Genomic DNA, 72,089 nt, shown 5'->3' with positions numbered 1-72,089 from the left:
AACGATAAAGGATTTTACACAAATCTGGGGTGCACCACCAATATCCTGTATACATATTTTCCGCGTGCACAGTGAAAAAGGAAACCTCTTAATTAATGGTATATATAACTGCCTTAAAAAATCAAATCTCATAATCAACTCCTCTAATCTAATCTCATAATCAACTCCCCTAATCAAATCCCTTGATTTATGGTGGCTGTTGGTTGGGATTGAATCAACGTTTATGTTGTATCTAACACTATTTTATGCTTTAACTTGAAAACTTTTACGATCATAAATACAATGTATTAGAGTTGTCAACGTCATTCACGTTGGTTCGGTATTTACGGTCAAAACCGAGAACTGGAGTGCGTCCACCAATGTACCACATGCATATTTTTCGTGAGAACAGTGAAAAAGGAAGTCACTTGATTTATGGTGTTTGTGACTACCATAAAAATCAAATTCCCTGATCAAGTCAACTAATTAAATCCCCTAATTAACTCTCTCAATCAAATCCCTTGATTTATGGTGGATGCATGGACGTAAGGGCTGTTGTTGGGAGTGAGTCAACATATACGATATATTTGACATTATTTACGCAGAAATTTGGGTTGTGCCCACATAGTGTCCTACATGCAAATTTTTCGCATGCATAACGATTTTTGGATCTGCCATAATTTTTGGATCTACTATAATTTTTGGATCTGAAACCGCACCTGCTATAAAAATTGAAAACAACATGCACATTTGGTGGGTGATGACGGTACCTTCCATAAAAACAGGACCCTGCATGCGAGGTGACGAAAACAAGATTTTATGCTATGTCTGATACTATTTTACGCTCAAACGTGATGATTTTTACGTTGAAAGCCTGGCATCGCGTATATAAGTATATAACTACCATAAAAACTGATCCCTAAAATAGTGTGCCCACTTGATCTAGACATGGGATGCGGGGTGGTGGGGCCGTACGGTCGTGGGTCCTAGGGGAGGGAGCCGACCGGGGCTTCCTATATCTATATCTATACTTCTATACTTAATCTATTACTAGGTATGTGCCCGTTCGTTACGACAGCGTATAAACTATTTGATAAATATTAGTGCACAACGATTACATGAAAACGAACAACATATATATCATCAACCCCATATCTCACAAATTAACACTAATGACATGAAATTTGTGCGCAATTCAAATAGTGATAAAATACATTGATATGCAAAAATATTATATGTTATTCTATACTTTTATTAGCATCACCAAAAGTAGACGTTTATATATATTAAAAGATATATAAGATTGTACATGTGCTTTGTCATTGATAAAAAATAAACAATGATAAATATGTAGCGAATATTAATCAACACATTGATTCCATAGAAGGATAGTATATTATATAAGTCTCGTGAGCGTCCCAGGTAATGGTATCGTCGAAATCAGGAAACAAAACAATAAAAAGTGGGACAACAACAATAACTGGGCACATACTTGAACAACATACCCTAATTATTCATGTCCATTAGCAATTACCATGTACTTAGCATTGCCGGACTTTTATGAGCTTTATGAGGACTGGATAGATATTTTCAAAATCAACGTCTCATCTCTTACCTGGAAAGAGAAAAAGGTTGGATATACTCTAACACGATCAGAAAAAAACTGAGATGTACTCTAATGATAATGGACTCAAGAAACAGCTGCTAACCTTAGCTCTTGTTAGAACAATTTTGCCGGAAACAAAAATCAGCAGACGATTTTTGGCTGCTTCATTCGATAGATCAAGCCAGGGAAGAGCTTTAATTCATACTGGGAAGTGAAAGGTCGAGCAAAATGTGAGGACAGTAGCAGGAAAAATCAACAAAGGTGGCTGAGATAATTATGTTAAAAAGGATGAGGAATGCAACTTACCCTTAAATCAATTCACAATTAAAATAAAAAGAGGTCAAGAATTTGTGTAGCAGCCTGATAGATGAATTGGAAAAAACAGTGCTACCCTTAAATCAATTGACAAATGTGTGAAGATAGACATAGTTGACTCATAATTAAAATAAAGGGAGATCACAAATTTGTGTAGTAGACTGATAGATGAATTGGGAAAAAAACAGTGACACCTTTAAATCAATCCACAAAAGTGTGAAGGTAGACAACTCTGTCGCAACACATTTTCTTCCTAATTCAACAATTTACCGCGACTAAGAATGGCATTAGATGGGAGTACTTTACCACAGACATAGAAGTTCAGGATAGAGACACCGAACTCAAACAACACAGTGTATACAAGTATGGACTAATAAGACAAAGGATAAAGCTAAGGGGATTGGATCACCTTGAATAGGTTAATCTTCGTGATCTGACAGAAACTGCAACATGTTGAACAGATTAATCTGGTGTATAGGACATAGTTTGAACCATCAAAATTTTGGATAAGTGTATAGTTTTATATAAATGTCGTGATCTGACAGGAACTACAGTGTCATATAAAGGGAAACCATAAATTTCGAGGCCAGGTAGATATATTTTTAGACAAAACTCTAGACATCATACTGCATATCATATTAATGTTTGTGAAGAGAGGTGTGGTGTTCAGATTTGAGTGAGTGATGTTTTAAAAAAAAAATCTGACAAGTGCTAAAATAGCTAATGTGGTACACTCAATATACAAAATGTCGTGCGGGACACATTGCCCACAAATATTGATTCAACTACAACTAAAACTCTATTTATTTACGGAAAGGGTGCACGGATGATAAAGCTACAGTCAATTAGAGAAAAGAAAAACATATATAAAACTTAGAAACACAAACCTGAAATTGCCAGATGAACAACCACACGAGTAGTTCTCTATTTCGTAAACCAAGTCTGTTTGTGTTTCAGAGAGGTGTGGTGTTTAGATTTGAGTGCTCAGAGAGGTGTCTTCCATCTTATACTCGAGCATCGCAAGATCTGGGCGGGGCTAGCATGTAGAATGGGAAGTACTCGAGCATTGAGAGATCCGGGCGGGGCTAGCGTGTAGAATGGGAAGAATGAGATGGTGGGGTGGTCCTGTGCTTGCGATGTGTCACACCCGGATTTCGGGGGTCCAAAACCCGGGCGCGAACATAAACACCAGGTGTGCTGGGACCAAGTCTCACACATATGATGCATAGTGGCACAGGATCGAATGTCACATCTTTACTATATAACAGGAGTTCTGTACAAAAATAATTAAATAATTACATCATATGAGGAAACGATCCAGCAACCCAAAGTTGACTGGGAGACGACGACCTAGATCTCTCACGAACACATCACAGCATCCTCCAAGCGCCTCATCCTGTGGTACCTGTTCTTGACCTGTGGGGGGGTGTGAGACAGCAAGAGTGAGCTCACATACGTTCATCGCTCAACAAGTTGTGGGGAATAATGTGCATGAACTCGCCAAAGGTGGGAGCTCATGTGAAGTGTAAGGCTTACCAAAGAGGGTGGTTAGAGCTGAGCATTGCTTTTAAAGTTGGTCAAAATTTTATTAGCAATTACTAAGTATAAGTAAATACCAACCCAATTAAGTAGTAGAACAAAAGTAACAACAACATCACCTGCGATGCAATGCATATGACAAATTGAATTTAAGTTCCATAATTTAATCATCAGAGAGTCCTGAGCTGCTCATGACCGTGAGCTCGGCTAGTATACCAGTTTTACACTCTGCAGAGGTGGTACCCTTTACCCACAAGTCATGTTACCCATCTGCCAAGAGATCGCGACTTCCCATACACCTCTACCGAGGAGGCGAGGCAGGGTAACACTACGAGGCCTTTACAAAGTTCCACTAGCTTCAGAAAACCCGCTACAGTTTATAGGAAGCTCCAATGCAGGAATCCCTTGCAGGACCGCCATCACAGCAAAATCCTCCCGAGGGCCTCCTCAGGAATCCCTTGCAGGACCGCCATCACAGCAAAATCCTCCCGAGGGCCTTCCCAGGAATCCCTTGCAGGACCGCCATCACAGCAAAATCCTCCCGAGGGCCTCCCTACACTGACCACTCCCCTACTGCCCTTGCCCCTTTCGGGTAAGGTAGTCCTCCACTAGCTTTCCTAATTAGTCAGCCAAGGGCGTCCCATTAAACCCTTGTGGTGGCACGTGGTTCTCAAGTTAAGCTCTATGTTCCAATTAACATTTAATGATCTTGTCATGAACATAAATAGAATAACAACATAATTGGAACATAGATGTAATGAAATATTAACCCAAAACCATATAAAGCAGTAGCAGAACTACCCAAGTGATTCAGGGGTAAACAAGGTATTCAGGATGAACAAACTAGGGTGACCTATTGGGTCCCATCAAAATTAACCTATGCAGATCATTATGATTAATCAGAACATGAGTGGGTAAAAGAAGTGATCAAGGGCACAACTTGCCTGGCACTTGAGAATCCAGGTACCAACTTGCTTTTCAGATGACACGTGTCCTCGCTCTAGTCGTAGCAATACAAACAAACATTGTATAGGAAAAATTAACATTACATCAAGCATGTAAATAAAATACACAGTAATAATCTAGACATTAAAATAAGATCACAGGAACTGGAATCATTAAATTTGGGGTTATAGATTTTAAGTTATGGATTTTCAAAGGTTTTATGTGTTTAAAATAGGTTTAAGTGTGGAATTAATTTTCTTACTGTTTTCATGATAAAACAGAGACATTAAGTGCTAGAGAATAAAATTACAAAATTTTAGGAACTGGAATGGATTAATTTGGAGTTAGTATGAATTTTCTATGAATTTATAAAGTTCTAGCAATTATTTTGTATTAAAAAGTAATTTCTATAATTAAATAACTGAATTTAAAGAGCTATGGACCGGGCCTCAATTTCTGGAAATGCCAGGGGGCTCAGGGTAATAATCCGCAGACACAGAGCACAGTGCAAGTGGACTGCGGGTTGATTTCTGGAATTCACAGGGGTTCTTTAACAAAATGACCCACGAAGGGGTATTTTCTATTGTGGGCCGATCGATCCAGATCCTACGGTCCACACTCAATCCAAGCACATAAACGCGACGACTCAATCCCACCCGTCAGGTCATAGATCAACGGTTCAGATTTTAAAATGCGCGGGATCACTCAGGTTCGTCCGATCGAGATCGGACGCGTTCCACACGCACCACCCAGATACTAGCTTCGATTAATCTCGGCCATACGTCTACAGATCAACGGTATGAGCCACTTCTTCCTCCCTACGCCAAGCCACGGCGACAGCGAGACCCACTGCGACGGTACCTCGCCGCCGAACTCGGTCACCGCAATACAGCGCCCCAAAGTCCTACCTAAAAGGTACTACGCGTAGAGGAGAGTAGGGCAGAGAGTCTGGAGGTGGTCTTACCACGACTTCGGAACGATAACGGCTCTGTTCCAGTGGTTGCGCGGTCTACGGTGCTTTCCCAGCGACGGTGAGAAATTTCGCCACGAGCGGAGCCGCCCCTTCCCAATCACTGGCCGCCGAGCGATTCGCCGAGATACGCCCGATGTCCTCCAACTCCAAGCACCAGCGTCGATCACACGCAAATGAGGGTTGGTGAATTCCGCCGCGGATACTACACCGATGGGACTTGGATCTCACCACGGATGTGAATCCTCGGTGGCGGCCCTCTCCAAGCAAAACTCTGAGCACACGCAGAGCCTCCCGGAGAGTCCCACATGATCCGCCCAAGGGTTCTATATATAAACAGCATTGGTCGAGGGAACGGCATGGCCGAAATCCACGGCGAGCTCCGTGCAGCATTCGGTCGCAACGCCCCCCACCGATAGGGATGGTTCTGACCTGGCGGACCCACAGATCAGTGGGGTGAGCGCGAGACGTGGACGCCAACCAGTGAATGACGCGTGGGGCCCATTTGTCAGTGAAAGGAGAAGTGGGCGTGGGATTGAGAGGGGCTGCGCGCGCTGAGGAAAGTAGGAGTGGGCCGAAATGGGTACAGTCGGCCCAGGTAAGGTTTCCTCTCTTTTTCTTTTTATTTTCTGTTTCATTTCTTTTTCAAATTCAAACTTCAATTCAAATTCAAACTTTATGGCACTTTGTATACTGGCTAAGTATTTATTTTGATCATATCAACTGTGGTGCAGATATTTTAATGATAATTTTATTTGTATTGAATAATATTCCTTTCTCTTCCCTATTTTCATGGTTTTATTTTCAAGTTAGACTTTAAATTCTATGGATCCATTGAGATGCTATTAATGGTATATTTATTTTATTAAGCACAATGCACATCCAAATAAAAAACTCAGCATGATGCATAAACTTTAATGGTATATCCTTTTATTACTTATTTGTTTTTTGAATTTAGTGTTCACATGTGATGATGCATAAAGGTAAAACTGACATAAGGAGAAATTGTTTCTCTATTATTACAAAGTGGGTGTTACAAATCCTACCCCCCTTAAAAATAATCTCGTCCTCGAGATTTGTAAGAAAGAGGATATAGGAAGAGTGATCTAAAATTTAGCTTTTAGTTTCTGACTAGTTCAAAAATCAAGATTTTTTTTTAGTGAGTGATTAGGAGAGCATGGGTATATATATGTATGTCCACTTTATTATGTAGGGTAGAAGATGTCTTTAGAGTATAGATAGGTTTGGTTAAGAAAGGGTAGGGTGAGGAAAGGTTCTATCCAAGATTGTGAATCCTAATTCCTTTGAAGATCTATCTTGAATCTTATCCTTCCTTGATTTGATGAGGTCGAACATCTTCGATCTTCATTCTTGAAGTTTTTATCCGAATTAGGTTCATGTAGTTAGGATAACTTGTGGGTAAGGACAAATGGTTAACAGGCTGGTGGCATAAGATAAGTGTATTATGGCAACATCTAGGAGGGATGGTCACCATAAATATGCTGGTAAGTTATTTGTTCATGGGTGGTTTGGTATGATGTACTAATTTAAGTTAAAACATGGCCAGCAGGGTCTAATCTATTTCACTAGTATCAACTAGTCCGTTAAGTAACTCACTTTAGATTAGATCATATTAGGTTAGATGGGATCTAGATTAGATTGGTATGACTAGTTTGACTAGATATGATCTAATTAATTTGCATTAGATCATGGTTGTTAAACTAGGGTGGATAAGTATGCTTATTAAGATAAGATGAAATAGAATCTTTTGAGATTAGTTAGATCTATCAAGATGAGATAAGTAAAGTGGTTAGGATAAGATGAATCCTTCAAGATAAGATGAATTTATTAAGATAAGAGAAAACCTCTTAAGATAAGATGGATCTATATACATTAGGATAAGTTAAGACCTTTTGAGATAAGATAGATCTATGAGTGTAGGATAGAATCTTTTAAGATGAGATGAATCTATTAAGCTAGATACATTTTTTTTAATGAGGGATAATCCAATTTGTCTAGTTACTTTTATAAGCATTTTTTTTCTATATGTATATGCGGATGTAATTGTGGACATTACTCCACAACTAATCACACGCAATCAAAGATCCAAATCATACAAGTATCATAAGAACAAACACTCATACAAGCATGTAATAAAATAGTTTTGATTTTGTTCCTGAGAGTAGGTCTCCTATTCCTAAAGGTCACTTTAGGCACAGGATTTCAAAGTGTGTAATCCACATTTGTCTTAGAAAAGAAAAGGTAAGAATAATCAGAGTAAAGCGGAAATAGATGAGAAAAGATTAAGATAAGTTTAGAAAAGAATCAGAGTAAGGTAAGTAAAGAATGGTTGTCCAGTTCTAACTAGGTTTCGTCCTACAGTCAACATTGCCTCTGATACCACTTCTGTCACACCCGGATTTCGGGGGTCCAAAACCCGGGCGCGAACATAAACACCAGGTGTGCTGGGACCAAGTCTCACACATATGATGCATAGTGGCACAGGATCGAATGTCACATCTTTACTATATAACAGGAGTTCTGTACAAAAATAATTAAATAATTACATCATATGAGGAAACGATCCAGCAACCCAAAGTTGACTGGGAGACGACGACCTAGATCTCTCACGAACACATCACAGCATCCTCCAAGCGCCTCATCCTGTGGTACCTGTTCTTGACCTGTGGGGGGGTGTGAGACAGCAAGAGTGAGCTCACATACGTTCATCGCTCAACAAGTTGTGGGGAATAATGTGCATGAACTCGCCAAAGGTGGGAGCTCATGTGAAGTGTAAGGCTTACCAAAGAGGGTGGTTAGAGCTGAGCATTGCTTTTAAAGTTGGTCAAAATTTTATTAGCAATTACTAAGTATAAGTAAATACCAACCCAATTAAGTAGTAGAACAAAAGTAACAACAACATCACCTGCGATGCAATGCATATGACAAATTGAATTTAAGTTCCATAATTTAATCATCAGAGAGTCCTGAGCTGCTCATGACCGTGAGCTCGGCTAGTATACCAGTTTTACACTCTGCAGAGGTGGTACCCTTTACCCACAAGTCATGTTACCCATCTGCCAAGAGATCGCGACTTCCCATACACCTCTACCGAGGAGGCGAGGCAGGGTAACACTACGAGGCCTTTACAAAGTTCCACTAGCTTCAGAAAACCCGCTACAGTTTATAGGAAGCTCCAATGCAGGAATCCCTTGCAGGACCGCCATCACAGCAAAATCCTCCCGAGGGCCTCCCCAGGAATCCCTTGCAGGACCGCCATCACAGCAAAATCCTCCCGAGGGCCTTCCCAGGAATCCCTTGCAGGACCGCCATCACAGCAAAATCCTCCCGAGGGCCTCCCTACACTGACCACTCCCCTACTGCCCTTGCCCCTTTCGGGTAAGGTAGTCCTCCACTAGCTTTCCTAATTAGTCAGCCAAGGGCGTCCCATTAAACCCTTGTGGTGGCACGTGGTTCTCAAGTTAAGCTCTATGTTCCAATTAACATTTAATGATCTTGTCATGAACATAAATAGAATAACAACATAATTGGAACATAGATGTAATGAAATATTAACCCAAAACCATATAAAGCAGTAGCAGAACTACCCAAGTGATTCAGGGGTAAACAAGGTATTCAGGATGAACAAACTAGGGTGACCTATTGGGTCCCATCAAAATTAACCTATGCAGATCATTATGATTAATCAGAACATGAGTGGGTAAAAGAAGTGATCAAGGGCACAACTTGCCTGGCACTTGAGAATCCAGGTACCAACTTGCTTTTCAGATGACACGTGTCCTCGCTCTAGTCGTAGCAATACAAACAAACATTGTATAGGAAAAATTAACATTACATCAAGCATGTAAATAAAATACACAGTAATAATCTAGACATTAAAATAAGATCACAGGAACTGGAATCATTAAATTTGGGGTTATAGATTTTAAGTTATGGATTTTCAAAGGTTTTATGTGTTTAAAATAGGTTTAAGTGTGGAATTAATTTTCTTACTGTTTTCATGATAAAACAGAGACATTAAGTGCTAGAGAATAAAATTACAAAATTTTAGGAACTGGAATGGATTAATTTGGAGTTAGTATGAATTTTCTATGAATTTATAAAGTTCTAGCAATTATTTTGTATTAAAAAGTAATTTCTATAATTAAATAACTGAATTTAAAGAGCTATGGACCGGGCCTCAATTTCTGGAAATGCCAGGGGGCTCAGGGTAATAATCCGCAGACACAGAGCACAGTGCAAGTGGACTGCGGGTTGATTTCTGGAATTCACAGGGGTTCTTTAACAAAATGACCCACGAAGGGGTATTTTCTATTGTGGGCCGATCGATCCAGATCCTACGGTCCACACTCAATCCAAGCACATAAACGCGACGACTCAATCCCACCCGTCAGGTCATAGATCAACGGTTCAGATTTTAAAATGCGCGGGATCACTCAGGTTCGTCCGATCGAGATCGGACGCGTTCCACACGCACCACCCAGATACTAGCTTCGATTAATCTCGGCCATACGTCTACAGATCAACGGTATGAGCCACTTCTTCCTCCCTACGCCAAGCCACGGCGACAGCGAGACCCACTGCGACGGTACCTCGCCGCCGAACTCGGTCACCGCAATACAGCGCCCCAAAGTCCTACCTAAAAGGTACTACGCGTAGAGGAGAGTAGGACAGAGAGTCTGGAGGTGGTCTTACCACGACTTCGGAACGATAACGGCTCTGTTCCAGTGGTTGCGCGGTCTACGGTGCTTTCCCAGCGACGGTGAGAAATTTCGCCACGAGCGGAGCCGCCCCTTCCCAATCACTGGCCGCCGAGCGATTCGCCGAGATACGCCCGATGTCCTCCAACTCCAAGCACCAGCGTCGATCACACGCAAATGAGGGTTGGTGAATTCCGCCGCGGATACTACACCGATGGGACTTGGATCTCACCACGGATGTGAATCCTCGGTGGCGGCCCTCTCCAAGCAAAACTCTGAGCACACGCAGAGCCTCCCGGAGAGTCCCACATGATCCGCCCAAGGGTTCTATATATAAACAGCATTGGTCGAGGGAACGGCATGGCCGAAATCCACGGCGAGCTCCGTGCAGCATTCGGTCGCAACGCCCCCCACCGATAGGGATGGTTCTGACCTGGCGGACCCACAGATCAGTGGGGTGAGCGCGAGACGTGGACGCCAACCAGTGAATGACGCGTGGGGCCCATTTGTCAGTGAAAGGAGAAGTGGGCGTGGGATTGAGAGGGGCTGCGCGCGCTGAGGAAAGTAGGAGTGGGCCGAAATGGGTACAGTCGGCCCAGGTAAGGTTTCCTCTCTTTTTCTTTTTATTTTCTGTTTCATTTCTTTTTCAAATTCAAACTTCAATTCAAATTCAAACTTTATGGCACTTTGTATACTGGCTAAGTATTTATTTTGATCATATCAACTGTGGTGCAGATATTTTAATGATAATTTTATTTGTATTGAATAATATTCCTTTCTCTTCCCTATTTTCATGGTTTTATTTTCAAGTTAGACTTTAAATTCTATGGATCCATTGAGATGCTATTAATGGTATATTTATTTTATTAAGCACAATGCACATCCAAATAAAAAACTCAGCATGATGCATAAACTTTAATGGTATATCCTTTTATTACTTATTTGTTTTTTGAATTTAGTGTTCACATGTGATGATGCATAAAGGTAAAACTGACATAAGGAGAAATTGTTTCTCTATTATTACAAAGTGGGTGTTACACGATGGGATGCGGGCCAATGGTGGTCCTATGCGTTGGATGGCGACGAGGGGATTGGGTTGCAATTCCTTCCATGGCGGTGAAGCGTGGATTGCGTTTGGGGCGCGGAGGATATAGGCGGGGCATCCGCGGTGCATGGGAAGAATGATTGGGCGGGGTGGTCCTGCGTGCGGGGGTCGTCGGCGATGGGATTCCTGCGTGCTGGATTGTTGCAAGGCTTGGATAGCAGCGAGGTGATGTGTTTCCTTCTGTGACAGTGACATGATTTTTCCTTCCATGGCCAAGGCATTGATCAGTGAGGGTATTGCGGCGAGGACCATGCGGATGCAGGAGTAGAGGGGAGAGGGCGCACACGGGGAAGAAGGGACATACTCACATGTGGGTCGTATGCGCCGTGAGGAGGCAGAACCGTGAACCACGGTCTATGTTAGGTTCTTATAGAGTAGTAAAGAAGAACCTCATGTGAGCACCTGGAGCTATCACGGCTTCACCCTCCGTGCTACCACACCGTCCAAAAAATACTGCAAAGCGAGCATTCAAACCCACAACCCCTTGCTCTAAACATTTGGGGATAACCAACAGACCACACATACCTTAGTGTTTATAAATAAACAATAATTATATTTGAATAAATATCTCAATACCTATTTATCTATACTACTCTATTAAGAATCTAATATAGGCATCTGGTGCTAGCACAACTTCACCCTCCACGCTAATACTCTGAGCCTGCCCCACACGCCCCGACAGGTTCTCCGGTCCGTCTCTCAGCTACTGCTATGTGGACACGTTGACACTCTTAGCCCACCCCACGCTCTCTAACTGGTTCTCCCGCCCCTCTCTCAGCTACTGCCTGTGGACCCCAGCGCCCACGCAGCCAGCTACCGCGCTTGCTCAGCACCCGACCCCACTTAGGCAGTGTACCACACTGAGCACTTGAATCCACTCCACCAGCTCTGGAAATTTGGGGCTAACCACCATACCACACGAATCTTAGTGTTTAAAAATAAAAAATAATTATATTTGAATAAATATATTAATACATATTTATATAATATACAAAAACTATAGCAAAGCACGAGCAACTGGCTAGTATGTATGTATATATGTGTGTGTCCATATATATATATATATATATATATATATTAATCTATTAAGAACCTAATGTGGGCACCTGGAGGTACCACGGCTTCACCCTCTGTTCTTTCGAACCCACAACCCCTTGCTCCAAACATTTGGAGACAACCCCAGACCACACAAACCTTAGTGTTTATAAATAAACAATAATTATATTTGAACAAATATCTCAATACCTATTTATCTATACTACTATATTAAGAACCTAATATAGGCATCTGGTTGTCACACCCGAATTTAGGGGGCCAAACCCGGACGCGACTCACATATGTGCTTGGATCAAGTCTCACATATATGATGACTCATGGTACAGAAACGAATGTAACATTTTTCATATATAATGGAGTTATGTACAAAATAGTTAAATAATTACATCATACAAAGTCAACGATCCAGCAACCATATTTGACTGGGAGACGACGACCTAGAACTCTCACGAACTCATCGCGACATCCTTCATGCTCCTCATCTTGCGGTACCTGTTCTTGACCTAGGGGATGTGAGTACAACAAGGATGAGCTCACATACATTCATTGCTCAACAAATTATGGGGAATAATGTGCATGAGCTCATTTACAGTGGGGCTCATGTGAAGTGTAAGACTTACCTAAGAGGATGGTTAAAGCTGAGCATTGCTTTTAAAGTTGGTCAAAATTTTATTACCAGTTACTAAGTATAAGTAGATACCAACCCGAATAAATTAGAGATCACAATTAATAACAACACCCACAATGCAATGCAAATGATCGATTAAGTTTAATTCCATAATTTAATCATGCGAGCCTGAGTCTCTCTTGACCGCGAGCACGGCTGATATACCAGTTTTACACTCTATAGAGGTTGGGCATCTTTACCCACAAGTCGTGTTATCTATTTGCCACGGGGTTGTATGGATCTCATACACCTCTACCAAGGAAGCGAGGCAGGGTAGCACTACGAGGCCTTTCCAAAGTTCCACTAGATCGAGAATACCCACTACGGTTTCATAAAGAAGGAAGCATGGGAATCCCTCGTCTGAACTGCCATCGCGGCAGTTCGACCCAAGAACCTCCCTATACTCTGCAGCAACGTCTCCCCACTTGCCCCTTTTGGGTAAGGTAATCTCTCCCTAGCTTTACTAATTACTTGGCCAAGGGCGTCCCATTCCACCCTTGTGGTAGCATTATTATCTCAAGTTAAGCTCCATGTTCCAATTAACACAATGATCTTGTCATGAACAATAATTAAACAACATCATAATTGGAACATGATCATAATTCAAATGTAACATTAATTCCAAAACCAGGTAGAGCAATAACAATACTACCCAGTAGTTCATTTGTTTGCAAGGTGTGGGGTAAACTAGGGAAACCTATTAGGTCCCATCAAATTAACCTAAGCATGTCATAGTGTTTAATAGGAACATTATTAGGTAAAGATAAAAGTGATCAAGGGCACAACTTGCCTTAGACTCAAGATTTCCAGATACTTCACCAATTTGGTCTTCAAATGACACGTAACCTCGTTGCTACTCGTAGCAATATAAACAAACATAGTATAGGCAAAATTAACATCACATCAATCATGAGAACATATTGCATAATAATGATCTACGCATCGTAACTAGATCCTAGGTTTGAGAACCACTAAATTCGGAGTTACGGTTATAAAGTTATGATTTTCCGAAGGTTTAAGTGTCTACAATAAAACAAAGGAGGTACAAGATTTTAACCATAGGTTTCGTGGTAATGCAATTGGAATGGATCAAAAAGGAGATAAATGAATTACTTACGAATTAAATAAGTTTCTGGAATTATTTTATACTAAAAACCATTTTCTATATTAATATACTCATTTTATTTAACCCCTGTGTTGTGGCCACTATTCTTGAGAAGCCTAGGGTGCTTCTTATAAAGTTCAGGACCCGTATGTAATTAGTTTTGACTAAGGCCAGACTATGGGTTAAATAGATTAAAGTCGAGGGTCTCTTTAAGAAAATACACGGCTGAAGGGGGTATCGTCCTTTCTCGGTCGCACGATCAGATTTGCATGGTCCAGATTAGATCAAGCTTTAAAAGAATCGGTATGCGACAACGACCGTGTGATCCGAGATCAACAATATAGATTGATTCACATCACAGATGAACCTGCACTCGCTCTCACTCGCAGGATCCAAGATCCACTGCTAGATAACCCTCCTCGCCCTGATCACGTCCGATCAGATATCCACGGTCTAGATCCACCCGATCGAACCAGTATGGCCCCGATCTAATCCGGGCCGTCCATCCACGGACCGACAGCCAGGTTGTCGTCTTCTACCTCACGGTAGCAACCAAGCAGCAGGACCCTGCCGACGACGGCGAGGTTCACCGGTGCCACGACGTGAAGGTTCCTACGTCCCAATTCCAGCCCTGATGTTGCTAATCTTTGTTGAGGACACGACGAGTATGAAGAAGGTTGACTCACCGGTCGCTAGGTAGTGTAGACCCGAACCCACGAAGATGAGTAGCTCCACGACGAAGAATGTATTCCGGCGAGTAACTCTGCGGTCTCCGGCGCCCCTTTCTGCGCACCCGAGCCACAACGACCTTCATCGCATCCTAGTGAAGAGTCCTGGCCGGATCTTGAAGACAAGCCGATGGCAAACACGAGGAAGTGGCTACGACAGTGGAGTTTCCGACCACGAGCTCCGATGAAGAAGTGCTACGGCGGCGACAACGTGTTCCTTTATATACCCCCAGGCCAGGCAGGGCACCAGGCGGGCGAGGTTTAACCCGACGCACAGGATTCGGTCGATTCGATGGAGATTGGCGCAGTGGTTGCGCGGATCTCGGCGAGGTAGCTGGGGGAGATGGAGCTAACGGACCGGGTCCACGCTGCAGCGACAAGAGGCGCCCGCGGTTCACAGGAGAAGGGACTAACGTTCTGGCCCTACGCGACAGTGGCTCATCCCCATGCGCGCGGAATGAGAAGGGGAGAGATGGGCCGAGCGCGGGGTTTTGGCCCATGAGGCGTTTTCTCCTTTTTTATGTTTCTTTCTCCATTTCAAACTTTACTATTTGAATTTGAATTTGTTAGTGAGTTTCATACACACGTTAAGTGCACAATTAAAATTACCAGTATGAGAAGATATATTTATTTATATATCATTATTTGTCGGAAACTGTAATTAGGGGTACCCCCAACACTCCTAAACACGGCTGGAAAACATTTTCAGAACAAACCATAAACAACTGATAAAGCGCGGTTCGAGTCAGGGCCTCGTCTACCAAGGGACGCGACCTCATCCGAGCCTAGCCTCGGCCTCGGGCGGGAACAGTAGTCCCAGGCGGATTCACGCCTCACCCGAGGGCCTCCTCAGGCAGTGAGCGCACCCCCGGCTCGCCTGAAGCCTAGCTTGAGCAGACTTCGTCGTGTAGCGACCTCGGCCGGATCGCCCTACCAACCGACCGTATCGCATGCGCATTTAATGCGGGGATCGCCTGACACCTTATCCTGACACGCGTGCCTCAGTCGGCAAGATCGAAGTGACCGCAATCACTTCGCCCCTTTACTGCCTGTTCTAACAGGAAAACAGCACTATACGCCCCGCTTTGGCTATTGTGCCAACCACCAGGGTAAAGCTAAGTCACGATCTCCCACGAGTTCGGCCTCGGGCGCAACAGGGAGCTCCGCCTCGCCCGACCTCAGGCCTCAGCCTCGGTCTCGGGAGAAGGTCTCTGCCTCGCCCGACCCTAGGCCTCAGCCTCGGCCTCGGGAGGAGTCACATCCTCGCCCGACCTCGGCCTCAGCCTCAGGAGAAGTCTCCGCCTCGCCCGACCTCAGCCTCGGACCGACTGCGCTACAGGGGATGCATCATTACCCTACTCCTAGCTAGCTGCCTCAGGCTATGAAGGAACAAGACCGGTGTCCCATCTAAGGTTACTCCCTCCGGCAATAGGTAATGATGGTTCCCCGCGTGCGCCCATGACGTCGGTTGCTCTCAAACCCCCTATGAAAGCATGCAAACGTCAGCAGGATCCATGCCGCACCGCTAGCTATGCTTCTACAGGGCTCAAGGCACTTCTCCGACAGCCACGTTAGGTCATGTATAGGGCTCAAGGCGCTCCTCCGCCAGCCACGTTAGCACATAGCTACACCCCATTGTACAGCTGGGCATCTCCTTGTATCTATAAAAGGGGATGTCCAGGGCCTTCCTAAGGCGCATGACAACACATATGTGGAAATAGGTTCACGTTGACACACGTGGACACACGTTGACATAGTGGGAGGCGGGGCGGACGAGACAGGCAGAGACGGACGCACGCAGGGACTCTCTCTCTCTCTCTCTCGCTCTCGCCCTCGCTCTCTCGCGACGCTTGTAACCCCTACTACGAGCACCCCGGTGCGAGATAACATAAGGCCCATTTACCACTTGTGTTCCATCTTGCATCAACCCATCTGGGCAGGGGCACGCAGCAACAAATTCACTGGTTGGCTGACGGACCTCGCGGGTCCGAAACGCTGACAGTTGGCGCGCCAGGTAGGGGCTCACTGCGTGTTAACGAACACTTTCCCGTTGAGTTCCAGATGGGTAGCCTCCAGCAGCCTCTTCAGCCAGGGACGGTGCTTCGCTTCGGGAGTCTCGAGTTCATGTCCAGCGACGACAGCTACGACATGGTACTCCTCCCCTCGCAGCGCGACAGCAACAACGGTCGTAGGCTCGCCCGACGGCGGCGAACTCGACGACGACTTCCCACCGTGGCAGAAGAGGAACACCCGGGTTTGCCCCGCCACCCTCCTCGCCGGAGGAGGAGACGGGGCAACCGTGGCCATGCAGGAGGCGGCACCTCGTCGGCTGTCGGGCCAGAGCGAGTCGACGACACCAGCACCCCTGCGGGGGCCATGTCGGGTGTTGTCCTCGCACCTGAGACAACGACGAGTATCGCTTCCCCGCTACGTGCCAACCCCAAGCGGACTGATGATGCCAGCACCCTCGCGAAGGACTTGCTGGGCGTTAGCCTCGTACCAGAGATAACGGTGCAGTCCGTCCCCGACACGACTTCCCCACTGTCCATCGACCAAGAGGTACCGTTTGTTTTCCACCCTATCCCTTTTAGATTCAGCTTCGATCCACCAAGCGACCCCGCTTCGGTAAGCGCTTTCGTAAAGGCATACCCTAACCTTCCGGGGTACCATATGTGGTCATCTTAGGACCGACTGACGGCCGTCTCAACCTCCGGACTCGCGGGTTCTGAGGAAGACGACGACTCCGACTTCGCTTGGGATTTCTCCGGACTCCGTGATCCTAGTGCCATGCGAGACTTCATGTCCGCATGTGACTACTGCCTCTCTAGCTGCTCTGACGATGACCACAGCCTCGACGACGAGGGTTGTGACCTGAGTCGCGAGTGTTTCCACATCAATCAGGGGGATCACGACGGAGACAACCACCTCGGCATGCCAGAAGATGACAATGCCCCTGTTCCTGTGTCTCGTGTTGACATCCCACGGGTGCTAGCTGTGATCCCAGTCCCTGCGGGGGGTCAGGACACACAGCTCGAGCAATTCCACGAGATGCAGGCCAGGCTCAACGAAGAAGCGGGGCGACTTGGGCAGCTCCGACAAAACATCGAGTAGGAATGAGTAGGCCGAGCACTCGCTGGAGGAGCGCGTCATCGGGCCCGGGACGTCCAGCGCCGTATCGTTGACGGTGCCAGGGCAGGGCTGCCCCCAGCTTTCAGCGGGGTCGGCCAGAATCTAGCTGCAGCGGCGATGCTACTCCGAGCAATGCCGGAGCCATCCACCACCGAGGGACGGCGTATCTAGGGCGAACTCAAGGGTCTCCTGGAAGACGCAACGGTCCGACGAGCCGAGAGCTCTGCCTCTTGAAGGCAAGCGTGCCCCTCGAAGCATCGCGCAACGTCCTCCCGACTCATGCGGGAGACCTCAGTCTGCACCGGGCGCACGCGGAATGGGACGCCTGCAGCCTCGGATCGCCTCGGCGACGAGCAGCACCGCCGCGACCGTCGAGCCCGCCTCGAAGAGACGGTGCGCCGAGGCTACCACCCCAGGCGCGGGGGATGCTACGACAGTGAGGAGGACCAGAGCCCCTCGCCCGAACCGCCAGGTCCGCGAGTCTTCAGCCGGGCCATACGACGGGCGCCATTCCCTACCCGGTTCCGGCCCCCGACTACCATCACCAAGTACTCAGGGGAGACAAGGCCGGAGTTGTGGCTCGCGGATTACCAGCTGGCATGCCAGTTGGGAGGGATGGATGACGACAACCTCATCATCCGCAACCTCCCCCTCTTCCTCTCTAATGCTGCCCGGGCATGGCTGGAGCATCTGCCTCCTGCGCAGATCTCCGACTAGGACGACCTGGTCAAGGCCTTCACGAGATACTTCCAAGGTACGTATGTGCGCCCTGGGAACTCATGGGATCTTCGAAGTTGTCGCCAGCAGCCAGGGGAATCCCTGCAAGAGTACATCCGACGATTTTCGAAGCAGCGCACCGAGCTGCCCAACATCACCGACTCGGACGTCATCAGGGCATTCCTCGCCGGCACCACGTGTCGGGACCTGGTGAGCAAACTGGGGCGCAAGACTCCCACCAAGGCGAGCAAATTGATGGACATCGCCACCAAGTTCGACTCTGGTCAGGAGGCGGTCGAGGCCATCTTCCGGAAGGACAAGCAGCCTCAGGGAAGATAGAAGGAAGACGCCCCCGAGGCGTCCGCCCAGCATGGCACGAAAAAGAAGGCCAAGAAGAAGGCGCAAGCAAAGCGCGATGCCATTGACACAGATCTTGTCGCTGCGGCCGAGCACAGGAATCCTCGGAAGCCTCCCGGAGGAGTCAACACGTTTGACAAGATGCTCAAGGAGTCAGGCCAATATAACAGGGGTCCCGTCAAGCACACCCTCGAGGAGTGCGACATGCTCCGGCGTTACTTCATCAAGGCGGGACCCTCGGCAGAAGGTGGCAAGGACCAAGGCAACAACAAGAAGGGGGCGACAAGGAAGAGGAGTTCCCGGAGGTCCATAACTGCTTCATGATCTACGGTGGGCAAGTGGCGAATGCCTCGGCTCGGCACCGCAAGCAGGAGCACCGGGAGGTCTGCTCGGTGAAGGTAGCGGCGCCAGTCTACCTAGACTGGTTTGACAAGCCCATCACCTTCGACCAAGGCGACCACCCGGACTGTGTGCCGAGCCCGGGAAGGTACCCGCTCATTGTCGACCCCGTCATCGGCAACGCTAGGCTCACCAAGGTCCTCATGGACGGAGGCAGCAGCCTCAACATCATCTACGCCGAGACCCTAGGGCTCTTGGGGATCGATCTGTTCATGATCCGGGCCAGTGCAACACCTTTCCACGGGATCGTCCTCGGTAAGCGCGTCCTGCCCCTTGGGCAACTTGACTTGCCCGTCTGCTTCGGAACTCCCTCCAACTTTCGAAAGGAAACCCTCACCTTCGAGGTGGTCGGGTTCCGAGGGACCTACCACGCAGTGCTGGGAAGACCGTGCTACGCCAAGTTCATGGTCGTCCCCAACTACACGTACCTCAAGCTCAAGATGCCAGGCCCAATGGAACCATCACCGTCGGATCCACGTACCGCCACGCTTACGAGTGCGACGTGGAATGCGTGGAGTACGCTGAGGCCATCGCCGAGTCTGAGGCCCTCATCGCCGACCTGGATTGCCTCTCCAAGGAGGCGCCTGATGCGAAGCGCCGCGCCGGCAACTTCGAACCGGTCGAGGCAGTCAAGTCCGTCGCCCTCGACCCCAGCAACGACGCCTGCAAGCATGTCAGGATCGGCTCCGAGCTCGACCCCAAATAGGAAGCAGTGCTCGTCGACTTTCCCCGCGCAAATGCCAAAATTTTTGCGTGGAGTCCCTCAGACATGCCAGGCATACCAAGGGATGTCGTCGAGCACTCGCTGGATATCTAAGCTGGAGCCCGACCCGTGAAGCAGCACCTGCGCCGCTTTGACGAAGAAAAGCGCAGGGCCATAGGCGAGGAGATCCACAAGCTGATGGCTGCAGGGTTCATCAAAGAGGTATTCCATCCATAATGGCTAGCTAACCCTATGCTTGTAAAGAAAAAAGGTGGGAAATGAAGGATGTGCGTAGACTACACTGGTTTAAACAAAGCATGTCCAAAGGTTCCCTACCCTCTGCCTCGCATCGACCAAATTGTGGACTCCACTGCTGGGTGCGAAACCCTGTCATTCCTCGACGCCTATTCAGGTTATCACCAAATCAAGATGAAAGAGTCCGACCAGCTCGCGACTTCTTTTATCACACCTTTTGGCATGTATTGTTATACTACTATGCCATTTGGCTTGAGGAATGCAGGAGCAACCTACCATAGGTGCATGAACCATGTGTTCGGAGAGCACATTGGCAGAATGGTCGAATCTTACGTCGATGACATCGTTGTCAAGACAAGAAAAGCCTCTGATCTCCTCTCCGACCTCAAAGTGACTTTCGGGTGCCTACGCGCAAAGGGCGTAAAACTCAATCCCGAGAAGTGTGTCTTTGGAGTCCCCTGAGGCATGCTCCTGGGGTTCATCGTCTCCGAAAGAGGCATCGAGGCCAACCCGGAGAAAATCACGGCCATCACCAACATGGGACCCATCAAGGACTTAAAAAGAGTACAAAGGGTCATGGGCTGCCATGCGGCTCTGAGCCGCTTCATCTCGCGCCTTGGTGAGAGAGGATTACCCTTGTATCGCCTCTTAAGGAAGGTCGAGCGCTTCACTTGGACCCCCGAGGCCGAGGAAGCCCTCGGAAACTTAAAGGCACTCCTTACTAACGCGCCCATCTTGGTGCCCCCCGCTGCGGGAGAAGCCCTCTTGATCTACGTAGCCGCAACCACTCAGGTGGTCAGCGCCGCAATCGTAGTCGAGAGACGAGAAGAGGGGCATGAACTGCTCGTCCAGAGGCCGGTCTACTTCATCAGTGAGGTACTATCCGAGACCAAGATCCGCTACCCGCAAATCCAGAAGCTACTGTACGCAGTAATTCTGACACGGCGAAAATTGCGACACTACTTCGAGTCTCATCCGGTGACTGTGGTGTCATCCTTCCCCCTGGGGGAGATCATCCAGTGCCGAGAGGCCTCAGGTAGGATAGCAAAATGGGCGGTGGAACTCATGGGTGAAACAATTTCATTTGCCCCTCGAAAGGCCATAAAATCTCAAGTCTTGGCAGACTTCCTGGCTAAATGGGTCGACACCCAATTGCCGACAGCTCCAATCCAGCCCGAGCTTTGGACCATGTACTTCGATGGGTCGCTGATGAAAACAGGAGCAGGTGCTGGCTTGCTCTTCATCTCACCCCTCGGGAAACATGTGTGCTACGTGTTGCGCCTCCATTTTCCGGCGTCAAACAACGTGGCCGAGTACGAGGCTTTGGTTAATGGGTTGCGCATCGCCGTCGAGCTAGGGGTTCGGCGCCTTGACGCTCGTGGCGACTTGCAGCTTGTCATTGACCAAGTCATGAAAAACACCCACTGCCACGATCGAAAAATGGAGGCCTATTGCGACGAAGTTCGGCGCTTCGAAGAAAAGTTCCACGGGCTAGAACTCAATCATGTTGCTCGACGGTACAACGAGACCGCGGATGAGCTGGCGAAAATAGCCTCGAGGAGGACGACGGTTCCCCTGAACGTCTTCTCCAGGGACATATATCAACCATCCGTCAAACTCGACGACGCGCCCGAACCCGACGAGACCTCAGCCCAGCCCGAGGTACCCTCGGCCACTGAGGGTGAGGCTTTGCGCATCGAGGGAGAACGGAATGGGGTTACCCCAAGCCAAAACTGGCAGACCCCGTACCTGTAATATCTCCTCCGAGGAGAGCTGCCCCTCGACAAGGCCGAAGCTCGGCGACTGGCTCGGCGCGCCAAGTTGTTCGTTTTGCTGGGTGACGAAAAAGAGTTATACCACCGCAGCCCCTCAGACATTCTCCAACGATGCATACCCGTCGCCCAGGGACAAGAGCTGTTACAAGAAATACACTCGGGGGCTTGCGGTCACCATGCAGCACCTCGGACCCTTGTGGGAAACGCTTTCCGACAAGGTTTCTACTGGCCGACCGCGGTGGCCGACGCCACTAGGATTGTACGCTCCTGTCGAGGGTGTCAATTCTACGCGAGACAGACGCACCTGCCCGCTCAGACCCTGCAAACAATACCCATCACTTGGCCATTTGTCGTATGGGGTCTGGACCTCGTCGGTCCCTTGCAGAAGGCACCTGGGGGCTTCAAGCACCTGCTGGTCGCCATCGACAAATTCTCCAAGTGGATCGAGGTCCGACGGGTCCGAGCAGGCGGTGGCGTTCTTCACAAGTATCATCCATCGCTTTGGGGTCCCAAACTCCATCATCACCGACAATGGCACGCAGTTCACCGGGAAGAAGTTCCTGGACTTCTGCGAAGACCACCACATCCGTGTGGACTGGGCCGCCATAGCTCACCTGAAAGGGAAATAGGCTTACACCTTTTCCTAATTGATTTTGGTGGTTGAATTGCCCAACACAAATAATTGGACTAACTAGTTTGCTCTAGATTATGAGTTCTACAGATGCAAAAGGTTCACAACAAACCAATAAAAAGACCGAAAAAGGATTCAAATATAGAGAGCAAAAGAAAGCCGAAGTGTGCCCTGGTCTGGCGCACCGGACTGTCCGGTGTGCCACCGGACAGTGTCCGGTGCACCAGGGACTCCAACTCTAAACTGCTCACCTTCGAGAATACTGGGAAGCCACTCCGCTATATTCACCGGAATGTCCTGTGTGCCAGCGGAGCAACGACTACTTCGCGCCAACGGCTGTCTGCAGAAGGCATTAAATGCGCTACAGTGCGCGCCAGAGTCAGAGCAGAGCCAGATGGCGCACCGGACAGTGAACAGTGCCTGTCCGGTGCACCACCGGACTGTCCGGTGGCCCAGAAGATAGAAGCTCCAACGGTCGGAATCCAACGGCCAGGTGACGTGGCAGGCGCACCGGACAGTGTCCGGTGGCGCACCGGACTGTCCGGTGCGCCATGCGACAGCAGCCTTCACCAAACGGCTAGTTTGGTGGTTGGGGCTATAAATACCCCCAACCACCTACCATTCATTGCATCCAAGTTTTCTGACTTCCCACACCTTACAAGAGCCATAGCATTCAATACAAGACACACCAAAGAGATCAAATCCTCTCCCAAGTCCATAGATCATTCCCAATCAAATAGTGACTAGTGAGAGAGTGACTTGTGTTCATTTGAGCTCTTGCGCTTGGATTGCTTCTTTTTCTCATTCTTTCTTGTGATCAACTCAATTGTAACCGAGGCAAGAGACACCAATTGTGTGGTGGTCCTTGCGGGGACTTTGTGTCCCGTTTGATTGAGAAGGGAAGCTCACTTGGTCTAAGTGACCGTTTGAGAGAGGGAAAGGGTTGAAAGAGACCCGGTCTTTGTGACCACCTCAACCGGGAGTAGGTTTGCAAGAACCGAACCTCGGTAAAACAAATCCTTGTGTCTCACTCTTTATTTGCTTGCGATTTGTTTTTCACCCTCTCTCTCGGACTCGTTCATATTTCTAACGCTAACCCGGCTTGTAGTTGTGCTTAAGTTTATAAATTTCAGATTCGCCCTATTCACCCCCCTCTAGGCGACTTTCAATTGGTATCAGAGCCCGGTGCTTCATTAGAGTTTAACCGCTCGAAGTGATGTTGGGAGATCATGCCAAGAAAATGGTGATAGGCGGTGAGAAGACCGCTACAAGCCACATGAAGGCTCCTTCGAGGGAGTCCGCCGACAAGAAGAAGGATGGATCCCCTTCACGCATTCGGTCGCACAAGAGTGGTGAGAAGAAGAAGAAAATGAAGAAAGTGGTCTACTACGAGACCGACTCTTCCTCGCCCTCTACATCCGGATCCGACACCGCGTCCGTCACTTCTAAGCGCCAAGAGCGCAAGAAGTATAGTAAGATTCCCCTACGCTATCCTCGCATTCTTAAGCATACTCCATTACTTTTCGTCCCATTAGGCAAACCACCGATGTTTGATGGTGAAGATTATTCTAGGTGGAGTGATATGATGAGATATCACCTAACTTCACTCCACAAAAGCATATGGGGTGTTGTTGAGTTTGGGGTACATGTACCATCCGTAGGGGATGAAGATTATGATGAGGACAAGGTGGCCCAAATCGTGCACTTCAACTCCCAAGCCACCACTATACTCCTCACCTCTCTAAGTCGAGAGGAGTATAACAAGGTGCAAGGATTGAAGAGCGCCAAGGAGATTTGGGACGTACTCAAGACCGCACACGAAGGAGACGAGGTGACAAAAATCACCAAGCGGGAGACGATCGAGGGGGAGCTCGGTCGCTTCAGGCTTCGCCAAGGGGAGGAGCCACAAGAGATGTACAACCGGCTCAAGACCTTGGTGAACCAAGTGCGCAACCTCGGGAGCACCAAATGGGATGACCATGAAATGGTCAAGGTTATTCTTAGATCACTCGTTTTTCTTAACCCTACGCAAGTTCAATTAATACGTGGTGATCCTAGATACACACTAATGTCTCCTGAGGAAGTAATAGGAAAATTTGTGAGCTTTGAGTTGATGATCAAAGGCTCAAAGAAAATCATCGAGCAAGATGCCTCCTCCACGCCCGAAGCACAACCGGTCGCATTCAAGGCAACGGAGGAGAAGAAGGAAGAGTCTACATCAAGTAGACTCCCCATTGACGCCTCAAAGCTCGACAATGAGGAGATGGCGCTCATCATCAAGAGCTTCCGCCAAATCCTCAAGCAGAGGAGGGGGAAGGACTACAAATCCCGCTCCAAGAAAGTTTGCTACAAGTGTGGTAAGCCCGGTCCTTTTATTGCAAAGTGTCCATTATCAAGTGATAGTGACAGGGGCGACGACAAGAAGGGAAATAGGAGAGAAAAGATGAGATACTACAAGAAGAAGGGCGACGATGCCCATGTGTGCCGCGAGTGGAACTCCGACGAGAGCTCCACCGACTCCTCCTCCGACGAGGACGCCGCCAACATCGCCGTCACCAAGGGACTTCTCTTCCCCAACGTCGGCCACAAGTGCCTCGTGGCAAAGGACGACAAAAGAAAGAAGGTAAAATCTAGATCCTCCACTAAATATGCATCCTCTAGTGATGAAGATAATTCTAGTGATGAGGAGGATAATTTGTGCACCCTTTTTGCCAACTTAAACATGCAACAAAAGGAAAAATTAAATGAATTAATTAGTGCTATTCATGAGAAGGATGAACTCTTGGACTCCCAAGAGGACTTCCTAATTAAGGAAAATAAGAAGCATGTTAAGGTTAAGAATGCTTATGCTCTAGAGGTAGAAAAATGTGAAAAATTATCTAGTGAGCTAAGCACGTGCCATGATATTATTGCCAACCTTAGAAATGAGAATGCTAGACTAATTGCTAAGGTTGATTCAAATGTTTGTGATGATTCAATTTCCAATCTTAGAGATGATAATGTCAGTTTACTTGCTAAGATTGAAGAATTGAATGTCTCTCTTGCTAGCCTTAAGATTGAAAATGAAAAATTGATTGCTAAGGCTAAAGACTTAGATGTTTGCAATGCTTCCATTTCCAATCTTAGAAGTGAAAATGACATTTTACATGCTAAGATTGTTGAACTAAAATCTTGCAAACCCTCTACATCTACCGTTGAGCATGTTTCCATTTGCACTAGATGTAGAGACATTAATGTTGATGCTATTCATGATCACCTAGCTTTAATTAAGAAACAAAATGATCACATAGCTCAACTTAATGCCAAAATTAATGAGCATGACTTAGAAAATGAAAATTTTAAATTTGCTAGAAGCATGCTCTATAGTGGGAGACGCCCAGGCATCAAGGATGGCATTGGCTTCCAAAAGGGAGACAATGTCAAACTTAATGCCCCTCCTAAAAGATTGTCTAACTTTGTTAAGGGCAAGGCTCCCATGCCTCAGGATAACAAGGGTTACATTTTGTACCCTGTCGGTTATCCCGAGCACAAAATTAGGAGAATTCACTCTAGGAAGTCTCACTCTGGCCCTAATCATGCTTTTATGTATAAGGGTGAGACATCTAGCTCTAGGCAATCAACCCGTGCTAAATTGCCTAAGAAGAAAACTCCTATTGCAGCAAATGATTCTAACATTTCATTTAAAACTTTTGATGCATCTTATGTTTTGACTAACAAAACCGGCAAGGTAGTTGCCAAGTATGTTGGGGGCAAACACAAGGGATCAAAGACTTGTGTTTGGGTACCCAAAGTTCTTGTATCTAATGTCAAAGGACCCAAAACCGTTTGGGTACCTAAAATCAAGAACTAAATTTTTTTTGTAGGTTTATGCATCCGGGGGCTCAAGTTGGATCATTGATAGCGGGTGCACAAACCATATGACAGGGGAGAAGAAGATGTTCTCCTCCTATGAGAAAAACCAAGATCCCCAAAGAGCGATCACATTCGGGCATGGAAATCAAGTTTTGACCAAAGGATTGGGTAAAATTGCTATATCACCTGACCATTCCATTTCCAATGTTTTTCTTATAGATTCCTTAGATTACAATTTGCTTTCTGTTTCTCAATTATGCAAAATGGGTTACTACTGTCTTTTTACGGATATAGGTGTTACTGTCTTTAGAAGAAGTGATGATTCAATAGCATTTAAGGGAGTGTTAGAGGGTCAGCTATACTTAGTAGATTTTGATAGAGCTGAACTCGACACTTGCTTAATTGCTAAGACTAACATGGGCTGGCTCTGGCATCGCCGACTAGCACATGTTGGAATGAAGAATCTTCACAAACTTCTAAAGGGAGAACACATTTTAGGACTAACAAATGTTCATTTTTTTGAGAAAGACAGGATTTGTAGCGCATGTCAGGCAGGGAAGCAAGTTGGTGTTCATCATCCGCACAAAAACATCATGACGACTGACAGGCCACTCGAGCTCCTACACATGGACCTATTCGGCCCGATAGCTTACATAAGCATCAGCGGGAGTAAGTACTGTCTAGTTATTGTGGATGATTATTCTCGCTTCACTTGGGTATTCTTTTTGCATGAAAAATCTCACACCTAAGAAACTTTGAAAGAATTCTTGAGACGGGCTCAAAATGAGTTCGGCTTGAGGATCAAGAAGATAAGAAGCGACAACGGGACGGAGTTCATGAACTCACAAATCGAAAGCTTCCTTGAGGAGGAGGGCATCAAGCATGAGTTCTCTTCTCCCTACACCCCACAACAAAATGGTGTAGTGGAGAGGAAGAATAGAACTCTATTGGACATGGCAAGGACCATGCTTGATGAGTACAAGACTTCAGATCGGTTTTGGGCCGAGGCGGTCAACACCGCCTGTTACGCCATCAACCGGTTATATCTACACCGAATCCTCAAGAAGACATCATACGAACCCCTAACCGGTAAAAAGCCCAATGTTTCATATTTTAGAGTCTTTTGTAGCAAATGTTTTATTCTTGTTAAAAGAGGTAGAAAATCCAAATTTGCTCCTAAAGCTGTAGAAGGCTTTTTACTAGGATATGATTCAAACACAAGGGCATATAGAGTCTTTAACAAGTCCTCTGGACTAGTTGAAGTTTCTTGTGACATTGTGTTTGATGAGACTAACGGCTCTCAAATAGAGCAAGTTGATCTTGATGAGCTAGATGATGAAGAGGCTCCATGCGTCGCGCTAAGAAACATTTCCATTGGGGATGTGTGTCCTAAAGAATCCGAAGAGCCTCCACAAGCACAAGATCAACCATCTTCCTCCTTGCAAGCATCTCCACCAACTCAAGATGAGGATGATGCTCAAAATGATGAAGGAGAAGATCAAGAAGTTGAGCCACCTCAAGAAGAGAGCAATGATCAAGGGGGAGATGCCCATGATCAAGATGAGGAAGATGAACAAGTTCCAAGACCGCCACACCCAACAGTCCACCAAGCAATACAACGAGATCACCCCGTGAACACCATCCTCGGCGATATTCAAAAGGGGGTAACTACTCGATCTCGTGTTGCTCATTTTTGTGAACATTACTCTTTTGTTTCCTCTATTGAGCCACACAAGGTAGAGGAAGCACTTCAAGATTCGGATTGGGTGGTGGCTATGCAAGAGGAGCTCAATAATTTCACAAGGAATGAGGTATGTCATTTAGTTCCACGTCCTAACCAAAATGTTGTAGGAACCAAGTGGGTCTTCCACAACAAGCAAGATGAGCATGGTGTGGTGACAAGGAACAAAGCCCGACTTGTGGCCAAGGGATATTCACAAGTCGAAGGTTTGGATTTTGGTGAAACCTATGCACCCGTAGCTAGGCTTGAGTCAATTCGCATTTTACTTGCCTATGCTACTTACCATGGCTTTAAACTTTACCAAATGGACGTGAAAAGTGCCTTCCTCAATGGACCAATCAAGGAGGAGGTCTATGTTGAGCAACCTCCCGACTTTGAAGATAGTGAGTATCCCAATCACGTATATAAACTCTCTAAGGCGCTTTATGGGCTCAAGCAAGCCCCAAGAGCATGGTATGAATGCCTAAGAGATTTTCTTATCACTAATGGCTTCAAAGTCGGAAAGGCTGATCCTACACTCTTTACCAAAACACTTGAAAATGATTTGTTTGTATGTCAAATTTATGTTGATGATATTATATTTGGGTCTACTAACGAATCTACATGTGAAGAGTTTAGTAGGATCATGACACAAAAATTCAAGATGTCTATGATGGGGGAGTTGAAGTACTTCATAGGATTTCAAGTGAAGCAACTCCAAGAGGGCACCTTCATTAGCCAAACAAAGTATATTCAAGACATTCTAAACAAGTTTGGGATGAAGGATGCCAAGCCCATCAAGACACCCATGGGAACCAATGGGCATCTCGACCTCGACACGGGAGGTAAATCCATAGATCAAAAGGTATACCGGTCGATGATAGGTTCTTTACTCTACTTATGTGCATCTTGACCGGACATTATGCTTTCTGTATGCATGTGTGCAAGATTCCAAGCCGATCCTAAGGAAGCTCACCTTAGGGCCGTAAAACGAATCTTGAGATATTTAGTTTATACTCCTATTGGTACCCTAGGGGATCCACATTTGATTTAATTGGTTATTCGGATGCCGATTGGGCGGGGTATAAAATTAATAGAAAGAGCACATCGGGGACTTGCCAGTTCTTGGGAAGGTCTCTGGTGTCATGGGCTTCAAAGAAGCAAAATTCTGTAGCTCTTTCTACCGCCGAAGCCGAGTATATTGCCGCAGGTCATTGTTGCGCACAATTGCTTTGGATGAGGCAAACCCTTAGGGACTATGGTTACAAATTAACCAAAGTTCCTCTTCTATGTGATAATGAGAGTGCAATCCGCATGGCGGATAATCCCGTTGAACATAGCCGCACTAAACACATAGTCATTCGGTATCATTTTCTAAGGGATCACCAACAAAAGGGGGATATCGAGATTGCATATATTAACACCAAAGAACAATTAGCCGATATCTTTACCAAGCCATTAGATGAACAAACATTTAACAAACTTAGGCATGAGCTAAATATTCTTGATTCTCGGAATTTCTTTTGATGTTTTGAACACATAGCTCAATAATATACTTTTGATCATATCTCTTTCATGTGCTATGACTAATGTGTTTTCAAATACATTTCATGCTAAGTCATAGATTGAAAGGGAAAAGGAGTCTTCGGCGAAGACAAAGGCTTCCACTCCACTCCATCAAATTACTCATCCTTCGCCGTCGCTCCGCGCCGCTCTCCAACCTTGGTATAATCTTGACTCATATGTTATTTACCATAGGGAGAGAAAGAAAACGGGCTTATATTTCACTCTAGTATCTGTTTTTGGTGATTCATGCCAAAGGGGGAGAAAGTATTAGCCCAAAGCAAAAGGACCGCACCACCACCAATTTCAAAAATTTTGAGTTAAGAAAAGATTTTTCAATTGGTGATTTTTCAATTTGGTATCTTATTTTTGATAGAATTTCAAATTGGTACAACCCTTTCAAAACTAATATCTAAAACCCTCTTGAACACTAAGAGGAGAATTTTATTGAGGGGAGTTTTGTTTAGTCAAAGGAAAAAGCATTTGAAACAGGGGGAGAAAATTTCAAATCTTGAAAATGCTTCTCAAAATCTTATTCATTTACCTTTGACTATTTGCAAAAGGACTTTGAAAAGAATTTACAAAAGAATTTGCAAAAACAAAACATGTGGTGCAAGTGTGGTCCAAAATGTTAAAAATGAAGAAATCAATCCATGTCCATCTTATGAGAATTTATTGGTTCAATTCTAAGTAACCTTTGCACTTACATTATGCAAACTAGTTCAATTATGCACTTTTATATTTGCTTTGGTTTGTGTTGGCATCAATCACCAAAAAGGGGGAGATTGAAAGGGAAATAGGCTTACACCTTTTCCTAATTGATTTTGGTGGTTGAATTGCCCAACACAAATAATTGGACTAACTAGTTTGCTCTAGATTATGAGTTCTACAGGTGCAAAAGGTTCACAACAAACCAATAAAAAGACCGAAAAAGGATTCAAATATAGAGAGCAAAAGTCAGCCGAAGTGTGCCCTGGTCTGGCGCACCGGACTGTCCGGTGTGTCACCGGACAGTGTCCGGTGCACCAGGGACTCCAACTCCGAACTGCTCACCTTCGGGAATACTGGGAAGCCACTCCGCTATATTCACCGGACTGTCCGGTGGCGCACCGGACTGTCCGGTGTGCCAGCGGAGCAACGACTACTTCGCGCCAACGGTCGTCTGCAGAAGGCATTAAATGCGCTACAGTGCGCGCCAAAGTCAAAGCAGAGCTAGATGGCGCACCGGACAGTCAATAGTGCCTGTCCGGTGCACCACCGGACTGTCCGGTGGCCCAGAAGACAGAAGCTCCAACAGTCGGAATCCAACGGCCAGGTGACGTGGCAGGCGCACCGGACTGTCCGGTGCGCCATGCGACAGCAGCCTTCACCAAATGGCTAGTTTGGTGGTTGGGGCTATAAATACCCCCAACCACCCACCATTCATTGCATCCAAGTTTTCTGACTTCCCACACCTTACAAGAGCCATAGCATTCAATACAAGACACACCAAAGAGATCAAATCCTCTCCCAAGTCCATAGATCATTCCTAATCAAATAGTGACTAGTGAGAGAGTGACTTGTGTTCATTTGAGCTCTTGCGCTTGGATTGCTTCTTTTTCTCATTCTTTCTTGTGATCAACTCAATTGTAACCGAGGCAAGAGACACCAATTGTGTGGTGGTCCTTGCGGGGACTTTGTGTCCCGTTTGATTGAGAAGGGAAGCTCACTCGGTCTAAGTGACCGTTTGAGAGAGGGAAAGGGTTGAAAGAGACCCGGTCTTTGTGACCACCTCAACGGGGAGTAGGTTTGCAAGAACCAAACCTCGGTAAAACAAATCCTTGTGTCTCACTCTTTATTTGCTTGTGATTTGTTTTTCACCCTCTCTCTCGGACTCGTTCATATTTCTAACGCTAACCCGGCTTGTAGTGTGCTTAAGTTTATAAATTTCAGATTCGCCCTATTCACCCCCCTCTAGGCGACTTTCATCACCCAATGACAAATGGGCAGGTGGAGCGCGCCAACGGTATGATCTTGCAGGGACTAAAGCCAAGGATCTACAACGACCTCAACAAGTTTGGCAAGCGGTGGATAAAAGAACTACCCTCGGTGGTTTGGAGTCTGAGGACGACGCCGAGCCGGGCCACGGGTTTCTTGCCATTTTTCCTAGTCTATGGGGTCGAGGCCATCTTACCCACGGACTTAGAATACGGTTCCCCGAGGACAAAGGCTTACGACGACCAAAGCAACCAGGCTAGCCGAGAAGATTCGTTGGACCAGCTGGAAGAGGCTCGGGACGTGGCCTTACTACACTCGGCGCGGTATCAGCAGTCTCTACGACGCCACCATGCCCGAAGGGTTCGGCCCCGAGGCTTCCAAGTGGGAGACTTGGTACTTCGGCTGCGACAAGACGCTCGAGGGCGCCACAAGCTTACTCCTCCATGGGAAGGGCCTTTCATCATCGCCAAGATTTTGAAGCCCAGGACATACAAGCTGGCCAACGATCAAGGCGAGGTCTACAGCAACGCTTGGAACATCCAACATCTATGTCGCTTTTACCCTTAAAAATGTTTCAAGTCGTTCATATATCTCGCTTTTTCTTTACATGCATAAATAAAGTCTAACCGTCAAGGAAGGATCAACCTTGCCTTGGCAAAGCCCGACCCTCCCTCGGGGGCTAGAAGGGGGTAACCCCCTCTGCGTCAAAATTTTCCTCGGAAAAGTCTTTTACTAGAACGCCTTTCGTGCTTTTCGACTGCGTCGATAACAGAATCCTAACGACGAGCGAGAGAGACCTTGAATGGCAAGGCCGACCGAGCCGAGGGACTCCTATGCCTCCGGGATACGGATACCTCACTCATCACCTTCCGCGAAAAGTAGCTCACGCTCGGATAAGCGATTCTGCTACCGAACAAGTCCTAACGCTCGGAAACTTTTCTACCAAAACAACTTTCGTGATTTTCGACTATATCGATAACAGAATCCTAAAAACGACGAGAGAACACGTAAGCGGCAAGGCCGACCGAGCCGAGGGACTCCTACACCTCCGGGATACGGATACCTCACTCATCACCTTCCGCGAAAAGTAGCTCACGCTCGGACAAGGGATTCTGCTACCGAACAAGTCTTAACGCTCAAAACGAGAGGAAAGGAAACACAGCTTTATAATCCGACATTAAAATGTTTAGACCTCAACGGCCACGAAAAACATACGCATACTTAGAAACTGTTCCTGCAGGCTCAGACATCGGCAGGGGGAGAAGCAGCACGCTCGGCGTCATTTCCACCCTCGGCAGAATCTGGCCCGGCCTCGGACGGCAACACGAGCGAAAGGATCTCCACCTCAAAGGAGGAAGCCAGCGTCGCACTCAGGCCCTCGACAGCCGCGTCAAGCCTCTGGACCTCGGCTAAGGCAGCCTCCTCATCGTCGGGTAAGCAGTACCCCTCGCTAACCCGCTCCAGATCCACGTCGTAGTGGGAAGCGAGCACGACGAAGGCCCACCTAACGCCATGGTGCAGCGCCCCGTAGAGTCTATTGCGCACACGGCAGCCCAAGGCCCGTAGATGACTCTGGGGGGAGCTACCCGAGGAGACATCGTCGAGGCCGAAGGCCTGGCAAAAGGACGAGATAGCCTCGGACATGGCTACACGCTCGACCTCCTTCTGCTCAGCCGCCTCAGCAAGCGCCTTGCAGTTCTTGACGGCCTCGTTAAGAGCCGTCTCGAACCCTGCAGCCAGCAGGACAACTTTCTTCAGACGAAGGGAGAAGAATAGAGACAAAAACAAAGTCGCAAAGCGGGCAAAACATACCTCCGGCCCGGGCACGCTGCTGCGAGGCCTCGGCTTCGGCGGACTGGGCAGACCCGACGACCACGGTAAGACCCTCCGCAAGGGTCCTGGCCCGAGCGGTCGCCTTGGGTCTAGAAAGGAGGAAGCCCCCTCTGCGCTAAAATCTTTCCTCGGAAAAGTTTTCCGCCAAAATGACTTTCGTGCCTTTCAACTGCGTCGATAGCGGAATCCTAATGACGAGCGAGAGACACCTTGAACGGCAAGGCTGACCGAGTCGAGGGACTCCTACGCCTCTGGGATACGGATACCTCATTCGTCACCTTCCACGAAAGGTAGCTCGCGTTCGGATAAGTGATTCTGCTACTAACGAACAAGTCCTAATGCTCGAAACAAGAGGAAAGAAACACGGCTTTATACCCAAATGTTCAGGCCTCAGCAGCCAAAAAGAACTAACACACGTCAAGGAAGGATCAGCCTCGACGACCCGGGCGAGATCCACCCAAAGCTTCACCCGAACCCATCGCGAAATTCAAACTCGAAGGTGAAACGGTCTTTCTGTTCCTCGAACGGCTCGAGCACGCGCAACAGACGCCCCGCGAATCGCCCGTCCCATCGCATTAACTCCTTGGCAGGGCAAGCGACACCTCCGGCAGGAGAAGCGGGAGCCGATTCACCTCCTTCATGATGACTGCGTCAAAAAAGGAGCGCCACCTTATTTAAAATTCATGTCCCTTTTTCTTTCCCTCTCTCTCTCTCTCTTGCCACAGGTGAAAGGATCACGATGCCTAAGAGGGGGGTGAATTGGGCTTTTCTAAAAATCAACACTAATTAAAACCTAAGCAAGAGCTAAACAAGAGCCCAACTTCACCCCAACAACTAGCACTAAGATAATAATACTAGTAATACAATAGTGCTAAGATAATACTTCAAATACTTGCTAAACAAATACACAATGTAAAGTACTTGAATTAAGTGCGGAATGTAAAACAAGGTTTAGAAGACTCCTCCAATTTTTCCCGAGGTATCGAAGAGTCGGCACTCTCCACTAGTCCTCGTTGGAGCACCCGCGCAAGGGTATCGCTCCCCCTTGGTCCTCGCAAGAACCAAGTGCTCACTACGAGATGATCCTTTGCCACTCCGGCGCGGTGGATCCCTCGAGACCGCTTACAAACTTGAGTCGGGTCACCAACAAGATCTTCACGGTGATCACCGAGCTCCCAACACCACCAAGCCATCTAGGTGATGCCGATCACCAAGAGTAACAAGACATAGACTTTCGCTTGACCAAGAGAAGCCTAATGCAAGTGGTGTGTGCTCTAGGTGGCTCTCGCTAGCGCTAATGAGGAACAAATGTGGGATTAAGATTCTCTAATCTCCTCACTAGGCTTTTGGTGCTTGCAACGCTCTAGCAATGTGCTGGAATAAATGTGGGCTGCAAGACATTGAATATGGTGGGTGGAGGGGGTATAAATAGCCCTCACCCACCAACTAGCCGTTACAGGCATTTTACTGCGCACGGGCGCACCGGACAGTCCGGTGCGCCACCGGTGCGCCAACGGTGCCCCAACGGTCGTTTCCAACGACTAGTTCTGACAGTTAGCCGTTGGACTCATGGCACACTAGACAGTGAACAGTCACTGTCCAGTGCACACCGGACAGTCCGATGCACTGTCCGGTGCGCCACTATAATTCACTTCTGAAACAGGCGCGCTCGGGTTTTGCTGCCCGGGGAGGCCTTCCCCTGGGCCAGCCTGGCCCACCTGACAGATGGTGCACCGGACAGTCCGGTGCCCCAGGGCCAGAAACCTTATCTCTTGTTTTTCAGCTGATTTTCAAATCAGTTTTCGTTCTAACTTGTGAGTAAGTTCTAGAGTGACACCTAGCACTATATGTGAGTGTGATTGTGCACCAACACTTCACTAGAACTCTCTTGGTCAAACTACTCATCGACAACCCCTCTTTATAGTACGGCTAAAAGAGAATAAAAGACCTAACTAAATCACGAGTGTCCACATCTCCTTGACACTCGGACTCCATAGTCCTTCACCTTTTGTTTCGTCGTTTTAGCCGTCGCTTCGAGTTCTTATCTCTGGGATTGTTTTCACCGTTGTAGTACTTCTACCTGTAATGCGACCTAACTTACCATTTGTCTCTGCAAAACACACGTTAGTCACATATAACATTATGTTGTCATTAATCACTAAAACCAACCAGGGGCCTAGATGCTTTCAATCTCCCCCTTTTTGGTGATTGATGACAACCCTACAAGATTTGTGAGAGTAGTTTGTTTTGAAATCTCTGTTAATAGAAAAGATGGTTAGTTATACTCAGTCATCTTTGACAGAAAGAATGTGTACCATAATAATAAGAATGAGCGCATACACATCATAAGTTTCTTGTTCATATAAAAGTGAAATTAAATCGATGAATCAAGAACTAGAAGACTGGTGATAAAATATAAGGTGAAAACATAATACACACAATCAATCATAAGCATCGAGAGTATATATAGAGTTTGTGAGCCAAAAACACCAAGCTAGTACAGAGAGTAGCAAGCACATATATTACATCAAAATGACTCTCTACTAACTCTCTAACTCCCCTAGCTCTCACAACTCATATCTTCCCCCTTTGGCGTCAAACACCAAAAGGGCACCCGAACCTACACATCTGAAGTGGGAGGAGGCGGCGGGGGCGCATCCGGTCGCGGTCGAGGCAGCAGAGCGAACGCCGGTTGGGGGTCAGAGTCAGTCTCGGATCCAGGATCTGCTGTAGAAGCTGGAGCTGGTACTGACTCGGACTGAGGCCGCACTGCAGAAGCTGCCGGAACTGAAGTGGTCACAGATACTGCCACAGCAGTAGTGGTGACAGCAGAAGCTGGTGGCACTGGCGGCTGAGGGCAGACTGAGCTGAGAACCGGTGACGTGAAAGCCAGGGTGACCGACCGGAGTGGAGAGGAAGAAGGACCAACAGAAGGAAGAGGGGGTCCTGACTGAATCGCTGGCACAACAGGAGCCTGAAGCGGAGGAGGTGGTGCAGACTGAACCGGGGGAATCGAGACACCAGAATGCTGTAGCATAAGAGCCATGAATGCCCTGCTCTCAGCCCGATCCTGAAGAAGCTGCTGCTGAAGAAAATCCTGCCTGTCCTGTATGGTCTGAAACATCGAGAGCATCCTCTCGAATAACCGGGTCTGCTCGGCTGCCAAGTGAGCCTGCTGCTGAGTGAGAGACTGGAGAATCGAAGCAATAGCAGGGTCAATAGCCGAAGGGGCAGCAGGGGTAGCACTAGAACTCCCAGCCTCATGATCATGTGAGCGTGGAGGCATAGGAGGCGGAGGCGGAGGTGGAATCCCAAAATCATCATCATCATCATCAACAACAACTGCTGCATCCTGAGCTTCGAACTGATGAAGAGCAGCATCCTCGGTCTGAGTGTCAAAAATTGGAGCAGAAGCTGGCACAGGATCCTCAGGCGCTGGACGGTAGGACCCAAAGACGAGGCGTGAGGCCTCAAGTGTGCCCTGGAACTATGAAGGCCGAATCAGCTGCGCAAAAATGTGACATAGGTAGTGAGCATATGGCAGCTGTCGACGAGCACGCATGCCATCCAAAACGGTGTCCTCGATCTCACAAATAAGGAAATCCACAACGTCAAACTCAGAGTGAGAGACCAAGGCACCAAGTAGCCAGAGCTAGATATGAGTGGTAGCCTCCCTGTATCCCATTCGCGGCAGAAGTGTCTGTTTCATAAGCTGAAATAGGAACTTTGCTGCTGTAGTGAAATCTGCCGGTGAGCGTCGTGACCCATCTGAGAAGGGCGGTCGGAACAGAGCCGCGACGTGAGCTGTACCCGGAGCCACACCGCCGTGAGGGCGACGAGGAGGGTCAGAGGTGCCGTAGCATAAGCTGTGAAGTCAAGTCGACGACTCGTGAAATCCAAAGAGCTGGCGGATCTGGCTGGCAGAGATAGTGACATCCTCTCGCTCAAAACGAAACCTCATCCAGTGGTGATCTGGGTCTATCCATACAGTCGCGTAGAAAACTCGGACCCACTCCTCAACATACCTGCCGCTGGTAGACAGAAGAGTCAGAAGGCCAGACAGATATGAGAGGTGCACCTCAGAGTCAGCACCAGCAGCTAGCAGAAAGGCTGGAAGGTCCAAAAGCCGGTGCACTCGCAGAGCAATCTGTGCAGACATCTGTGCCCTGAAGAAGGATTCCTGAATCCTGGTGCTGAAGAGGGCAACTGCAGCAGGGTCCCTCTAAGCCGGTAACCAAGACTGCACGGGTACGTATCTGAACCTACGTACCCGTACCACTGTAGCACGCTGAAGGTCAAACAACCGGGGATCTGCAGCCAGAGGTCGCACCTCAGTCTCATCGCGCTCCCGGAAGCGAGCAGGTGGAATAGGAGGAGCGGAAACAGGAGCGGGAGGAGGAGCAGTGGAAGCTGGTGTAGTGGAGGTGGTGGATGGCGCAACATGGGTGACAGGAGTAGGCAAAGTGGGTGGTGGAGTGGAAGCTGAAGCAGTGGTGGTAGAGGAGGAGCGAGGCCGGGAGGCGAGACGACGAACACGGTACGCAATCTGATCTGAAGGAGTCTGAGGCTGATCTCCTAGCTCGGTCTGCTCAGCAGCTGCTGCTGCTGCCGCCGCTGCCCGGGCTGCTCTGTCCATACGCCGCTTCTTGCGGCCTTCCTGCTGCTCCAAGTATACTGTCTTGCCCTTGACCTGCCTGAAGGGGCGACGAGGATCCTCATCATCGCCTCCCCCTGGCGCCGACACATTCTTCGTGCGCGGCATCCTGACCTGACGACTGCAAATGAGAGAGAGAGGCTAAGCACAGGTCGATAATATCCGATAGAATATCAAAGGAGGAGATGTCTACCTGGAAAACTCACACGACAGGTGGAAATCCAGATAGGACAGGAGACGGCTCACTGGTAGGCAAGGTCACTGAAATGACAGAAGAGGTGAGCACGTATTAGTCACATAGTCATAAGTATATGAAATGTGAATAAATACATACACAGAGAAATATTGCACAGAAAATGAGAGATAAGGCGATCGAGAGGTCAAATGACGTGAAAACGGCGTTTGAACGATAAAAAGTGCCATAGGAGGTTTGGAATTCGAATTTGAGGCACAAAATGACGTGGAATTGAGCCGATACTTCATGAATAGGTTTATATGGGTGAATATGAGTGAAGTGTGTGCTTGGTTTGAATTTAGGCGAAGAAAATGAAATTAGGGCACTCGACTCGGAAACGATCGCTCGAAACGGGGAATTTGGTGAAATTAAAGCCTGGAATATCGGATGGGCGTGAAATTTTGCGAATATGTTACTGGAGGTGTTGTGAAGGTGCCTGAAAAATTTGGGTTCAATCAGAGCATTTTTGGCTGGTTTGGGCATTTCACCGAACACGTGACTTGCGGAGTTCTAGGGTTTTGGAGATTGAGTCAATTTAGGCTGTGAAACCCTCCCTAAGGAGCTAGAAACCTGCAGGAATACTCAGGGGACACAGAGCAACATTTCTCACCACATGGATTCACAGAATTGGATAGGAAAATGAGTATGGCACTTGAGGGGTGGAAAGGAGGGGTGCACTGCTCAATGGAACAGAGAGGCAGAGAAAACAGAGGGAGAAAGGGGCTGCTCACCGAGCGAGGGCAGGAGATGGAGCACTAGGTCACCGGAGCACGGTGGTCGCCGGTGAGAGAACATCGCCGGCGAGGGAGAGGGAATCGCCAGAGAGGCACAGAGAAGCCAGAGACAGAGAAGCAGTGGCTGGCCTCGGGCGCGAGCAGAGGAAAAGTTTTTTTAAAAAAACGAATATGGGCGCACCGGACAGTCTACAGTGCCTGTCCGGTTCACACCGGACAGCGCACAGGAAAATGGATTTTGAGCGCGCGGCTGCCGGTGCACCGGACATTGCACAGTGCAGTGTCCGGTGCACACCGGACTGTCCGGTGAGCCCAGACAGAGGGAAGATTTGGAATTTTTGAAATTTTCTATCTAATTTCCAACCAAACCAAATCCCAACTTATAATCACACAAAATAACACTTGTTGGGACAGGTATTGGCACCCTCATATATTTTCTCATAATTTTCAAAATATTTTGCCATAGGCTAGATAATTTTTAGAGAAAATAGGCAAATGGTGAAATTTGCATTTTGGCCTTGCACTAGGGGTTTTCATGAGTGATTTGAGTTTTGAATACTCCCCCTAAGTACAGTACCTCATGCATATTTCAAGAACCAACAATTGCATAAAAAGTAAGAATTTAAGTGCTAAAAGCTTAAAACTAAGACTTGTCAAGTTTGATCCAAGTTAAGCTTTTTCACTCGCTTTGTTGGCGGTTATCTCAACTAGGTTAGACAAGCCCTAGATGCAATGCAAGAAATTTAAACATACAATGCAAGCTTGACAACACCATTTGACATCTTACATAAAATTTCTGAGATCAAGAATATTTAGTTCATTCCTCAACATTAAAAAGCGGGTCTTATCAAGTGGCTTAGTGAAAATATCCGCTAATTGATCTTCCGACCTCACTCCTTCTAAAATGATATCTCCTTTAGCAACATGATCTCTAAGGAAGTGATGATGGATATCAATGTGCTTGGTGCGAGAGTGTTGTACAGGATTATTAGCAATTTTAACAGCACTCTCATTATCACACAATAAAGGTACCTTTTCTAGAACTACGCCATAGTCTAGAAGAGTTTGTTTCATATATAAAATTTGTGTGCAACAAGCATCCGCGGCAATGTATTCCGCTTCGGCGGTTGACAAGGCAACACTATTTTGCTTTTTGGATGTCCATGAAACTAGTGATCTACCAAGCAGATGGCATCCCCCAGAAGTACTTTTCCTATCAATTTTGCAACCGGCATAATCCGAATCGGAATAGCAAATTAAATCAAAAGTAGCTCCTTTGGGATACCACAGACCAACGATTGTGGTGTGCCTGAGATACCTAAGAATTCTTTTAACAGCGCGAAGATGAGCTTTCTTAGGATTAGATTGAAATCTAGCACACATGCAGACACTAAACATGATATCGGGCCTAGATGCGGTAAGGTACAATAAACTACCAATCATAGAACGGTAGAGAGTTTGATTAACCGGGTTACCTCCCTCATCTAAGTCGAGATGTCCATTTGTTGGCATGGGGGTCTTGATTGGTTTGCACTTCTCCATGTTGAACCTTTTCAACAAGTCTTTGGTATACTTCTCTTGTGAGAGAAAGTTACCATCTTTCATTTGCTTGACTTGAAAGCCGAGGAAGTACGTCAGCTCACCAATCATTGACATCTCGAACTCCTTCGACATCAACTCACCAAATTCCTTGCAATGATAGTCATTTGTCGAGCCAAAGATTATATCATCAACATATACTTGACAAATGAAAATATCACCGTTATGTTTCTTTGTGAATAGAGTTGTGTCGACGGACCCGATCTTGAAGCCCTTTTCGATGAGGAAGTCGCGAAGGCGCTCATACCAAGCCCTTGGAGCTTGCTTTAGCCCATATAGCGCCTTGGACAACCTGTAAGCATGGTTAGGATATCTAGGGTCTTCAAATCCAGGTGGTTGCTCAACATATACAAGTTCATTTATGAAGCCATTTAAAAATGCACTTTTTACATCCATTTGATAAAGTTTTATATCATAGCATGATGCATATGCAAGTAGGATACGGATGGCTTCTAGTCGAGCAACCGGTGCAAAGGTCTCTCCAAAATCTAAGCCTTCAACTTGAGAGAATCCTTTTGCAACAAGTCTTGCCTTGTTCCTTACAATCACACCTTGATCATCTTGTTTGTTTCTGAACACCCACTTTGTTCCAATGATTCTTGCATCTTGTGGGGGCTTCTCCAGGGTCCAAACTTCGTTACTGGTGAAGTTGTTAAGTTCTTCATGCATGGCATTCACCCAGTCCGGATCCTGTAGCGCCTCATCTATACAAGTAGGCTCAACACAAGAAACAAAGGAGTGATGTTCAATAAACGAAGCATGTCTATGTGATCGAGTAATAACCCCTTGTGAAGGACTCCCGATGATTTGGTTTTGAGGATGAGCTTGAAGTAGTGATGAGTTTCTCCTGTCAACCACTTGGGAAGAAGATCCTGGAGCATCAACATCTTTGGCTTGTACCCTTGCTTGTTCATGAGAGACAAATGTATCTTCATTAGCACGCCTCTCATATTTTTCATCATCTTGTGGTACATTTGATGAAGAAGGCATGTCAATGTTTTGCACCTCTTCTTCATCTTCTTTTGGTTTGATAGCTCCAATTGGCATGTTTTTCATTGCTTCCCTAAGTGGCTCATCATCTACATCATCAAGATTTTCAAGTGCTCCTTGGGAGCCATTAGTCTCATCAAATTCCACATCATATGTTTCTTCTACCACGCCAATGGCATGGTTGAATACTCTATATGCTTTGGACTTTAATGAATAACCCAAAAGAAAACCAATATCACAACGTCTTTGAAACTTCCCCAGATGATGGCGCTTCTTGTAGATGTAGCATTTGCACCCAAACACCCGGAAGAAGGAGACGTCTGGCTTTTTCCCATTTAGCAAGTCATAGGGAGTCTTCGCAAGTAGCCGGTGAGGAAATAGCTTGTTTGATGCATAACATCCAGTGTTGACAGCTTCGGCCCAAAACCTCTCCGGTGTGTTATACTCATCAATCATTGTTCTTGCAAGTGTGATCAAGGTCCTATTTTTCCTTTCAACAACTCCATTTTGTTGAGGTGTGTATGTTGCAGATACTTCATGCTTGATCCCAATTTCATCACAGTACTCATGAATGTTGGTGTTGTCAAATTCTTTGCCATTATCACTTCTAATCTTCTTTATCTTGCAATCAAATTTATTTTGTGCTTTCTTGGCAAACTTCTTGAATATGGATGCAACTTCAGATTTGTCATGGAGAAAGAACACCTAAGTGTATCTTGAGAAATCATCAACAATCACTAGACAGTAGAGGTTGCCACCAGCACTTACATAATTTGAAGGTCCAAATAAATCCATATGAAGTAGTTCCAGTGGCCTTGATGTTGACATGAAAGCTTTAGTAGGATGTGTATTAGCAACTTGCTTCCCAGCTTGACATGCACTACATGGCTTGTCTTTTTCAAACAACACATCCTTTAATCCTCTAACCATGTCTTTCTTTAATACCTTCTTGAGTGTGCTCATCCCAACATGTGCAAGCCTCCTATGCCAAAGCCATCCAAGTGAAGCTTTGGTGAAGAGGCAAGTTCTTAAGTCTGCATCTTCTGAAGTGAAATCCACTAAGTAGAGATTGTTGTATCTAAATCCCTTGAACACCATTGATTCATCATCCATCTTTGATACAATAACCTCTGTTGGAGTGAATAAGCATTGAAGTCCAAGATCCCAGAGTTGACCCACTGATAATAAATTGAAGCTCAAAGGTGCAACCAAGAGAACATTTGAAATTGATAAGTCATTTGAAATTGCCACCTTGCCAAGTCCTTGCACTTTCCCTTTTGAATTGTCTCCAAATGTGATTTTGTCTTGTCCATCAACATTCTCATCAAGTGAGGTGAACATCCGTGGGTTGCCTGTCATATGTTGTTTGCATCCACTATCAATAACCCAATGGCTCCCACCGGTCTTGTAGTTCACCTACATCCACAGACAAATCAAGCTTGAGTTTTGAGGGCCCTATATTGCATAGGACCAGTGACTCTCTCAATCAAGGACTTTGCAACCCAAATTTGTCTAGATCTACTCTTATTTGGTGGACCTAGGAATGTAACTTGACCTTTCCATTTGCAACTTTTCTTAGAACATAATGAGCATTGAAAGCAAATGGTCTTGAGTGCTTAGGCAAGGGAGTTGGTGGTTTGGCTTTGTAGCTGTGGGCAAAATGACCTTCATTTCCACACTCAAAGCATTTGATAGGCTTGTGAGACTGCTTTGGCTTGTATTGAGTAGTAGCTTTCTTTTTGCACAAAAGCATTGTATCCAATACCACTCTTGTTGTTTTTCATGACAGTGTTCATAAGCAACTCATTTTGGAGGTATTGGCCCTTGTTGAACTTTTGCACACTTGTTGCAAGATGTTCATTTTCATTCTTAAGTTTCTTGACCTCATTTTTAAGCCTTTCATTATCCACTGCCAACTTATTGTTGACATCATTGTGCTCAATAGCAACCTTTCCTCTAGTAGTTGCATCAGTCAAGTATCTCTTCAATTTTTGGTTGTCTAAAGTCAAGACTTCAACTTTTCCAGTCAATTCAGCATGTAGACTAGTTTGCTCTCCTTGACTCAAATCATCACATGAGGTTGCTACATCAATCTTAACAACAGGGTTAATAGCCTCATGTGTTTTGCAAGATAAAAGTTCGTTTTCAACAAGAAGATTATCATGATCAAATTTAATCTGAGTATAGTCTTCCTTGATTTTTACTAGTCTATCTTGCAACTCCCTATTAACTTCGTTTAACTTGTCACATTTATCCTTAGCATCTTTTAGGGAGGTTGTGAGCTCATTTACAGTTGATGACATAGTTTTGTTCTCTTCTTTCATTTCATCACTAGCTTTCATAACTATGTCATATTTGGCATTTAAAGATTCATTTTCATTTTTCAACCTATCACATTTAGCTTTTGACTTCCTAATGATTTGAGTATATTCTTTAAGCAAGTCAGCTAGCTCATCATATGAAGGTGAAGCAAATTCCTCATCACTATCACTATCACTATCATCAGTAATATCAATATCATTTTGTACCTTCCGTTCACCTCTAGCCATGAGGCATAGGTGAGAAGTCGATGATGGCGATGGTGGTGGTGAAGAGAAGTCCCCGGCGATGGTGGCAACTTTTTCATCATTCTCTTCTTCACTTGAAGAAGATCCACTTGATGACTCAATGTCAGTGAGCCAGTCACCAACAATATATGCCTTTCCATTTTTCTTTTTGTGGAACCTTTTTTGCTTTCCATCCTTCCTCTTGAAGAATCTCTTTTCCTTCTTCTCATCATCGCTGTCATCTTCTTTCTTGCCCTTGAACTTGTTTTTCTTGGGCTTGTTACATTGATGAGCAAGATGACCGAGCTCTCCACAGATATAGCAATCCATCTCAGAAATGGGCTTTCTTTTGTTGGAAAAGAATTTCTTCTTTCTTGAATCAAATTTGATGCCTTCTCTGTTGAGCTTCTTCAACATCTTGGTGGTCTTTCTTACCATGAAGGCAATGTTAGCATCATGGTCATCATCACTTGAGGATTCTTCCTCAACTTGTATTTTAGCTTTTCCTTTTCTTTCTTGATTTGCTTTGAGAGCCAAATCCTTTCTTTTGGAAGATGATTCATCTTTGTCGTTGATGTGCATGTACATCTCATGAGCATTGATCTTTCCCAAAATCTGTGTAGGTGTGGTAACTGAAAGATCCATTTGATGTAGCACAGTGACAATGTGTCCATTTTTGTCTATTGGGAGGACACTGAGAATCTTCCTCACAACATCCGGTTGTGAGATTTGAGTAAGCCCCAATCCCTTTACTTCCTCTACAAGAATATTGAGACGTGAGTACATAGCATTGGCATTTTCATTAGCAAGCATTTCAAACGAATTTAACTTTCTCATAGCAATGTGATATCTCTCCTCACGCTCACTTCTAGTTCCTTCATGTAGAGCACAAATATCCATCCACAAATCATGAGCATTTTTATGATTCCTTACTCTATTGAATACATCTTTGCAAAGGCCTCTAAAAAGGGTGTTTTTGGCCTTGGCATTCCATTTTTCATAATTAAACTCATCACCTACAAGATTTGTGCGATCTCTAGGTTCAGGGAATCCTTGTGTGGCGGCTTTATAGACACCAATGTCTATAGCCTCTAAATATGCTTCCATACGAATTTTCCAATAAGGAAAATCGTCACCATCAAAAACGGGAGGAGGTCCATCCCCACCGGACATTGTAACTCTTAGCGGTTAAGCTAATCTAAGAGCAACAAGGCTCTGATACCAATTGAAAGGATCACGATGCCCAAAAGGGGGGTGAATTGGGCTTTTCTAAAAATCAACACTAATTAAAACCTAAGCAAGAGCTAAACAAGAGCCCAACTTCACCCCAACAACTAGCACTAAGATAATAATACTAGTAATACAATAGTGCTAAGATAATACTTCAAATACTTGTTAAACAAATACACAATGTAAAGTACTTGAATTAAGTGCGGAATGTAAAACAAGGTTTAGAAGACTCCTCCAATTTTTCTCGAGGTATCGGAGAGTCGGCACTCTCCACTAGTCCTCGTTGGAGCACCCGCGCAAGGGTATCGCTCCCCCTTGGTCCTCGCAAGAACCAAGTGCTCACTACGAGATGATCCTTTGCCACTCCGGCGCGGTGGATCCCTCGAGACCGCTTACAAACTTGAGTCGGGTCACCAACAAGATCTTCACGGTGATCACCGAGCTCCCAACGCCACCAAGTCGTCTAGGTGATGCCGATCACCAAGAGTAACAAGCCGTAGACTTTCGCTTGACCAAGAGAAGCCTAATGCAAGTGGTGTGTGCTCTAGGTTGCTCTTGCTAGCGCTAATGAGGAACAAATGCGGGATTAAGATTCTCTAATCTCCTCACTAGGCTTTTGGTGCTTGCAATGCTCTAGCAATGTGCTGGAATAAATGTGGGCTGCAAGACATTGAATATGGTGGGTGGAGGGAGTATAAATAGCCCTCACCCACCAACTAGCTGTTACATGCATTTTACTGCGCACGGGCGCACCGGACAGTCCGGTGCGCCACCGGTGCGCCAACACTCGTTTCCAACGGCTAGTTCTGACAGTTAGCCATTGGACTCATGGCACACCGGACAGTCCGGTGCACTGTCCGGTGCGCCACTATAATTCACTTCTAAAACAGGCGCGCTTGGGTTTTGCTGCCCGGGGAGGCCTTCCCCTGGGCCAGCCTGGCCCACCTGGCAGATGGTGCACCGGACAGTCCGGTGCACACCGGACAGTCCGGTGCCCCAGGGCCAGAAACCTTATCTCTTGTTTTTCAGCAGATTTTCAAATCGGTTTTCATTCTAACTTGTGAGTGAGTTCTAGAGTGACACCTAGCACTATATGTGAGTGTGATTGTGCACCAACACTTCACTAGAACTCTCTTGGTCAAACTACTCATCGACAACCCCTCTTTATAGTACGACTAAAAGAGAATAAAAGACCTAACTAAATCACGAGTGTCCACATCTCCTTGACACTCGGACTCCGTAGTCCTTCACCTTTTGTTTCGTCGTTTTAGCCGTCGCTTCGAGTTCTTATCTCTGGGATTGTTTTCACCGTTGTAGTACTTCTACCTGTAATGCGACCTAACTTACCATTTGTCTCTGCAAAACACACGTTAGTCACATATAACATTACGTTGTCATTAATCACTAAAACCAACCAGGGGCCTAGATGCTTTCAACAGGGACCGGGAAAGGGGATATTTTGAAAAAGGATCCTTCCCAGCGAAGGAAACGGGCCCCGAGCCCTCCTACTGATCAGGGGTTCGAAGGTTGCGCCCTCCGGGGTTTGGCAACCGCCCTAGAGCACTCGGGCTCCGATCCCTTTACTGATCAGGGGTTCGAAGGCTGGCCCCTCGGAAGGGTTCGACAGCCGCCCTAGAGCACGCAGAGTCAGGGATGACCCTGGGTACGTCCGTTACATGGCCGAGGCTCGGGCTATGCTCCTGAGGTACCCTAGGACATTTCCGAGACCAGCGGGAACGATTTTGTAACGGAATCCCACCGGAGGGAGGCATCGAGCCCTCGGACCCTATCGAATGGGTCTGGGTCCGGCAAGTCACCTGCAGGTACTTTTGGAGCGCGCCTTTGGGCCACTAGCCGACCCTTATCGAACGGGGCTTGGGCGTCCACTTGGATCACCCGCTAGCAACTCACTGGAAACACCATGTTCGGTGCCCCCGAGGGTAACATGGAGCTTTCCCCCTTCCTCCTTGTGGAGAGGCGACGAAGGGGCGTACAATAAAAGTCGAGACGGTCCTTGATCGTCCTCTCGCTCCATGCAGAGGCTCGGGGGCTGCTCTCGCACCAGGCTACGGCCGAACCGTTGACCACGTCAACAAACCAGCGTGAAAGCTTGGAGCCTGACCGTGCACCCAGGCCACGGCCAGGCCGCATGAGGAAACAACAACGCCGACCGAGGCATCACAAAAAGAATTAAGACCTTAGAGGAGTCAAATCACTCCTCCGAGGCCTCGGGGGCTACACCCGACGGGTGCGCTCGCGCGCACCCATTGGAACCAAACACGACCGAGAAGGGCCAGTCCCCTTGCAAAAATCCGGCAGAACCTCCAAGCGAGTGCCCACACTCCCTTAGAGGCTCGGGGGCTACTGTCGGGTACCGTAATTAGGGGTACCCCCAACACTCTAAACGTGGCTGGAAAACATTTTTAGAACAAACCATAAACAGCTGATAAAGCGCGGTTCGAGTCAGGGCCTCGTCTACCAAGGGACGCGACCTCATCCGAGGCCAGCCTCGGCCTCGGGCGGGAACAGTAGTCCCGGGCGGATTCACGCCTCGCCCGAGGGCCTCCTCAGGCAGTGAGCGCACCCTAGGCTCGCCTGAAGCCCAGCTTGAGCAGACTTCGTCGTGCAGCGACCTCGGCCGGATTGCCCTACCAACCGACCGTATCGCATGCGCATTTAATGCGGGGATCGCCTGACACCTTATCCTGACACGCATGCCTCAGTCGGCAAGGTCGAAGTGACCGCAGTCACTTCGCCCCTTTACTGCCCGTTCTGACAGGAAAACAGCATTGTACGCCCCGCTCTGGCTACTGTGCCAACCACCAGGGTAAAGCTGAGTCACGATCTCCCACGAGTTCGGCCTCGGGCGCAACAGGGCTCCGCCTCGCCCGACCTCAGGCCTCGGTCTCAGCCTCGGTCTCGGGAGAAGGTCTCCGCCTCGCCCGACCTCAGGCCTCGGCCTCAGCCTCGGCCTCGGGGGAAGGTCTCTGCCTCAGCCTCGGCCTCGGGAGGAGTTACATCCTCGCCCGACCTCGGCCTCAGGAGAAGTCTCCGCCTCGCCCGACCTCAGCCTCGGACCGACTGCGCTACAGGGGATGCATCATTCCCCTACTCCTAGCTAGCTGCCTCAGGCTATGAAGAAACAAGACCGGTGTCCCATCTAAGGTTACTCCGGCAATAGGTAATGATGGTTCCCCGCGTGCGCCCATGACGTCGGTTGCTCTCAAACCCCCTACGGAAGCAAGCAAACGTCAGCAGGATCCATGCCGCACCGCCAGCTATGCTTCTACAGGGCTCAAGACACTTCTCCGACAGCCACGTTAGGTCATGTACAGGGCTCAAGGCGCTCCTCCGCCAGCCACGTTAGCACATAGCTACACCCCATTGTACAGCTGGGCGTCTCCTTGTATCTATAAAAGGGGATGTCCAGGGCCTTCCTAAGGCACATGACAACACGTACGTGGAAATAGGTTCACGTTGACACACGTGCACAAGCGTTGACATAGTGGGAGGTGGGGCAGACGAGACAGGCAGAGACGGACGCACGCAGGGACTCTCTCTCTCGCTCTCGCCCTCGCTCTCTCGCGACGCTTGTAACCCCTACTACGAGCACCCCGGTGCGAGATAACATAAGCCACATTTCCCACTTGTGTTCCATCTTGCATCAACCCATCTGGGCAGGGGCACGCAGCAACAAATTCACTGGTTGGCTGACGGACCTCGCGGGTCCGAAACGCCGACATTATTATTACCCTTATAGTACATATTCTTTCCCTCTTTATTCTCTTTTCTTTTCTATTTCCATTTTCAAATTTTAATTTCCTAACTTAAGCTTGTCTCACAAATTTGAATACAAAATGCAAAAATACAAGAGCTTTTTAGCATGAGATGCATTTTTCTGTATTTAGTTATTGTTATTTGACTAATATAATCCCATTAATTGAATATGCGCAAAGAAAATAAAACCCAATAATCTCCAAAGGTTTCATAATCCCAAAACACCCACTTATAAATTTATTTATTTTCCCTTATACAAATGTTTGGCCTTTACACTCCACGCTGTCACTCTGGGCCCGCTCCCACGCGCCCCGACTGGTTCTCTAGTCTCTCTCTCAGCTACTGCTATGTGGACATGCTGACACTCTTGGCCCACCCCACGCCACGCTCTCTAACTAGTTCTCCCGCCTCTCTTAGCTACTGTCATGTGGACCCCAGCGCCCACGCAGCCAGCTACTCCGCTTGCTCACCACCCGACCCCACTCAGGCAGCTATCACACCGAGCACTTGAATCCACACCTCTAGCTCCGGAAATTTAGGGCTAACCACCATACCACACGTATTTTTATGTTTAAAAATAAACAATAATTATATTTAAATAAATATCTTAATACCTATTTATATGATATATAAAAACTGTAGCAAAGTATGGGCAACTGGCTAGTGTTTGTGTGTGTTGTATGTTATTTCTGTGAATATATATTGTGTGGATGAATTAATATTACTGTGCAACATGAATTAAGCAAAATATAAATGAACCTTGGCATTTTTTTTGTAGTAAACATAAAAAAATCAAGTATTTTTGTCTGCAAACCGGCAGTTTTGACCTGTTTACCAGGGATTTTCCATCGGTAACCCAATAAAGAAAAATTCTAAGGGCTTGTTCGGTTATTCCCAATACACATGGATTGGATGGGATTGAAAAAAATTGTGAAGAAGTTTGACTTGTTTGGGATTCAAACCCATCCAATCCCGCTCAATCCACATGGATTGAGAGCTAACCGAACAAGCCCTAATTTGATTTAGAAAAACCGGTTAGTTTTACCGTCAATTTACTGTTACCGTCGGGTGGACGGAGCTCGGTGAACCTGGTCGCCGTGTAGGCATCACATAAGCTTCAGAATGTGCAATTCTTAATTGTTCTGCTTTTGCTTTAATTGGTTGCCCAAACTTATGTTGTTTTTTCCTGTTAAGCTGATTTATACTATGTGAACTACTAAAAAATTATTCAGAGAAATTGCTTGCCCAAATTATTCTTATTTAGTTGGGAAAAAATATTCATATAGAAAAAAATAAAAATGTCAAAAATTTAAATTAGTTGGGAAAAAATATTCATATAGAAAAAAAAATAAAAATGTCAAAAAATTTAAATTGGCCCATGCAGGTCTCGAACCTGCGACCTTCGCGTTATTAGCACAACGCTCTAACCAGCTGAGCTAATAGGCCAGTTGAGTTTTAACACATTTGTTCGATATTTGTACTCATAAATATAACTATCGTTAATCGAAGTTACATTACCGTACACGCTTGTGAGTTTTCGTCGTCAAAGTAATGGAAGTTCCATCGTTCCGGCCTATAGGTCTGAAACTCGTCGGGAATATCTGCATCAGGGTACAGCAATGGATAAGGAACGTAAGTTTCTTCTCCGTTGCCTTCGTCCTCCTCGTTTTCCTCGCGGACCAAGATCTCCGCCTTCTTTCCGGTCTTCTTCCTGATCTTCCTCACCACCTTCTCAGGCTCAAAATCTCCCGTCACTGTGACCTTGTTCTCTTCCCTGTCCACCTCTACCGTCCCGACGCCTAGATATTTAGAGTGATGAGACGCCGTTAGGAGCACGACAAACGCATACAAGTAATAAGCTGAAGTATGTGTTCCTCACCTTCGACTTTGCTGATGGTACGGCGCACTTTCCTTTCGCAAGCGTCGCAATGCATGTATACTTTCATTTCTACCGTGATGCTCTTCGCAGAAGAAAGAAAGAAGCATACGGTGTGAGACTGGACAGGACAGAATATGAAGCTGTTACGATTGTCCAGGCAGCTCCATGAGTAGGAGCACACCGTACCTGTGTAGAGCCATCGTTTTCTTCATCCATGGTCCCTACTGATACTGAAACAAACCTGATGGTAATAACAAGTGATGCGAGAGATGGCCTGAAATGCAACACTGGACATTCAGAGACTGACAGAGAATGCCTGAATGGACATTCAGACAGAACACAGCACCTGTTCTTGATTAAGGTTTCAGAGCAGGAATCACGATGAGGAGAAGCCAGCAGTGCTATATTTCTGAACCAAACGAAGGATTCCCAAAGAAGGCTGCGATAGATGCAGATGGACTTGGGCTGCATCGGGCCTAGGTCAATTCGGCGATGCAATGCTGAGAGCCAAAAGGCGCCTGCATAAATTACCTTGACGAGAACATTCAGTGAAGGTAATCGAGAGATTACCGAGAATTGGCTTAAAGAGCTAAATGGCGCAATGGAGTTAAGCCTAATAGCTGTTCGGGGAAATCGCATTGACCGCCTGGTCCAGCCGGCTCTGTCGGGAAGGTTTGCAATAATAGTGGGAGGAGCGGAGACGAGAAAGCCGCGGGAAAACACGTGCTGCATGCCCGCAATCTCCCCCGACCTGCCATGAGCTAGCGCTTGCCGTTCTTGAAGGATATATACTCCGTAGTTGGGAATCGTAGATCCAATTCCCTTGCATCCCTCACGAGTTTTTTTTTGGGCAAGGCAGAGTAGTAAAGTTAAATGTTAGAATAAATCTAGTAGCTCGAGAGCTTGAATCCACGATAATTGAGTCCCCCTTACCCCCCTCCCCTGATGAATCATGTGTTTTTAAAACTGAATCATGTGAGATTGCTCGTGTTTCAAATGGTCCTCGCTGAACTTGGAGATGAGGAGATCCACGTCATTTCGACACCGCGATAACCTAGTTATTCTTCGGCAAGACGGCAACCTTCAATGAAATGAGTCAGACAACCTCACCACAATGCATTGTCACTTTTGGCAATTCTTGGAATTATGTGTGTGCGCTATCGAAACAACTTGAAAAAAAAAGAAAAATGCTTCATGTATGGCCTACTCATACAAGTGGAATACGACCAATATTAATCTAATTAAGACGGTTGTTATCTTTTGTTCTAAACTAATGGATCATACGAAACTTTTATAGCGTGTTTAGTTTGAGGAGTAGAGATGACAATGGGTATCCAAAATCCGATGGGTTTTTACCCCATTAGAGCAACTCCAATAGTTATGTAAATTTTAGCTCTCTAAGGGTGTGTTTGGCATGGCTCTGCTCCACCCCAGAGCAGCTCTACTCTAAAACTCTGGGTGGAGCAGCTCTGCTCCAGAGTTTAGATTGTTTCTCATAACCAGTGGCAATGACGGGTAAATAACTCAAAACTCCATGACTAGGTTGCTTTTTTGGAGTTTTCAGAGCAGCAAAAGAGGTACTCCAAAAAATTGTACTGCAGCTCCAAAAACTCCATAGAGTTTACAACTCTGGAGTTAGGGTGTTTGGCATGCTCTGGCCAGCTCCCCCTTGGAGTTTTGCTCTGGAGCCATGCCAAACAGGCCCTAAATCACAGATTTAAGAAGTTGCTAAATGACTTTTGGAGTAAAACAATGTGAGTTCTCCAATAGTTCTCTAAATACAGGTTGTAATTTGTTTTGTATTTATCCACATAAAAAATAAGTCACAAAAACTATATAATGCAGTCAACATTTTTGTTTAGTGAGTTGTTAAATGGTTGCCAAATGTAGAGAGAAAATGAGGTTAGATGGCAAGTTGTTAAATTTAGAAAGTTCATTTAGAGAACTATTGGAGAATAATTTTCATGTTAACTACCTAAATTATTGATTTAGGAAGTCTTTTAGAGAACCACTGGAGTTGCTCTTAGGGTAAGGGTTTGGGTCAATTTTCATATACATGGGTTTGTTAATGGGCATAAATGTATACCCGACGGGTTCATGGGTACGGGTTTGTTCCTATAGTACCCAAACCTGTGAACCCGTGGGTTTTTTAAACCCGATCAAACCTAGCACATATTGTAATTTTATTTTATAAACGAACAACAAACTTGTTATCTACATATTTACTTCCTAATTTTTATCAAATAGTGAATGTATAAGTAGTTGGTGATAGTGTTGCTTGCTTGCTATTATAGTTATTACTAGCGTTATATATGTGGTGGATATATAACTTAGTGCAAGGTAACTTGATTATACAACTTATTATTTGTATTTAATTCTCTCTACTAATATTTTTTATACGAAATCATGAACTTGTTGTTCATTACATAAATTTTGGACCATGATCTCATTAATCATTACGATACTTATTGATTATAAAAAGAATAAGCATATTGGAGATAAAAACCCGTGGGTACCCGCAAACCCGATGGGTACGGGTTTGGGCAAAATTTTAAACCCGTCATGGGTACGGGTTTTTTAATGGGTGTAAATATTTTTCACGGGTACGAGTTTGGGTTAGCAAAACCCGGCGGGTTTGTACCCGTTGCCATCTCTATTGAGGAGTGAGCTAGTCCATTATCTTCTCACTCTTCATTTTTTATTTGGTTTGTGTAATGGAATGAGTTGATCCATCACCACCTCATTTTTCATAGTTAGTTAGTTAGTGCTAATATGATGAATGGAGTCATCCCACAAAATTTGAGGAATAGACACATGATGCACCACCTTATTTTGGATGAAGTGGTTCCTCAAACCATGCACCCCCTTAGAAAAATAGAGATGGGTTGCACTACCGGAATCGGCTGCTTTGCCGAGTGCCTGAAGCACTCGACAAAGCCTGAAAAACACTCGGCAAAGAGAGCTCGGCGAACAGTACATCGACAAAGGCTTCTTTGCCGAGTACTTTTTCTCGGGCACTCGGCACAGTCTGCCAGCTAGTACCCGGCAAAGAAAAGCCGTCGTCACGGCGCTGGGGTGACGGAGACGGCGTCTTTGCCGAGTGTCTTAGGTGGCACTCGGCAAAGAAGCTACTCTTTCCCGAGTGCCTCTTAATACACTCGGCACAGAAGTTATTCTTTGCCGAGTGTCTACCGGCTAGCACTCGGCAAAGAATCCGTCAGCGGGTTCCCATGTCAGGTTCTTTGCCGAGTGCTGTGTAGGGCACTCGGCAAAGCGTGCCTCTTTGCCGAGTGCCAGGGCCACCGCACTCGGCAAAGAACCTATACCGGTGCCCAGGTCTTGGTTCTTTGCCGAGTGCTATGGTCCTGACACTCGGCAAAGCACATCTGCCGAGTGTCACACTCGGCAAAGTGACAAGTACACATCTTTTTTATTTGTTTTTCCTATTCTATCTAAACAAACAAAAGATACATCACAAATATCACATATATACATCACAGATATCATCACAGACATAAATATCCAACACAAACATTAATATACAAGTTCTCAACACAAGCAGTATCAACACAAGTTCAGAAGTGTCAACACAAGTTCAGAAGTATCAACACATAAGTCTCAAGCTCTGACATAAGTATTCAACATAAGTTTTGTAGTATAAACACTAAAAACATAACTCTCATTGAGGTGGGCGGTTGGACTGGTGCTGCGTTGGGCTGGGCGCTTCATGAGGGTTGTTGGATGCCGCCCCAAATTGGCCCTGTACAGAGAAGAGATTGCATGTGTTATACCAGATGCATTACCAACATCTAACTACAATTTTGATACTCAAAGAAGTATGGAATAGAGCAGGGTCCATTGTAGAGAACAATGGAGGTGGCGGAGCGAAACCCTGTGCGGTGCCAAGGCTCTACATGTATTGAAACATCTCCGTCATCCTATGCTGATCTGCCAGGCGTTCCCTCCTCTCTTCTTCTAGATGGGTCTATAATATTACAAGCCAACATTATAGTAACTCAAAGAGAAGGAAACCTTTGTCTGGCCGTGAAGGGGCTTCTGTGCCGCGTCAAACATGTTGTAGAACGCCTTTGCAGTCGGCTCTAGCTCGTCATCCATACATCCTCCCGTGTACTGTGCCTCCTGATAGTCGTTCAACATATCCGCTACCCCCGCATCGGCATCATAATCCTCGACACGTTGTCTCAGCACTTCCTCTCTCGTACGATGCGCTTCACCATGAAAGATCCATCGAGTATAGCCCAGTGTAAATCCATTCTTCCAAATATGTTCTACCATGGCCTTCTTTGGTTTTCTTTTCCGGTTGGCACATTTGTTGCACGGGCATGGGACTAGACTGAGAGCACCTAGAGGGGGGTGAATAGGTGATCCTGTAAAATTCAATCACTAATAGCCACAAAACTTAGTTATTAGTGTTAGTACGGCTAAATCACTTGAAGCGAGTTCTTGTGAACACAAACAATCACAGAGAGATCAACACAAGACACGCGATTTTTATCCCGTGGTTCGACCAAGTAACACTTGCCTACTTCCACGTTGTGGTGTCCCAATGGACGAGGGTTGCACTCGACCCCTTTCAAGTGATCCGATGATCAACTTGAATACCACGGTTTTTCCTTTAGATGATTATTCCCGTTTGCGAGGAATCTCCACAAGATTGGAGTCTCTCGCCCTTACAACAAAGATCACAATGAAAGCACGAGAGTAAGATTGGGGAGCAACACACACAAATCTGCAGCACACACATGCACACAAGCCAAGACTTGAGCTCGAAATGAAGCACAAAGAGTTCACAACTAGAACGAAGCTCAAATCACTAACACAATCGATCAAGTGCGCAGAGACGGAGTGTGGGAGACTTAGAATGCTTAGTGAATGCTTTAGGGGCTCCTCCATGCGCCTAGAGGTCCCTTTTATAGCCCCAAGGCAGCTAGGAGCCATTGAAGACAATCTTGGAAGGCTAATCTTCCCTTCTGTCGTGTGGTGCACCGGACAGCTACTGTAGCCTGTCCGGTGCCGATCTCCTTCCTTTTCTGGCACAGACGACCGTTGCAGCTCTGGGCCCGTTGGCACACCGGACAGTCCGGTGCCCCTGCCGACCGTTGGTGCGGGCCACGCGTCGCCCGTGGATTGCGCGGTCGACCATTGGCTCACCGGACAGTCCCGTGCACCACCGGACAGTCCGGTGAATTATAGCCATATGCCGCCGTCGAAACCCGAGAGTGGCCAGTTCACCGCGGACCAGCCTGGCGCACCAGACACTATCCGGTGCACCACCGGACAGTCCGATGTGCCAAGCCGAGCTGGAGTTGTCTGCTCAGAGCCAAGTCTTTTTCCAATTCTTTTCTCCCTGTTTCTAGCACTTTAGACAAAATACATTAGTACTCAAAACAAAGTACTAAGCCTAGAAACGTACCTTTTTTCCTTGATTTGCACTTCTCACTTTACTTGGCACATTAGAACTTATTTAAATGTGTTTGGCACTTAATCACCAAAACATTATAGAAATTGCTCAAGGGCACATTTCCCTTTCAATCTCTCCCTTTTTGGTGATTTATGCCAACACATCCAAAAGCAACCAAAAGAAGTGCAACTTCAATACAATTGAGGACCAAATTGTTTTTGACTATAATTTGGCATATTTGGATCATTCTTTGCCACCACTTGGTTTGTTTTTGCAAATCAAATTCATTTTCCTATCTCTAAGTCAAACTCACTTGTTTGGGCATAAAGAGAGATACTCCAAGAGTGAAATTGATCAAGTGCCAAAAACTCCCCCTTTTCCCATAATCATAAATTCTCCCCCACAAGAGATCAAATTTTGCAATAAGAGTATTTTGGACAAATCAAAAGTTCTAACTCTATTGTTTTCAAAATTCACAAGTGGTAGCTGATCCATTTGCTTTGGCCTTAATTTCTCCCCCTTTGGCATTAAGCACCAAACCAGGATCATTATTGGCTCTTTAACCCCATTGCCTCACCAAAAATTGTCAATTAAGAGCAAAAAGACAATGAGAGCATAAGTATGAACTTGGAGGTGAGTACACTAATACCGGAGTGCAGTGGAAGTCTTTGTATCATCCAAGTTCACCTTTCCCTTTCAATGCACCTTTGAGACTACATTAAGTATACTCAAACAAACATATTAGTCTCAAAGGGTCAAGTTGTAGCACATCTCCCTCTAAATATGTGCATCATTCACACATGAACTTGTGAGGTCCGGGGAGGTCTTGTACAACTTGAACACCACAAATATACAACGAATGTAGTAAATGCAAAAAGTAACATGATCAAGGGCATAGAACACATGTATGCTATAGATCAATCCAAGTTACGCGAATGTAAGACATTTAGCTCACTACGCAACCTGCAAAAGGATTTCTCATCTAACGGCTTGGTGAAGATATTGGCTAGCTGGTTCTCGGTTCTAACATGGTACACCTCGATATCTCCCTTTTGCTGGTGGTCTCTTAGAAAGTGATGCCGGATGTCTATGTGCTTAGTGCGGCTGTGTTCAACAGGATTATCCGCCATGCGGATTGCACTCTCATTATCACATAGGAGTGGGACTTTGCTCAGATTGTAGCCAAAGTCCCGGAGGGTTTGCCTCATCCAAAGTAGTTGCGCGCAACACTGTCCTGCAGCAACATACTCGGCCTCAGCGGTGGATAGGGCAACAGAGGTTTGTTTCTTAGAACTCCAAGACACCAGGGACCTTCCTAGGAATTGGCACGTCCCTGATGTACTCTTCCTATCAACCTTGCATCCAGCATAATCAGAGTCTGAGTATCCAATTAAGTCAAAGGTAGACCCCTTTGGATACCAGATCCTGAAGCAAGGCGTAGCAACTAAATACCTAAGAATTCGCTTAACGGCCACAAGGTGACACTCCTTGGGGTCGGATTGATATCTAGCACACATGCATACACTTAGCATAATGTCCGGTCTACTAGCACATAAATAAAGCAAGGAACCTATCATAGACCGGTATGCCTTTTGATCAACGGACTTACCTCCTTTGTTGAGGTCGACATGTTCGTCGGTTCCCATTGGTGTCTTCGCGGGCTTGGCGTCCTTCATCTCAAACCGCTTGAGAAGATCTTGTGTGTACTTCGTTTGGGAGATGAAGGTGCCATCCTTGAGTTGCTTCACTTGGAACCCAAGAAAGTAGTTCAACTCGCCCGTCATCGACATCTCAAATTTTTGAGTCATCACCCTGCTAAACTCCTCACAAGACTTTTGATTAGTAGAACCAAATATTATGTCATCGACATAAATTTGGCACACAAAAAGGTCACCATCACACGTCTTAGTGAAAAGAGTGGGATCGGCTTTCCCAACCTTGAAAGCATTAGAAATTAAGAAATCTCTAAGGCATTCATACCATGCTCTTAGGGCTTGCTTAAGTCCATAGAGCGCCTTAGAGAGCTTGAATACATGGTTGGGGTACCTGTCATCCTCAAAGCCAGGGGGTTGTTCCACATACACCTCCTCCTTGATTGGACCGTTGAGGAAAGCGCTCTTCACATCCATTTGAAACAACCTGAAAGAGTGGTGAGCGGCATAGGCTAATAATATTCGAATAGACTCTAGCCTAGCCACAGGAGCAAAAGTCTCCTCGAAATCCAAACATGCGACTTGGGCATAACCTTTTGCCACAAGTCGAGCCTTGTTTCTTGTCACCACCCTGTGCTCGTCTTGCTTATTGCGGAACACCCACTTGGTTCCCACAACATTTTGCTTTGGACGTGGCACCAGGCTCCAAACTTCGTTCCTCTTGAAGTTGTTGAGTTCTTCCTGCATGGCCAACACCCAGTCTGGATCCTGCAAGGCCTCTTCAACCCTGAAAGGCTCAATAGAAGAGACAAACGAGTAATGCTCACAAAAATTAGCTAAACGTGAGCGAGTTGTTACTCCCTTGCTTATGTCACCCAGAATCTGATCGACGGGGTGATTTTTCTTTGAATCGTCGTTCGGACTTGAGTTGGAGGGGCCAGTGGTACTTCTTCCTCCATAACTTGTTCTTCTTGTGCCCCCCCATGATCACACGCCTCTTCTTGAGGAACCTGTCCATCATCTTGAGTTGGGGGATGCACCATTGTAGAGGAGGATGGTTGATCTTGCTCCTGTTGTTCCTGTGGTCGCACCTCTCGTATTGCCATCGTGCGCATTGCGGCCGTTGGAACATCATCTTCATCTATGTCATCAAGATCAACTTGCTCTCTTGGAGAGCCATTAGTCTCATCAAATACAACATCTCTAGAGACTTCAACCAAACCCGATGATTTGTTGAAGACTCTATACACCTTTGTATTTGAGTCATACCCTAGTAAAAACCCTTCTACAGCTTTGGGAGCAAATTTAGATTGTCTACCTTTCTTCACCAAAATGTAGCATTTGCTCCCAAATACACGAAAGTAAGAAACATTGGGTTTGTTACCAGTAAGGAGTTCGTAGGAGGTCTTCTTAAGGAGGCGATGCAGATATAGCCGGTTTATGGCGTGGCAGGCTGTGTTCATAGCTTCCGACCAAAACCGCTCGGGCGTCTTGAACTCTCCAAGCATCGTCCTCTCCATGTCGATAAGTGTCATGTTCTTCCTCTCTACTACACTGTTTTGATGTGGTGTGTAGGGAGCGGACAACTCGTGCTTGACGCCTTCCTCCTCAAGATATTCCTCAACTTGCATATTCTTGAACTCGGACCCGTTGTCGCTTCTTATCTTTTTCACCTTGAGCTCAAATTCGTTTTGAGCCCTCTTTAGAAAGCGCTTTAGGGTCCCTTGGGTTTCTGATTTATCCTGCAAAAAGAACACCCAAGTGAAGCGGGAAAAATCATCAACAATTACAAGACCATACTTACTTCCCCCGATGCTAAGGTAGGCAACGGGTCCAAAGAGGTCCATGTGAAGAAGCTCCAGTGGTCTTGATGTTGTCATCACATTCTTGTTGTGATGAGTGCTTCCCACCTGTTTCCCTGCCAGACAAGCTGCACAAGGTCTATCTTTCTCGAAACAAACATTGGTTAGTCCTAACACATGTTCTCCCTTTAGAAGTTTATGAAGGTTCTTCATCCCAACATGTGCTAGACGGCGATGCCATAGCCAGCCCATAATAGTCTTAGCTATTAAGCATGCATCTAGATCGGCCTCTGAAAGTCGCCTAGAGGGGGTGAATAGGCAAATCTGAATTTTATAAAGTTTAAGCACAACTACAAGCCGGGGTTAGCGTAAGAAATAAAGTCGTGTCCGAAAGAGAGGGCGAAAAACAAATCATAAGCAAATAAAGCGGATGACATGATAATTTGTTTTACTAAGGTTCGGTTCTTGCAAACCTACTCCCCGTTGAGGTGGTCACAAAGACTGGGTCTCTTTCAACCCTTTCCCTCTCTCAAACGGTCACTTAGACCGAGTGAGCTTCTCTTCTCAAATCAAATGGGACACTTAGTCCACTACAAGGACCACCACAACTTGGTGTCTCTTGTTTTGATTACAATGATCTTGTGAACAAGAATAGAGGAAGAAGAAAAGCGATCCAAGCGCAAGAGCTCAAAAGAACACAAAAGTCTCTCTCTCTAGTCACTAATTTGTTTGGAGTGATTCCGGACTTGGGAGCGGATTTGATCTCTTTGTTTGCGTCTTGGAATGAAGTCTAGAGCTCTTGTATGAGGTTTGATGGCTGAAAACATGGATGCATTGAAGTGTGGTGGTTGGGCGGTATTTATAGCCCCAACCACCAAAATGGTCGTTGGTGAAGGCTTCTGTCGTATGGCGCACCAGACAGTCCGGTGCGCCAGCCACGTCACTAAGCCATTGGATTCCGACCGTTGGAGCTTCTGACAAGTGGGCCACCAGACAGTCCGGTGGTGCACCGGACAGTCACTGTTTACTGTCCGGTGCGCCTTCTGACGCCTGCTCTGACTTCTGCGCTCGTAGTTGCACTGTTCACTGTTCACTGTAGTGTTGCAGACGACCGTTGGCCCGGACGACCGTTGCTCCGCTTGGCACACCGGACAGTCCGGTGCTACACCGGACAGTCCGGTGAATTATAGCGGAGCGGCCTCCCCGAATTCCCGAAGGTGGCAAGTTCGGAGTGGAACTCCCTGGTGCACCGGACACTGTCCGGTGGTGCACCGGATAGTCCGGTGCGCCAGACCAGGGCTGCCTTTGGGTTGCCTTTTGCTCTTTTTATTTGAACCCTTTCTTGGACTTTTTATTGGTTTGTGTTGAACCTTTGGCACCTGTAAAACTTATAATCAGAGCAAACTAGTTAGTTCAATTATTCGTGTTGGGCAATTCAACCACCAAAATCATTTAGGAAAAGGTGTGAGCCTATTTCCCTTTCAATCTCCCCCTTTTTGGTGATTGATGCCAACACAAACCAAAGCAAATATATAAATGCAGAATTGAACTAGTTTGCATGATGTAAGTGCAAAGGTTACTTGGAATTAAACCAATATACATTTCAAAATATATGCATGGATGCTTTCTTCATTTTTTAACATTTTGGACCACGCTTGCACCACTTGTTTTGATTTTGCAAACTATTTTGGAAATTCTTTTCAAAGTCTTTTGCAAAATAGTCAAAAGGTGTATGAATAAGATTTTTAGAAGCATTTTCAAGATTTTGAAATTTTCTCCCCCTGTTTCAAATGCTTTTCCTTTGACTAAACAAAACTCCCCCTCAATAAAAGTCCTCCTCTTAGTGTTCAAGAGGGTTTTTAGATATTAATTTTGAAAGGGATTATACCAATTTCAAAATTCTATCAAAAATAAGATACCAATTGAAAAACCTTCTTTTAATACAAATTTGAAAGACTACATTTTTTGAAATTGGTGGTGGTGCGGTCCTTTTGCTTTGGGCTATTACTTTCTCCCCCTTTGGCATGAATCGCTAAAAACGGATACTTGAGAGTGAAATAGAAGCCCTTTTACTTTTTCTCCCCTTTGGTAAATAATATATGAGTGAAGATTATACCAAATTGGAGAGCAGTGTGGAGCGACGACGAAGGATGAATAATTTGATGGAGTGGAGTGGAGTGGAAGCCTTGTCTTCGCCGAAGACTCCATTTCCCTTTCAATCTATGACTTAGAATGAAATACACTTGAAAAACACATTAGTCATAGCACATGAAAGAGATATGATCAAAGGTATAAATGAGCTATGTATGCAAGGAATCAATCAAAGTTCCTAGAATCAAGAATGTTTAGCTCATGCCTAAGTCTGGTAAAAGTTTTCTCATCTAATGGCTTGGTAAAGATATTGGCCAATTGTTCTTTGGTGCTAACATATGCAATCTCAATATCCCCCTTTGTTGGTGATCCCTCAAAAAGTGATACCGAATGGATATGTGCTTAGTGCGGATGTGCTCAACGGGATTATCCGCCATGCGGATTGCACTCTCATTATCACATAGGAGAGGAACTTTGGTTAATTTGTAACCATAGTCCCTAAGGGTTTGCCTCATCCAAAGCAATTATGCGCAACAATGGCCTGCGGCAATGTACTCGGCTTCAGCGGTAGAAAGAGCTACAGAATTTTGTTTCTTTGAAGCCCAAGACACCAGAGATCTTCCCAAGAACTGGAAAGTCCCTGATGTGCTCTTTCTATCAATTTTACACCCTGCCCAATCAGCATCTGAATATCCAGTTAAATCAAAAGTGGACCCCCTGGGGTACCAAAGGCCAAACTTAGGAGTATGAACTAAATATCTCAAGATTCGTTTCACGGCCCTTAGGTGAACTTCCTTAGGATCAGCTTGGAATCTTGCACACATGCATACGGAAAGCATAATGTCTGGTCGAGATGCACATAAGTAAAGTAAAGATCCTATCATCGATCGGTATACCTTTTGACCTATGGATTTACCTCTCGTGTCGAGGTCGAGATGCCCATTTGTTCCCATGGGTGTCTTGATGGGCTTGGCATCCTTCATCCCAAACTTGGTGAGTATGTCTTGAATGTACTTTGTTTGGTTAATGAAGGTGCCCTCTTGGAGTTGCTTGACTTGAAATCCTAAGAAATACTTCAACTCCCCCATCATTGACATCTCGAATTTTTGAACAATTATCCTACTAAACTCTTCACAAGTAGATTTGTTAGTAGACCCAAATATAATATCATCAACATAAATTTGGCATACAAACAAATCATTTTCAATAGTTTTAGTAAAGAGAGTAGGATCAGCTTTTCCGACTTTGAAGCCATTAGCGATAAGGAAATCTCTTAGGCATTCATACCATGCTTTTGGGGCTTGCTTGAGCCCATAAAGCGCCTTAGAGAGTTTATATACATGGTTAGGGTACTCACTATCTTCAAAGCCGGGAGGTTGCTCAACATAGACCTCTTCCTTGATTGGTCCATTGAGGAAGGCACTTTTCACGTCCATTTGGTAAAGCTTATGTAACACCCCGAATTTCGAGTTGATTTTTTTTTCTTTTCTCTATCGCTCGCTAAATTCGGGCGTTACCCCTCTTTCCATTTCTTTTCGCTAAAACCTCACCCGTCTTCAAAACTTTAGGTCATGTGACAATAGTAAATCCTAGAGTTATTTTCTTTGGATTGCTGCACCATGCCGAACCACACATTTCTTTGATTGTTGGAAAGTGTGAAAGCATTCATGTAGAAAATAGATATCAAAAAAGGAAAATCTTTTCTTCTCTCCCCTCCCCCTCCTCCCCTTTTTTTGGCCCCGCCGCCCCCCCCCCCCCCCCTTGGCGCGCGGCCCAGCCAGCCGGCCTTGCCCCCGCCCCCTTTCCCCTCGCGCCGTGGGCCGGCGTGGCCGCGGCCCGCCTCGCCCCCCTCCTCGCGCCCCCGCTTTGGGCCCAAGAGCGGCCCAACCGTGCCCCCCTCTCCTCCCCCCCAAATCTCTCTCCCCTCCCCTGTGGGCCCCGCCTGTCATCCCACTCCCCTCCCCCAAATCTCTCTCTCCCGTGCCCAACCCGCCCGACCCCCCTGCTCGCCCGAAACCGCCGCCGCCCTCCCCGCCCGCGGTGAGCCCCTCCCTCCACCTCTCCTCTTCTCTCTCCCCTCCCTCCTCCTTCCCCCGCCAGCCGGCACTCTACCTGCGGCGTGGCCGCGCTCGCCAACCCCCGACCCCGCCCGCCCCGGCCGCGCCCACCCCGGCCGCGCTCGCCAACCCCGCCCACCCTGGCCATGGCGGCCCCTGCCCGTCGCGCCCGCGCCGTCCCCTGCCCTGGCATGGTGGCCGGTCGTGGCCTCGCCGGCCATGGCGCCCGTGCGGCGTGCCCCGCCCCGCCCGCACGCGCTCCCCTGCCCGCGGCGTACCCCGTCCCGCCCCGGCGTGCTCGCCCGCCCGCCCGTGCTCGCCCGCTCGCCCCGGCGTGTCCTGCTCGCGTTGTGATGGCCCCAGTGCGGCCTCGAGCTCGGCCCAGCGTGCCTATGGCGCACGGCCTTGAGCTCGGCCAGCACGCGGCCCCGACGTGTGCACGGCTAGTTCGCGGCGCGTGTGTGCGGCCTTGCGTGCGGTGCCTTGGCACGGCTCGCCGTGCCCTCGTCTACCCCTAGACATGCCCGTCTACCCCCCCCCCCCCCCCGTATAGTTTATGCGCGCTAATCACGTTGTTCATGTTAATGAAATAGGAAACTCAATTTGGAAATTGGTTACGTTAGTTAATTCATATAGTTAATCGTCTAGCTCATTTAATGTTGATCAAGTGAAAGTGGTCACGTTTCTATTAGTGCATGTAGCTAATCCTTATTATTGGAGCTAAGTAGAACTAGAGCACGTAACGTCTAGTTATTCGTCTACCCGTAATGCGCCTCGGGCATAAGCTTTAACCCCTGCGAGACCTTCCCCCGTTTCTTTCTAACCATGGTAAATGTAATATCGTATGTCATATTCTATGCATGTTTAATCTACTTGTTCTCTTGTATGGTGTACTGTTTGTCTCCTAATTTGAATGGATGGATGTATGTATGTTTGTGCTCGCATAGAGAACGATCCAGTTGAAGAACCCGAAGAACTCGCAGGAGAAGCCCCTGAGCAGCAACCGGTTGGTGGAGGCAAGTGTCCCTTGACATATCTTTGTCCTATATAGTCTTTAATTCACCTCCCGCATTACACAGTTATACCTAAGGATTGACTAGCTTTTGTTATCCATGTCCTTGTTTACCTATTTGGGTTGGATTATTATTGCTTAGTCTTATGCTATTGCTCAACTCTAATCAATGAACATGATGAGATTATCTATGATACGCTGTTTTCCCTTTTGATTATGATGATGGAACTTGTGGCCCTTAAGGGGACTCGAGCGGTTTCTCGAGTGCCTCTTCGTAAGGACCTGTTCGTTGGATGACCGCCCGGGAAAACAGTGCAACCATGAGGGTGGAATGGGGTGCCCTTAGCTGAATAATTAGAGGATCCGAGGTGTAGTTCGCTTCGTCGTCGTGCCGTCAATGGGGCTCGGTGTATGCGGCTCGCTCTGCCAAAGTTGATTTGTCCCTTGGGGAGGAGTGCGGTACATTTAGGAAACCTAACGGGCGACTACAGCCCCGGGGAATCTTTGTAAAGGCTACGTAGTGAAACCCTGCTGGGTCACCTTGGTAGTGATCAATGGAGAGTCATGATCTCCGGGCAGAAAGGGAATCACGGCTTGTGGGTAAAGTGCACAACCTCTGCAGAGTGTTTGAAACTGATATATCAGCCGTGCTCGCGGTTATGAGCGGCCAAGGGAGCTCCAGTGATTAGTGGTACTTGATCAGAGATGGTCGGATTACAGGTGGCAACGAGGTTGATGGTTCTTGGTTTTGACTCTAGTAATGGTAAGTGGTACTCTTTCCGTTTGGAAAGGAGTACGTTTGGGTTAATAATGTGGGTTAACTCTAAAACTTGGCTCTCTCTACTAGTAATAATAATCTGACCAACTAAAAGCAACTGCTTGACTTATCCCCACATAAAGCTAGTCCACTACAACCAGACAGGACACTTGCTGAGTATGTTGATGTGTACTCACCCTTGCTCTACACACCAAACCCCCCCATCCCCAGGTAGTCAGCATTGCAACCCCTGCTCAGGAGAAGGTGAAGCCGTGGAGGGAGACTTCCAGGAGTTCCAAGACTATGATGAGTTCTAGGCGTGGGTTAGCGGCAACCCCCCAGTCGGCTGTCTGTGAAGGCCACGTTTATCTATGTTTCTTTTCCGCACTTTGATGATTTGTAAAGACTCTGTGGATGTCTCAGACATATGATGTAATCGACTACTATTTCCCTTTTTAATACTATTTGAGCACTGTGTGATGATGTCCATGTTATGTAACTGTTGTGTACGTGAATTTCTGATCCTGGCTCGTACATGGTTCGCATTTGGTTTGCCTTCTAAAACCGGGTGTGACATAAGTGGTATGAAAGTCGTGCTGACTGTAGGACCGCTAACCTAGAGTAGAATGGTCATTCTAAGGATTATAGACCTCTGTCCCTGCCTTGACTTTGATATCCCTTCAAAAGTTGGTCCTATCGACCAAAACTATGTTCTACTGTATATTATACCTTGCTGAAAATTGTGTTTTATTCTAATCCTTCATTTATTTATGGTTCATTACTTGCTGGTCATATTAATTCTGTTCTCACCCTTTTGCTTGCGGTGTCTTTTGTAGATGGCTTGTCTTAGACACACCGCACGGAAGTCTGTCATCCCCTTCTTACCCTCTCGTCTCGCGGAGCGTCCGCTTCGTCGTCCCGTGGCCGGTCAGTCCAGTCACTTGGAGCGGCTGCACCATTGCCTGCATGAGGAGCAGGAACGTCGACGACAGGAGCAGCAGGGCTCTTCTTTCTCGCTCCAGCAGGAGATAGAGTCTGTGAGGAGCTGCTCCCCCGTGCTTCCTCTGGAGGCGCCCCCTGCACCACCACTAGGCGCCCCAGCCTCTGGAGTAGTTGCTGGAGGAGACCCAGACGACGGAGGTGGCGACAATAGCTCGAGCCACGACACCGACTTTTCTGCTGACCAGGAGCCGGAAGGATGGGTTGCTCGACCCATCACTCGCGACGCTGCTCACGGGTGTCACTTCCACGATGCGCTCGACACCCTGCTACGTCGGGCACTTAACCGGTGTACTTGGTCTATCGAGTATCGCTGTGTGGTCTACCAGCATAGTCGCGGGGTCTACCCGGACCGCTGGGAGGCGACCTGCTTGGTGCGCCGTCCGAAGAACAGTCTCTAGGGTGCGGAGGCCTGCTCAGAGCACTATTCTATCTCTGAGCGGGACTCAGCTGAGGCGGCCATGCAAGATGCCGCTCGATGTGCACTTTCGCACTACTGCTCAGTGCTCGGTGGGGTAGCTGACGGTCTCAACCTGAAGTATTAGCCCCGCCATCCATCTGGCAGCACAGGAGGCGTGATTGTCTCACCTGTTGGTGAGGACAATCCTAGGTTGAGCAGCACAGTCAACCTAGCCGCCGTGCTAAACACGGAGCTGGACCATGCGCTAGACGAACTGAGTAGGGCTCGTGCTGAGATCGCCCTGCTACGGGCTGAGCGCGCGGAACGTCGTCACCTGGATGATGGTTCCCCCGCTCCCGTCGGGACTCAGCACTCGTACCGCTCATCTCGGCGTGGACGCCAGTCTTATGGCAATCCCGACTGCAAGACCAAGATAAATCTAGAACCATAGTTCGTCAGAGTCGGATCTTGTACTTAATACGAAAATATATACGTAGAAGCTACAGTCTTAGCGTTAGTCTCGCTCTTAATTAGTCTTAGTTAGACAGGGTAGTTTGCTATATCCTGTGCATTTATGTTTGTCATGATGAATTATGTTTGATTTGAATCTTTGTAATGACTGTCACCAGAGTGTGGGTATCCCATGCATTTTGGTTTACCTGTTATATGTTAAAGGAGTTAGTTATCTAGTTGGGAAGCCTTTTATTCCACTTTCCTCTTTATCTGAGAAGTTGTGTGGTCTGTGTTGGAGATCAGTGAAGATGCTCGTCTGTTCAGTGTTGTGGAGAATTCTATACTCTTTTCTTATGCTGCAAGATTTGCAAGATCAGTTCTGATGTGTGGTTGCATTCTGCAGATGTCAGAGAACAGGCGCAGAGGAGGAAGGCGTGCTCAGCAGGAGCAAGCCGCTCAGCAGGAAGAGGTACCCCAGCAACAGCAACTGCCGCCCCCGCCCCCGATGTCCATCGAGCAGATGTTCCTGATGCAGACTCAGGCAGTCCAAGCCATCGGTCAGACTCTGGCCGCCATTCAGCAGCAGCAGCATCAGCCACCACCTCAACCTCAGATGCCTCATATGCCCATAGACAAGCGTGCTGAATTCATGAGAGGTCATCCCCCAACGTTTGCTCATTCTTCTGACCCCATGGATGCTGAAGATTGGCTGCGCACTGTGGAACGGGAATTGCATACCGCTCAGTGCAATGACAGGGAGAAAGTTCTGTATGGTCCCCGTCTGTTGAGAGGAGCAGCTCAGTCATGGTGATGTCTTATCTCGCCACCCATGCCAACCCCGACACCATCACCTGGGAAGAGTTCAGAGGAAGCTTTCGTCAGTACCATGTTCCTGCAGGTCTGATGACAGTGAAGAAGGAGGAGTTCCTGGCCCTCAAGCAAGGGTCATCGTCTGTCAGTGAGTACCGGGACAAGTTTCTGCAGTTGTCTCGCTATGCTCCTGAAGATGTCAACACCGATGCCAAGCGACAGTACCGTTTCCTGAGAGGCTTGGTTGACCCTCTGCAGTATCAGCTGATGAATCATACCTTCCCGACATTCTAGCACTTGATTGACAGGGCAATCATGACAGAGAGGAAGCGTAAGGAGATGGAGGATCGCAAGCGCAAGATCAGTGGACCCCAGCCTGGAAGCAGCAATCGTCCTCGTTTCTCAGGCAATCAACCTCAGCAGTTCAGGCAGAACCAGCGTCCACCTCAGCAGCAGCAGCAGTTCCAAAGGCAGTATCCTCAGCACCAGTATCAGAATCGTCAGAACAATCAGTCAGGAGGAGGTCAGTTCCAGAGGCAGAATCAGCAGGCACCTCGTCTCCCTGCCCCAGCAAACCAGCAGAACAGTCAGGCAGCACCAGCTCAGGTTGGAAACAGAGCATGTTTCCACTGTGGAGAGCAAGGCCATTGGGTGATGCAATGTCCGAAGAAGGCAGCCCAGCAGCAGTCAGGCCCCAATGCCCCAGCAAAGCAGAATGTGTCTCGGCCTGAAGCAGGCAACCGCTCTCAACCGCGCTATAATCACGGGAGACTGAACCACTTGGAGGCTGAAGCAGTTCAGGAGACCCCCGGCATGATAGTAGGTATGTTTCAAGTCAACTCCCATATTGCAGAAGTGTTATTTGATACTGGAGCAACGCATTCTTTCATTACTGCATCATGGGTAGAAGCACATAATCTCTCAATTACTACCATGTCAACCCCCATTCAAATTGACTCAGCCGGTGGTAGAATTCGAGCCGATAGCATTTGTTTGAATGTATGTGTGGAAATAAGGGGGATAGCGTTTCCCGCTAACCTCATAGTAATGGGTACCCAGGGAATAGATGTCATCCTAGGGATGAATTGGCTAGATAAGTATCAGGCAGTTATCAGTTGTGATAAGAGGTCAATCAAGTTGGTGTCCCCACTAGGAGAGGAAGTGGTGACCGATTTAGTCCCGCCTGAGCTGAAGAAAGGAAGTTGTTTTCAGATGGCTGTCAATAGCAGTGAAGCAGACCCAATTGAGAGTATCAAGGTGGTGTATGAGTTCCCAGATGTGTTTCCAAAGGACCTACCAGGTATGCCACCAGAACGGAAAGTTGAGTTTACCATAGAGCTTCTTCCTGGAACCGACCCCATCTTTAAGAGAGCTTACAGAATATCTGGACCAGAGTTGGTTGAACTTAAGAAGCAGATTGATGAGCTATCAGAGAAAGGTTACATTCGGCCAAGCACCTCGCCTTGGGCCGCCCCTGTCCTATTTGTGGAGAAGAAAGATGGCACCAAAAGGATGTGTATCGATTATCGAGCTCTGAATGAAGTCACAATCAAGAACAAGTACCCCTTGCCCAGAATAGAAGACTTGTTCGACCAGTTGAGAGGAGCCAGTGTGTTCTCCAAGATATATCTGAGGTCAGGTTATCATCAGCTCAGGATCCGACCTTCGGACATTCCGAAGACGGCATTCATTACCAAGTATGGTTTGTATGAGTTCACTGTGATGTCTTTCGGTTTGACCAATGCGCCAGCCTTCTTCATGAACTTGATGAACAGTGTATTCATGGACTATCTCGATAAGTTTGTGGTGGTATTCATCGATGACATTCTGATTTATTCTCAAAGCGAAGAAGAGCATGCAGATCATTTGAGGATGGTATTGCAGAGATTGAGAGAGCATCAACTGTATGCAAAGTTGAGCAAGTGCGAGTTCTGGATCAGTGAAGTCCTGTTCTTGGGTCATATAATCAACAAAGAAGGATTGGCTGTGGATCCAAAGAAAGTGGCAGACATTCTGAACTGGAAAGCGTCAATAGATGCCCGAGGAATCAAGAGTTTCATTGGAATGGCCGAATATTATCGGCGATTCATTGAAGGGTTTTCGAAGATTGCGAAACCAATGACAGTGTTGTTAGGCAATAAAGTTGAGTTCAAGTGGACCCAGAAATGTCAAGGGGCCTTCGAAGCGCTGAAAGAGAAGTTGACTACAGCGCCTGTCTTAGTCTTGCCTGATGTGCACAAGCCCTTCTCGGTGTATTGTGATGCTTGTTACACTGGTTTGGGATGTGTGTTGATGCAAGAGGGAAGAGTTGTGGCTTACTCGTCCCGACAGCTGAAAGTTCATGAGAAGAATTACCCAATCCATGATTTAGAGTTGGCAGCAGTGGTTCACGCACTGAAGACATGGAGGCACTACCTGTATGGACAGAAATGCGATGTTTACATAGACCACAAGAGTCTGAAGTACATATTCACTCAGTCAGAGTTGAATATGAGGCAGCGAAGATGGTTACTGCTGATCAAAGACTATGAGTTGGAGATCCATTACCATCCAGGCAAAGTGAATGTAGTGGCAGATGCTTTGAGCAGGAAGAGTCAAGTCAACATTATGGTCGCTCGTCCGATGCCTTATGAGTTGGCCAAGGAGTTTGACAGGTTGAGTCTCGGATTTCTGAACAATTCGCGAGGAGTCAAGTCAGCATCCTCTTAATCTTTTGCAATTACTACTGCATTTTATTAGCTTGTTCATCGGATCAAATCAGATCTTGAGAAGTGCTCGTACAGTAAAGGTTGTTGTTATGCACAAACTGTTACCATGTTACTGTGAACAGTATCTGCCATGTTAATGTGAATGCTGTCTGCGATTAGCTTCGATGGCGCAGCGTTAGGAGTTGCTGCCATGAATGCTTCTGAATTTACAGTTCTGCAGGAACCACGAATTCTTTGAGTTATTGTGAACTAGTTTCTTATGTAGCCTTAAATTCTGTAGGAACTGCTTGCTGGTGCCATGTATGGGTGACCATGTATGAGTGAGCCCATGGATTATGCTAATTCAATTAGTTAGTGGTGGTGCTTGCTTGTTTATGGGGGCCCTTGGATTGCTAACGTAGAATTGGCCCTTGGACTGCTAAAGGATCGGGGCAAGTTTGGATGGCGAGGCTTTAAAATCAGTTTGGATTGAGCTACAACAGATTAGGTTGGATTCAAGTAGGGCTGGATCTACTCCTTAATATTCTAGGATTGGAGTTGGGTTAGGGCTGGATTGTGATCCATTCCCAGGACTAGTCACAATTGAGTTGGAACCTACCCTGGAGCGGGAAATCAAAGAAGCGCAGAAGAACGAT

At 46.7% G+C, this 72,089-nt stretch overlaps 1 protein-coding gene and 1 non-coding gene across 2 annotated transcripts; both read right to left on the bottom strand.

Moving 5' to 3' along the window:
* Positions 1 to 50,784: 50,784 nt before the first annotated feature.
* On the bottom strand, positions 50,785 to 50,858 carry TRNAI-AAU (transfer RNA isoleucine (anticodon AAU)). The gene has a single exon. It is a non-coding gene; the product is annotated as a tRNA-Ile (tRNA).
* On the bottom strand, positions 50,801 to 51,879 carry LOC103646253 (heavy metal-associated isoprenylated plant protein 19). The gene is made up of 4 exons (XM_008670980.3): positions 51,638 to 51,879; positions 51,478 to 51,565; positions 51,292 to 51,373; positions 50,801 to 51,211 (listed from the first exon to the last, which is right to left on the bottom strand). Exons 1-4 carry the CDS (start codon positions 51,760 to 51,762, stop codon positions 50,922 to 50,924), a joined length of 585 nt encoding a protein of 194 aa, XP_008669202.1. The 5' UTR covers positions 51,763 to 51,879; the 3' UTR covers positions 50,801 to 50,921.
* Between the last annotated feature and the right edge of the window lie 20,210 nt (positions 51,880 to 72,089).

Source organism: Zea mays, chromosome 2 (genome assembly GCF_902167145.1).
Source record: "Zea mays cultivar B73 chromosome 2, Zm-B73-REFERENCE-NAM-5.0, whole genome shotgun sequence".
NCBI classification, from domain to species: Eukaryota; Viridiplantae; Streptophyta; class Magnoliopsida; order Poales; family Poaceae; genus Zea; species Zea mays.
Note: the sequence above shows the minus strand (reverse complement) of the source record. Positions and strands in the feature narration are given on the sequence as shown.

What these genes read in the sequence shown, in the direction of transcription:
- LOC103646253 (XM_008670980.3), bottom strand. Translation starts at nt 51,762, where the DNA reads ATGCAGCCCAAGTCCATCTGCATCTATCGCAGCCTTCTTTGGGAATCC. An exon ending in AAAACGATGGCTCTACACAG is followed by an intron (nt 51,374 to 51,477) that starts GTACGGTGTGCT and finishes TCTTCTGCGAAG; the next exon opens with AGCATCACGGTAGAAATGAA. An exon ending in TACCATCAGCAAAGTCGAAG is followed by an intron (nt 51,212 to 51,291) that starts GTGAGGAACACA and finishes CTAAATATCTAG; the next exon opens with GCGTCGGGACGGTAGAGGTG.